Source organism: Malania oleifera, chromosome 10, assembly GCF_029873635.1.
Source record: "Malania oleifera isolate guangnan ecotype guangnan chromosome 10, ASM2987363v1, whole genome shotgun sequence".
NCBI classification, from domain to species: domain Eukaryota; kingdom Viridiplantae; phylum Streptophyta; class Magnoliopsida; order Santalales; family Ximeniaceae; genus Malania; species Malania oleifera.
The window spans coordinates 92,504,522-92,576,610 of record NC_080426.1 but is presented as its reverse complement, the minus strand read 5'-3'; the positions used below and the strand labels follow the sequence as shown (position 1 = coordinate 92,576,610).

Here is a 72,089-nt window from a genome sequence, read left to right as displayed (position 1 = left end):
ATGGATTTTTCTGATTGTTCAAGTCTCAATGCTAATAGATGAAAATCAAACATTTTCATGGCAGGAATTAATGGGTGTGACCTGGATGACATTATGAACATAATGGGGTTTTCTAAGGGGGAATTTCCATTTCATTATCTTGGTATTCCTCTAGCCTCAACTAGGCTGAATGTTATGCACTATTCACCTTTGATTAACAGGATTTCCAATGTTATTGGTTCATGGCCACAACAAACCATTTCATATGCAGGGAGGCTTGAATTGATTGTTTTTGGTTGGCTATTTTCCCTATTCCAAATATTGTAAGGGATTGAAAAATAAGGTGTAGTCCAACAAGGGGGGTGAATTGGGTTTAAAATTTTCTTTTAAAAACTTTTTTAATAAATTCTTTCCCAACTTATTTTATTCTTAGCAATCACACAATGATGGTTTGAATCACAATATCAGTTGAGAATCAAATTCACTTTTAAATCTTTTATGAAAGAGTAATTCAATTTGATTTTGCAACAAATTAAATCAACACCCAATCAATCAATCAATAAGCCAACACAATCCAAAAGTTTTTCAATTAAACAATATACGAATTGCAGCAGTGCTTCCAAGATTCAAACTTTGTTATCAATTAGGTTTCTTGATTAATGCACTTCCTTTAATCAAGGTTTCAGCAAACGATTAATCAACGTACTCCCTTTAAGGTTTCCGCAAAAGATCAATCAACGTACTTCCTTTAATTAAAGTTTCCTCAATCTCAATATTAAATTAATTTCTAGCACATAAATAAACAACCACGCAATTTATATATGTAGAAAATTAAAGAGTAAGGGATCAAAGAGAGTGATACCAAGTTTTTACGAGGTTCGGTATACTCACCTATGTCCTCACCTTAGGTAGCACACCTAAGGATTCCACTATACCACTCCTTTACGAGTGGAGCAAACCTTTACAACACTCCTTCAATAGGTTGAAGCTTTCCTCTCCAAGCGATACCCCATGCTTGGTACAACGATTCAACAACCCTGAACCGTCAAGAAACAAGAAAACAAGAAACACTTCTTGCGTATTAGAATCACTCTCAAAAAGAGCAGATTAGTACAATTTAAAGCACAACTAAGAATACTTCAAATTAAATATTAATGAAGAATAGAATTGAAGCTCAGAGATTATATCACAGAGATCTTTCTTTGGATTGATCAAACTCAGAGTTTATGCTCAAAGATCAGTGAAAAGTATATCAGCAAATCTCAGAAAAACTCCAGCAAGTATGTGAGCAAGAAAGCTTTTGGAAGAGTATGAAAGTTGTATGCTTGATTGCTGTTATGAATTCTTGGTATCGATTTGATTTGTGGAATCATGTATTTATAGACTTAAAAAGTTATATTTTTGACAAAGTTTGAGGTACAAGCAACATAATTTGGAAACATTTAAACGCTATTTAAAAATAGCTGTTACGAAGGTCAGGCGCCTGGACTCATCGAGGTCAGTCGCCTAGACTTTTGAAATTCAGCATAATATCAAAGTCAGAATAGGGTCAAGTGTCCGGACTCACAGGGGTCAGTCGCCTGGGCCTATACTGTGATGACCCAAATAATAATGGTATTTAAATAATAAAGAGGAATGAAAATGGAAACAGAAACAGAAGGAGGCAGCAGACTTCGTTGACGAACACAAGGGATTCGTCGACGAGGGTAAGTTTCGTCGATGAGAAGATACCGAGAGAGGATTTTGGGGAAATTTGAAATTTTTTGATGAAGGTGCAGGTTCATTAATGAACTTTCTATAGGACTTGTCGATGAGGTGACGTGTCTTATCGACGAATCCAGCCCTATAAATAGCTGAAACTCATATTTTTAACCAAAATCTTTAGCGCAGAACCCTTCTCTCTCTCTCCTACGACCCCCTCCCTTTCTCTCTTCGATCCTATCCCCATTTCTCTACAGATTGAAGATTTGAGGCCACCACGACGCTCCTGGCGAAGTCCTCTGCAAGTCTGTCGGAGCAGATCGTGGGGAAAGTTGGTTTGAAATTCATCCCAAATCCAGGGTAAGATATTTTATTCAGATTATGTCTTCCTTGTAGTTATAAGAAATGTTGTAGGTAAGAAAATACTGATATTTTGTTCTGGGAAATATTGTTTTTAGGATGTTGAGTTAGGAACCCTACGAGTATATGACCAGAATTTAGTAGGGGTTTTTTAGAGTTAAGGTAAGGGAAATATGCTATGCTAGCAATTTTTAATATGTATACAGAAGATTAAGAAAATGTATTTACAAGCATGTATATCAGATTATTTTCTAGAGAATTATGAATATTATTTTTATAGCATAATTACAGAAATTGAGTATGAGACTACGTTTATTCAAATGTGTGGCATGAGTTTATTACAGTACCCTATATATAGATTTTACAGTGTTACAGATATACAAATATTCAGATATTTCAGAATATTAGAAATGAATGAGACTTATAGTATTTTCAGAGAAAAACATGATTTCTAGACCATAACACTTAGACAGTTTATTCAGACAAATTATACAGTGATAGCATCAAGATGCTACAGTAGATATACATAATATACAGATATTATATACCGAGATTTTATACAGATATTTTAGATAGTACAAACAGAAAACACAAATATTACAGACAGATAATATATATATATATATATTTCAGTCAGATATCTCAGATAATACAGTTTAGAATTATAATGTTATGGTTGTTTTTGAAATAATGTTAAAAGCAGTAAGATGAGTATATATTTATATATGTATACAGTATTACACGATATCAAATCCTTGTGAAAATTACAGACAGATATAATTACAGCAGAGCACTGTACCATTGCTAGTTTCAGACACGTGCAACCACATGACTCAGATAGCATGTAGATTCCGTTTAACCGTGCTAGGAGAGATTGCAGTTTCCCCAACACGCTAGGTTGAGGTAGCCGGTTAGACGATGACAGAGGTTTGATACAGCCCGAAGAGATTGAAGTGGGCTAGGATCTTCATAGATCATTATAGATTGGCTAATGTACATATATAGATTGACTTGCCTGGTAGGCCAACCAGAGTAAGTCCAGCCTACGGGCCGCACAACCCTATCATGAGGGGATATATCATGATATACAGATCCCAGGATATAGCAGAAGTTCCTATGTACATATATATCACACAGCAGCAATTTATATTATTATACTAGCAGTGCTTTCAGATAACAAACTCATATACACAGTCATATTTTAAAGATTACATGATAGATAGATATATTCTGTACAGTTTATCAGTTTTCTTAGATTACGTTATTAGTTCAGTATTTTAAATATTTAACTCAGCCGCCACACACAAGTAATAACATATTTCCACTTACTGAACGTTGTCTCATCCCAGTGACTTATCATTTTTCATGAGATCCAATTAGGCGAGCAGATCAGGCTCGCGGGTAGAGGTTGACTTGAGCTACCCTTGTAGGTAGGGTAGGTATTTTGAGATAACAGTGTTTTGAGATAGTTTTCAAATTATAGTGACATCATTGGGTATTTTGTATTGTAAATATATTTTAGAGCATTATAGTTTTCTAATATATTGTATTGTCATAGCAGTTCCCAATTTTGTATACCGCTGCTTAGATATGTATGAAAGATAGAATTTCCTTAGTGCTCTTTGGGCCTAGGATGTTATTTTCAGTATTACCGACATATGACATTTATTATATTTAGAGAAAAAAAAATGTTCAATAAATAGCAGGTCGTTACATATACTGTCTTCCTAAATTTAATCAAGCATAAATGTTAGTCGCCTGACCAGACAAGGGTCAGTCACCTGGGCAGTTAAAACACTATTTTTAGAACTTGTTTCCAAAAATTCTTGCTAACTTGTTTTGATATTTTTGAAAGTATTTTTTGGGGTTTTCAAAATATGGTCTCTAAGTCCATGATTAACACTAATGAGCTTCAAAACATTCATTTTGATATTTAGTTGAAGTACTTACACAAGACTTCCCAAAGACTTTAAACTTTCTAAACTTGAAGTCTTCATGTATATCTTTACTTTAAGTCCATCTTGTCTTGAGCTTCAATATTCTTTAAGCTTTCATAGGATTTGTCTGTTTTTGACCTTTTAAGCTTCATTTTGATCACTTATTGTTGGAATATGAGCTTTTCATAACACTTGTAATTTTGAACTCATAATACTTGAACTTTTGAACTTCATATACTTGATTTCCTGAAACATCATCACTTAAATCACAACATGTTAAATTACCTTGATTTGTTATCATCAAAATAAGATTTGAAAGCCATGTTAGGCCAACATGGACTATGTGATTAAACTTTGTAGAGTATTCTTATGGGGGGAAGGAGGAAGACCCTTGTTGTAGATACCCGGAAAAATTATAACAATAAAATAATAAAGGAAAGAAAAGAAGGAAAAGGAATTATACTAAGGAGTATCAGTAGGAGTTCGTCGACAAATCCAAGGTTCTCGTCGACGAACGTCCTTCTAGATCTCATCGACGAGAAGATACCGAGAGTAGGAAAATCAGGTCATTAAGGGTTCGTCGATGAACTCAATATCTTCATTGATGAACACCCTTCTGTGACTCGTTGATGAGTACATGTGTCTCGTCGACGAGGCCACGTGGACAACCATCTATATATATATATATGCAAAAATCACATTTTCAGCAAAGGTTTCAGGTTCTTTTCTATTTCTCTCTCTAAGTTTCGGTGCTCCTCCCTTTTCTCCTTAGATTCGACTCCGTTATACCCTATTTCGATGATCGGAAGTTACCACATTGATCCCGGGGAGATTCTCTACAACTTAACCAGAGTGGAATGCTGATTTGGGGTTTTTGAGCACCATCCCAAAATCAGGGTAAGTGAGTTATTTTAGGGTTTACATGATTATTAGGTTTTTCTAGACCCAGGAAATGTGTTAGATGGTTCTATACTGGGTTTTGAGTTGATTGAACTGGAGTTAATCTGATTTTAGGGTTTGGAGTTTTGGGACGCTGTACACGTGGTTTAGGATTTTAGCAAGCTTCCCTGGAAACAAGTAAAGGGATCAATTAAGTCAGGTATTTAAAAAAAAATGTATTATTAAATATTTAGTATTTAACTCAGAAATCATGTATAGTTTTGGGAATATTGAGATGGAACTGAGGAAACTTTGAAAAATAGATTTAATATTGTTTTTGTCAGTAAAATGTGTTTTCAAGTTAGATAATATATTATAGAATTGTACTTATTTATGTGTGGCATGAGTATATATTTTTATTACAATTAATAGCATGTTAGAATATTTCATAAAAATATAGAACAAGCATGATTTAACGTCAGTTTTCAGAAAAACTATAAACAGTACAGTAATTATATTTTCGGTATACTATGATATTCAATCGGCGCAGATGCCGAGATATTCAGCCGACGCAGATGCATTAAGCATGTTATAATAGCTATTTAGAAAATATTATCATTACCGATGTTACACGTGATTTTGAAATAGCTATAAATAACAATATTATGAATTATATATTATATGATAACAAAACCTGAATGGCTTAATTTAGATTCAGAGCACAGTACCGTAGTTATTAGTTCAGGCAGTGCTACCACACATCTCAGATAGAGTATAGGAGGGGATAGTCGATTGGGCTTCAGTGTAGTGCAGCTGCCCCCTGGCAGTCCGGATAGGTAGGGCAAGCCAATCGTACTTACAAACTTACAAGTTTAATCTAGCGTGGTAGGCCAGCCATTGCTAAGTCCTGCCTACGGGCTACACAACCCAGTCATGTGGGGGGTAACACATGGCATTAGCTAGCTATCCATCGGGGGTGATTTCAGTATTATATAGATATAAAAGATGATTTTTATGTATACAGAAATTTGGTATGTCATAGTATGTTGTATGAAATATGATTGATCAGATTTATACAGAATAGTTTTTATCAGATTTATCAAATGCAGTTGAATTTATGTACATGTTTTCTTTATTTAACAGATATAATATACCATGTACAGTATATGTTTATAATACAATGATACTCATGTTGCCACACATTAGTATTAGTTTATCTCCCTTACTGAGAAGTGTCTCACCCCTGCATTACAAATATTTTAGGGAACTCAGCTAGGCAAGCAGATCGAGTTCTAAGGTAGTGGAGGCTGATTGTCCTACCCTGACTGAAGGGTAAGTAGTTGGAGTGAGATCAGAAAGATTTTTTTTTTTTTTTTTTTGAGGATCTGGTCTTAGGATACTTTTATTCTTTTTGTGATGTGTATATATATATATATATATATATATATATATATATATATAAGTATTCATGGATATAGTAAAATTTTGGTATTATGTATTATGTTATGTAAATACGGTTTCCGCTACTTTGATAGCACATATGTGTTGAATTTGGTGCAATCCCAAGAGGGGGGTGAATTGGAGATTAAAAAATTTCCTCCTAGGTTTAACTAATCCAGCAATAGTATTACATAACCTAGGGGCAATCTAAATGTATATGAAATTGCAGAAATTATATATTAAACAATTTTTCAGAACATACAACGTAATTTTAGTATTTTTCAATCAAATGCAATACCGTGCCAATTATATTTGTAGTATATTTAGTTAGGAAATTAAATCAAGCACAATGTAGAATATAATGCAAAAAATGTAAACTTGACACCGAGTATGATATCGGAGCTCGGCCTGTCCTGCCTACGTCCCCACCTTGGCTCACAAGCACGAGGATTCCACTAAAGCTCACTTCAGGGGTGGAGCGGCACCGTTTACAACACCTTATCAGGATGGTGCACCTAAATTTTCTAACCGGGTCGAAGCCAGTCTGGGACTTTTATAACGGCAAGTCTCCCTCTTCAGGCATACGCTTGTAATACAATAATCAGTAAAATTTTTGCGTACAAATAAAGTGCTTCTACACAAGCAAAGATGTACCACAATAAACTCCAGATACTTATGCACACATAGATGATAGTAAATATGCTTAGTGCCAATAACGTGTGCTAAACACTCAATCTGATGTAAATGTATAATCAAGACCTAGAGTGTATTTCCAAACAATCTTTCAAACTAAGCACTAATGTAAATCAATCATAGCAAGTTTCAAAGAGTTCCAATAAGTGTATTCAAAATATCTCAGAAATGATTTTCTCAAAATAATAGCTCAAGAGATATTTGAAAAATAAATAAGCTTGTAAAAAATATTTTGCAAATCAAAAATCACAAGCCTGATGAGTCTTGCAACAATGATGCAAAGACTCATTAGCTACAAGGGTTTTCCCACACAAAGATTTATTAGTTAAATCAGGCGAAAAACCTTAGCTAAAATTCTCAATCAAAAATAATAATGCAATAAATAATAAGGAGAGTTTAAGCACAAGAAACACTTAAGAACACTCTTAGGAAGTTGGATTTACTAAGGGAATAAAAAAGAGTGAGTATATGGACTTGGTATAGAAAAAATATGCTCTTGGAAATTCAGAGGATTTTTTGCTAATTCAGATTGCTAATCACCCTTAATTTTTACAAATGAACCCATATATATAGAGAAGGCAAAAAATATAACCATTTGGGACATACAGGGAACTATTAAAAAAAGTTTTAAATGAGTTTAAGAAATTAACCCTATTTTACTCTAATTAACTGTGGTAAAAATTTGGCCAACCCGAGAGTTTCGGTCGACCGAGCCATAGGTTTGGTTGCTCGAACAGACACAATAGGAAAAAATGAATTTGAATTTTGAGTGCCTGAAAGTGGGTTCGGTTTGCCAACCAAGGCGATTTTCCATTCTGTCCGAGGTTTAGTCGCCTGAACCAAAGTTCAGTTTACCGAACTCCCAAGTTCGGTCACCTAAGGTGAAAATGAACTATAAGTTCAGGAGCCTAGGGACGATGGAAAGGTAAGGGTACAATGGTGAAGTCTTTTTTGGTTCGGTCACCCGAAGTTAGGTCAATTATTTGACCAGTCCACGGTTCGGTCAACCGAGCCAATTTGACTTGCCAGATTCGGTTGCTCGAAGTCCTTATGAATTTAGCCTAAGGTTCATTACTTGATTTTAATTTTTCCCCTGATTACATGTGAACTGTAGTGGGGTCTTGAGTACTAAGTGTTGGAACCTAAGGTTCATCTAAAGCCAATCTAAGCATACAGTCCTACCAAACATGATGCAGTTATTGTAGACCATATAGCGTTACAGTTTGGAAAGAAGAATATAAAAATTCAAATACAAATAGAGTACAATATTCTCCAATCTTCCTTGAGGTCACCATACGCCATCATGATAGGGTTCTTTTCAATTCCATGCGTAGAGTGAACCTGCATGCAAGCTTAGGGCAAACATAAGTGTCAAGTGTATTTATCATTATCAAAACGAGATATGACCAATTAGGTCAACAATATGTATAAACAGGTGAAACCCTGGTACCTTTGGGTCTGGGTTGTCTTTGACTTTGATAGAATAGAATGGTATCAAAGTTTACACGATTATTATATGACGAAAAAAATAAATATGGGAGAAATTTCAAGTCGTTACACTTGTGGCTTGGAAGGATATATGCTTACCAAAAAATGAGGGAGTTCTAGGTGTTTTCGATCTCTTAATTTGGAATAGGGCACTTCTTACAAAGGCTTTGTGGAATGTTCATAGTAAAAAAGATTCTTTGGGTAAATTATTTCTACTTGAGAGGGGATAGTATATGGAATACCTCCCCAAAACATGAGGATTCTCCCTTATTCAAAAGAATCATTGAGATTATAGACATTTTTTTAAAAGAATGCAGGGAACAAGCTGAGGTTGAAAATTAGTTAAGCCAGTGGGTAAATGATGATCAAGTGGTATGTTCGAATGCTTATCACTTTTGGAGGAATAAAGGTAGTAAGGTTCCTTGGTTTAAAGAGATATGGAAGAGTGGATGTACCTGTAAACACTCTTTCACTCTTTGGCTATGTGTTTGAGGAAAGCTACCTACAATTGATAATATTCGTGTAGAAGGGTATGTCACTCCTGTTGCTTTTGTAGATTTGAAAATGAGACAATTGATCACCTATTCTTTAAATGTAGAATGATGAATACAGTGTGGGAACAATTGAGGGTATGGTTGGGGATAACAAGATCCATGACTACTATTAGGGTTGCTCTCAAATGGTTACATAAAGAATCAAGAGGTATAGGGGTTCATGTAGTGGCTAAAAGAATATGCCTAGCTGCAACAGTCTTTTATACATGGCACTTCAGAAACAAAAGAGTATTTGAAGGAAAAATCACCCCCCTAAAGCTATGATCAGGGTCATTCAGGTATATACATATACGACAGTGTTTGAGAGGTTCCCAGCATTTGCTAAATCTTGGGAACTGAGAGGTTTGGACTAAAATAAATGATGATTTTCAGCATTTGCCTGCTAGTTGATATGAGATTATTTTGTGAAAGGGTAGTTGTGCAATGGTCATGTTCAGCTCATGGTGAATTGATTTAGTTGCTGGAAATCAGTCTATTGGGGGGTTATGAATTTGACTAATTTCTGTTGCTGATTTAGCTCATGCTAATAGCTTCTGGGAAGAGTGGTTGATGGAATATAAATCTATGGATGATGATTGATGAGGATAGTTTCCTAAATTCCGAAGTTGGGTTATTGGAGAACTTAAGTGCACTGTGTTGTTTTTTGTCCCACATTGGTAGAATAGTTCCACATTGGTATAAAAAGTTGTTTTGAAATTTTTGTATTATTTGTCCCACATTGGAGAAAAATGTTTTTTGGACTTGAGGTTGAAGTTATATAAAGAGCTCAACTCTCCATTTGTAAAACACACCTTAAAGTTGTACTTTGTCAAGAAGTAGTGGATTGATCGTCAGCGCCCAATGACGTAGGTAATTCTATACCGAACCTCGTTAATTTCTTGTCTTATTCTTTTTACTATTTTATTATTAGTTTCTACATTACTTTAGTTTCTTATATATTCAATAGCAATATTTGTAGTATTGATGTTTGGCAAAAGTGGGGTGCGCGACACAACAATGGTATCAGAGCTAGGTTGAAGAGTGTCGATACGAAGGTGTTCCTCTGTTAGGATCCCTGATTCCACAATTGATGCCTAAGAAAGACCTTGTTTAAGCGAGTGCTCAGAGACCATTGTGGCTTAGTCGCTTCTTGGAGGTCGGCCTGGTCAAAGTGGAATTTCATAGGATAAAACAGAGTAGACATAGTTGGTACGTACTATTCATCCTAGGCTTTTTGCTTTATTATTGAATATGTAGAGATGGTAGAAACTAGTGTAGCAGTAGAAGAAACTCTGTACACACGAACTCCAATCCCTTCGACTTCAACATTATCATCGAAGACGATAGCTAATGCTTGGTTTAAGGTGGAGAAATTTGTTGGTACCAATAATTTTGGTATGCGGCAATGTGAGGTGATGGACATCTTGTATCACCAAGAATTAGATATTGCTTTGGATGATAAACTAGTAGATATAGGTGACAGAGATTGGGAAAAGATCAATCGTCAGGTATGTGGTACGATTCGTCTGTGTCTCGCTAAAAATCAGAAATATTGTGTTATGAGGGAGACATCTGCATAGAAATTGTGGAAGTCATTGGAAGATACATTTATGACCAAGTGTCTGGAAAATTGGCTCTATTTGAAAAAGAAATTGTTTTGCTTCTAGTATCAACCAGGTATTTTGATTAATGACCACATAAATGCTTTAAATAAAATTTTGACCGATTTGTTAAATTTGGATGAAAAGGTGAAAGATGAGGATAAAGCCATATTGTTACTGAATTCTCTCCCTGATGATTATGAACATCTAACCGCCACTTTATTATATGGGAAAGATAAAGTTACTTATGATGCTATTTGTACTGCATTGATTAGTACTGAATGCAAAAAGAAGGATCAGAGGGTCCATAAGGAAACAGTAGAAGCACTAACAATAAGGGGACGTTCTCAGAGTCGTATGTCTGAAGGAGGAGTAAATCTCGTGGGAGACCTACTAAAGATGAATGCCCCTTTTATCATGAGAGAAGGTATTGGAAGAAAGATTGCCCTAAATTACAGCAGAAGAATAAGGGCAAAGCATATTCTAATGCCAATATAGCCAATGATGATGGAAGTAAGTCAGATTTTTCTCTTGTTGGAACATCTTCGTCACATTATTTTGGTGAGTGAATTTTGGATTCTGGTTTTTCTTATTACATGTGTCCCAATAGGGAATGGTTTTCTAATTTTGAAGAATTAGATGATGGGGTTGTTTTTATGGAAAATGATAATACTGGTAAAACAACTAGAATAGGATTAATACAGTTGAAATGTCAAGATGGAACTATTAAGACCTTGATTGATGTTAGGTATGTTCCAAAACTAAAGAAGAATTTGATTTCATTGGGTGCCTTAGAATCTAAAGGGTTTACTATCACTTTGAAAGATGGAACCTTAAAGATTAAATCAGGTGCGCTAGTGGTGATGAAAGGAATAAAGAAAAATAACTTGTATTATTTATAAGGTAGTACAGTTATTAGCTCAGCAACTGTTGCTTTTGAGAAAGATGCAGGTTCAGATACAACCAGGTTATGACATGTGATTAGCATATGTAGGAGAAAAATCTTTGCAACAATTAGTTAAGCGAGGTTTATTAAAGGGTGCAAAGGTGTGCAAACTTAAATTTTGTGAACAATGCATTCTGGGAAAACATACTAGAGTGAAATTTGGCACTGCAATCTACTAGATTGAAGGTATTTTAGACTACATCCATACAGATGTATAGGGGCCCACAAAAATGGCTTCGTTAGGTGGTATGCATTATTTGGTCACTTTTGTTGATGATTTTTCTAGAAGAGCTTGGGTGTATTCTATGAAGCATGAAAATGAAGTGTGTGACATTTTCCTTAAGTGGAAAAAATTAGTTGAAACTCAAACTAGCAGAAAGATTAAATGGTTCAGATTAGATAATGGTGGTGAATACACGAGTGACCCATTTATGAAGGTATGTCAAGATGAAGGTATTGCTCGACATTTCACAAATCGAGATACAACACAGCAAAATGAGGTGGCAGAGCGCATGAATCAAACTTTGCTAGAGAAAGTTCGATGTATGTTGTCTAATGTTGGGTTAGACAAAAGGTTTTGGGATGAGGCTGTTAGATATGCGTGGCATCTCATTAATCGTCTACCATTATATGCAATAGGGGGAAAAACACCCTATGAGGTATGGTCTGGAAAGCCTGCTAGTAATTATGATTCTTTACATGTATTTGGTACTATGACTTATTATCATGTTAAAGAATCTAAGTTGGATCCAAGATCCAAGAAAGCAATATTCTTGGGGATAAGTACAGGAGTCAAAGGATACCGTCTTTGGTGTCTAGAGACGAAAAAAAATGATTTTAAGTAGGGATGTGACTTTTGATAAACTTGCGATGATGAAGAAAACAATATGCAAGGAGTCACGAGTTGAAGAGAAGACCAGTGGTACCCAACAACAGGTGGAGGTTGACACAATTTTGGGAAGCCTAGTGAGAAATGAGACTACACAAGGTAACTCTCCAATTACGGTGAGAAGAGGAGATTTTAATTCGAGAATCTTCATAGCAATAAGAATCAATTGTTTCTCAAAGGCCAAGATGAGAAATTCAAAAATCTACTCGGTATACTGATATGGTGGCCTATGCACTTCCAGTTGTGGAGGATAATGTTCCTTGCACTTTCAAAGAAGCAATGAGGAACTTTCAATCAGACAAGTGGAAAAGAGCGATGGATGAAGAAATGTAGTCTCTTCATCAAAATCAAACTTGGGAGCTAACTCAGTTGCCCAAGGGTAAGAAAGCAATTGATTGCAAATGAGTCTATGTAAAGAAAGAAGGATTTCTAGATGCAAATAATGTTCGCTTCAAAGCTAAATTGGTAGTTAAGGGCTATGCACAGACGGAAGGCATTAATTATAATGAGGTATTTTCTCCAGTTGTTAACATTTTTCCATTGGAATTTTGTTGGCTTTGGTAGCACAATTTGATCTTGAACTAGTTCAACTCGATGTAAAAACTGCATTTTTATATGGGGATTTGGAAGAGAAAATCTATATGACTCAGCTAGATGGATTCTAGGTTCCTAGAAAAGAAAATTGGGTATGTAAACTGGGTAAATTGTTGTATAGTTTAAAACAGTCTCCAAGGCAATGGTACAAACGATTTCATCAATTTATGATAGGTCATAAGTACATCAAAAATAAACATGATCATTGTATTTATTTTCGCAGACTACAAAATGGATCTTTTATATATTTACTCTTGTATCTTGATGACATGTTGATACCTTCAAAGAATAGAGAAGAAATCAACAAGTTGAAAAGTCAATTAAATCAAGAGTTTGAGATGAAAGATCTTGGTGAAGTAAAGAAGATACTTGGCATGGAGATTCGCAGAGACAGAATGAGAGGAAGAGTTAGTTTGTCTCCGAAACAATATTTGAAGAAGGTAGTACAGAATTTTGGCATGTTTGAGCAGTCAAAACCAGTAAGCACTCCTCTTGCTCCTCATTTCAAACTTAGTGCGACTTTATCTCCTAAATTAGATGAGGAACATAAGTATATGTCATAGGTTCCTTATGTAAGTGTTGTTGGTAGTCTAATGTATGCAATGGTTTGTACTAGACCTGATATTTCACAAGTTGTTAGTCTGGTGAGCAGGTATATGCATGATTCGGGTAAAGGACATTGGCAAGCTGTGAAATGGATTTTGAGATATATTATGAATACGATTGATGTTGGTATAGTATTTGAGAAAAATAATACTATTGATCAACGTGTTGTTGGATATGTGGATTTTGATTTTGCAGGCGATCTAGATAAACATCGATCAACTACAGGATATGTTTTTACATTTGCTAATGGTCTAGTGAGTTGGAGGTCTACCTTACAATCTACCATTGCCTTGTCTACAACAGAAGCAGAGTACATGGCAGCTTTAGAGGCTGTTAAGGAAGCTATTTGGTTACAGGGTTTACTTTAAAATTTTGGAGTTGTTTAGAAGCACATTGTTGTGTTCTGTGATAGTTAGAGTGCTATTCATTTGGCAAAGAACCAAGTCTACCATGCACGAACGAAGCACATCGATGTTCAGTTTCATTTTATGCGGGATATTATTGATGGAGGCAAGATACTTCTTCAGAAGATTGTTACGACTGAAAATCCCGCAGATATATTGACCAAGATTGTGACAACAATCAAGTTCAAACATTGTTTGGACTTGATCAATATCCTGTAAGTCTGAATATTTTTGGAAGGCGCCGATGATGTGGAACTCCAAAAAATGTTGGTGACTGAAAAATTTGTTGAATTTATCGTTAAGGTGGAGATTTGTTGTTTTTTGTCCCACATTGGTAGAATAGTTTCATATTAGTATAAAAAGTTGTTTTGAATTTTTTTGAATTATTTGTCCCACATTGGAGAAAAGTGTTTTTTGGACTTGAGGTTGAAGTTATATAAAGAGCTCAACTCTTCATTTGTAAAACACACCTCAAAGTTGTACTTTGTCAAGAAGTAGTGGATTGATAGTCAGTGCCCGAGGATGTAGGTAATTTTATACCGAACCTTGTTAATTTCTTGTCTTGTTCTTTTTATTGTTTTATTATTAGTTTATGCATTACTTTAGTTTCTTATATATTCAATAGCAATAGTTGTAGTATTGGAGTTTGGCATAAGTGGGGTGCCTAGCACAACACACTGTTCACTGCACTTGCCCATATTTCAAGTGTTGTTTTAGTTGCAGTGCTATTTTTTAGTTTGGGTTCAGGCCTACCATGCGAGTAGATTGCATTACTGCCTCTCTAAATAAAATTAGGGATGGTATTTGGTTACCGACATCAGTGGCTTGTTTTCTGGCGCTAGTATTTGGCTTTCTAGCAACAGTGTTTGGTCTCCAGCAACAATTTCTAGTTTTCTGACAATAGACCTTGGTTTCCGGCGCTAGTTTATAAGTGTTTTTATCTGAGTTTTCACTAAGGTTTTCCTTTTGATGCATGGTTTTTCCGCCCACGATTTTAATCAACATGGTTTTCTTTCCGATGTTGGTTGAAATTATTTCAAAGGTTCCTTTGTGCTTTTGTTGAGTTTCCTTTTGGTTATGTCTTTGGACTTTTAGAGTAGTTTGATGGTTTTTTATGCCCCTGGGGATGCCCATGTTGATTATAATTGTTTTGATTTTGTTATGATGGGGTGCTTTGGCTTTACCTCTCTCGAGTATGCCTAGAATTTCTGTACATATCCATTTTGATCAATATAATTTACTTTTACGGATAAAAAATAAAATAAAATTCGGACACCATGATTTCCTTACAACCACGCCTCTCTTCCTGAAAATGAACTGTCTCTCCCAGTTGGGGTGAAAAAACGGGTTAACGGGTTAGGTTCGGATGGGTTATAAATGGATCAAGATTTAATGGTTTTGGATCGGGTTGACCCGTTTATTAATGAGTGACTACTATGTAAACACATACCCGTCTGTTTAATAAATGTGTCATAAAAGAGTCACCCGTTTAAAAAATATAATTTATTTATTTAAAATTTTTTTAAACATTTCATGTAAAATGACATATATATATATATATATATATATTAAAAAAACATTCCTTCATTTTATTTTTAAACATGTCATAAATGGGTTAGCTTGTATTAAACCCAAATCCGGTTTAAACGGGCGTGTCACAAGTCACCCGTCGGGCTTCAACCCGTTTTGCCAACCCTATCTCCCAGGCGCTACTGTTTTCTCTAATGTTTTGGGTTGCAAGCTAAAAATTCACTTTATTTATTTTTTTATGTAGTACCAACTTCAATTTAATTACGAGATTATTGCTCTAACTAGATTGTATTTTTCGCCTAACCAAAAATGTATTTATTTGTTGGGGAAGGAGCACACCAAATATTTTTTTTTTTCTATTTTTTTTTTTTAGTTTTTAAAAAAGGTAAACAAAAAATAGCTAATTTTTCAGTTTTACAACATTTATATGCGAAAAATGAAAAAAATAAAAATAAAAAGAAGTTTTGGCACGATTTGGTTGCAAAAGTAGTTTTATTTTTTATTTCTAATTTCTTGAATAATTACAAAATTTTCATATTAATTTTTCTAATTTTCCAAAATTTTTTTATTATTTTGAATTTGTGGATTATCATAAATTATAATATATAGTATGAAAGTTATATTGAATTCTTTTTAAATTCAAATCCAAGTGCCAAACGCAATGATTCCGAGTATTAGTATATATAATTTTTGAAAAATTTTAAAACAAGTTATGTTTTTTATAATTATTTTAAAATATAAGTACAAAAAATTATTTTTCATAATTAAACAACCTTTTATTTTTTATCTTTTTAATATGAATTTTAAAAATATAAAAAATAAGATAAACTTTTTATAATTTTTTAAAATTATCATTCCCAATACTATTAACTACACTTTTTTTAATATATGTGGCCAAACAACCCTTCATCCAATCATCTCTCTATAAATTTTCATCACAAAAAATACCTTTTTTCTTTAATAAATGTAACAATATATAAGCATTAAATATATAACCATAAAATTAACTTAAATAGAAACAAATATGACATGCACGTGTGTATAATAAAGAAAGTGGGTTAATTGCTCAAACTACGATTTTCTTAGAATCATATTTGCCTAAATCCAAGAGATAGGTTGTTGAAATTGATGTATTCCAAAGAAGGAGGGTGAATTGGAATTTTAAAACTTCTTCTTAAGTTAAACCAGATATCAGTAATACACAACTTAGAGTCTTTCTAAACATATATACTAATTGCGTAGATAAAAATAATATGTGAAAATTAAAACATGCACAACATTTACAATATATCAAATATAACATACATGTGTAGGAATATAAAGTGCTGGAAATTAAAAGTAGACACACGATATATTATAGGGGTTCGGCCAATACTACTTACGTCCCCGCCTCAAGCTCACAAGTAAGAAGATTTCATTAGTTGCTCACTTCACGGGTGGAGCGATACCGTTTACAACACCTTACAGGCTGGTGCACCTAATTCTCTTAACCGGGACTATTCACAGGGCTAGTCTCCCTCTTCCGACCATACGTCAGGAATATAACAGATATTCAAATAATTTTTGTGTACAGACAAATGCTTCTTACACTAAACAGAAATGTACCACTACGCACAATCAATAAACGCACTCACATATGATGAGAATATAAGCTCAGTGTGAGTATGATGTTTTTCTCAATATAATCTTTGAGCAAAAAAAATGTGTATAATGAGTATTCAAAGATTTTATGCCCAAACAAGAAATTTCTCCAAAAATATTTTTCTCAATATGGTGTTGGAGAATTTAGGGTTTATGGCTCAATAATATTTTCGCAAGTACAAGTAAATGAGTCTTTGAATCTTGTAATGAATGTGCAAGATTCACAAGCAAATAATATTAACTCCCAAAAATATTTATCAAATGAAGTATGTGAGAGAAAATTATGAATTTACTCTCAAAAGATATGATTTGAAAAATGAAGGCAAGATGACAGTAAAACAATATAATTTGTAAAAACAAATGTCCAAGATAAATATAATGCTCTCTTGAAAATAGATTTTTCAAAGTAATAATAAAGAGAAGATAAAAAATGAGTATAAAAATTTGAGAAAATTTTTCTTAATGATTTTTGCTAATCCTATACTAATTAAGTGAAATGAAGGGGTATATATAGAGTTGGGTGAAAATATGACCGTTGGGGACATTAAGGGTATTTTGAAATTTGTTTAATTGAGTTTGAATGAAAATTAACTCTAATTTACTGTGATAAAAATTTCACCAACCCGAGAGGTTCGGTTGACCATATTATTGAATTCGGTCGATTGTGGCGATTTTGAACTGTAGGTTTAGTCAACTGTTTCAGGGCGATTGCGAACACTTCATAGGTTCGGTCGACCATGGCTAGAGGTTCAGTTGACCGTTCATGAGGTTTGGTTGATCGTGACCAATTTGAACAATGAGTTCAGTCGACCAAGTAGTTGGCGATCAGACACGTGTCAATTCGGTCGACCGTGGAAGATACGTTCATTTCAGGATGGTCAACTGAGTGAAGTCAATATGTTGACTTCCGGTCAGTTCGGTCGATCGAGGCATTTATATTGCCAAGGGTTCGGTTGACCGAAACTTTGACTTTGGTTAACCTTCTTAATTCAGTCGACCAAGGTCAAATGACCTTGCGATGGTCGATCAACCAAAGTTTTTATAAATTTCGTTTTAACCCTAATATTTTACCTTGACCAATTAGTTATTTAAGAAATGAGTTTCTATGTATAGTGCTAGTTCTTAGGGTCAGTCTATGGTCATTTTGAGCTTACATCCACATCATGCATGCCATGCAATTATTACAAACCAAATTAAAACAAAATGCAATACAATTGAAAGTAGATGTTTTCTTCTTCTGTCTTACTCTTCAAGCCTTATCGAATACGCCAAGATGTATGATCTTAAGGTCCTTCTGGCTCCCATTTTCCTTTTACCTCATGTGCATGTTAAAATATATACTTATTCACACACTAAACGTACACAAGAGATACAAACGCTTTGTCAACATCAAAATATGGATCAGACTCAAAAAGTCAACATAGGTGAATTGGTTGATGATCAAAATTCAATATACTAATTAAATCACTCAAAATAAGCAATCCAATAAATTAAGCACTAAACAAATTAAAGATAAATGGTAAGAAAACAAATTATAATTTTTTTTAAAAAAATTACTCTAATAGGGGAATGTGTTAAATTAAAAATGATGGTGTCTGCTATTCTTAGGACATTCGACTAATCTATTGAGATAATGAACTTGTTCGTAAACTCTTGTCTACTTAAATATGAAAGTATTAACTTAACTCCACCTTTGACTATTCTTATTGACTTTGAAACGAACTTTAATTAGTAGACATTAGATTTTCTTCGATTAGTTTTGAAATTAGAATAATTACAAGATCATTCTACTTCGACAAAACATGTAGGTTGATTTACTTCTCCTCCATTCTTGTCTTTACATATGAAGGAAAAACCACCATGTACTCATCTCTCTTTTTTTTTTTTTTTGAAAAATGAGGATTTCTCTGATCTTTATCATACTAGGTTTTTATGAATTTGAATTATAATTATTTTTCTTGGTATTTTTAATGAGATGCTTTTGAATGAAATAATAGTTTGTCACTCTAACCCCTCAAGGGTGACCCTGGTAAACTCAAGGTTTTCCTAGTTAAATTATTAGGGATTACAATTTTTTATTTAAGATAATAGCTTGGTATTTAAGTGGAGAATAATAGAGGGGCGGACCAGTGGAATAATCGAGTGTCCAAAGGGCCTCAAACACCATCGTTTTTTTTTTTTTTTTAAAAGTTTGTTGCTCTATATGAAAGGTAATAAATTTTAAAATAACTAAGGGTTCATTTAGTTATGGAATATGTTTTTATTTTTTATTTTTAATTTTTCAAAAAATTATAAAAAAAGAATAAAAACATAATTTTCAATCTTACAACATTTGTATGCAAAACATGAAAAATAATAATAATAAAAATGTGGCATTTTTTGGTTGTGGAAGTAGTTTAATTTTTCACTCTAATTTTCTACTTAATTACAAAAATATCACATTGTTTTTTCAATTTTCTATATCTTGTAAAGAAAAGTTGAAATATATCTTTTTTATTATTTTCTAGATTTTAATTTTTTACTCTTATTTGGGAACAGAGAATTTAAAACTTGAGCTTGGATTTATGTGGATTATGATAAAATGCAGCGTAAATTGTATCATTCTTTTCCTTTTTTCCCTCTTCTCTATTGCAATCCCAACTTAAATTCTTTGAACTTACTTATGATAGGGTTCTAGTAAAAAAAATGAGGTAAATTATTATTCCCAGTATCATTACGTCTATTTTTTAAGTGTTTATTGTTCATCTAACCAACTAAACAACAAGTTTTAACAGTTTTGTCACTCGATACTATTAACTACGCATTTTTAATATTTGTGGTTAAATAATCTTCTGACCAATTATCTCTCAATTGATTTTCATTATAAAAAAATTCATTTTTGTTTTATAGCCGTGACAATATGTAAGCATTAAATATAATTTCAAGCATTTATATTTGACCCCACAAAATTAACTTGAGTAGAAACAAACACAACAATAATCATATTAACTTAAACCCAACAATAATTTCAATCATTTTTTTATTTATAAAATAATTACTTGTATAAATAGAATACTTATTAAACTTGTCTATGTTTTAATATTTATAATATAATGATAGATATACTAAATACACACACACACACACATTTAATGCATACTTACGTGGATATTCTTAACTTGGGATATAATACTCACGTTAATAAATTCCCTATTAATTAATATAGAAAATTTATACTTCAATTATTACTGAGCTGCTCAACTCGTGTTTTATTGTGTACTATTTTTATTTTTTTCAAAATATCATATTCTACTGATTTTATATAATAAAAACACAAGTGAAAAAAAGGTTAATTTCGCCCCCACGGGCATGGTGTGGTGGAAATGCATTAGCACGTAAGAAGGAGTATCGGGAGTTCAATTTCAGGTAGATACACTCATGGAGTTAGTGATATCTGTGGATGATGAGAATTTACTCTGTGAGACAGCAGGGACCGTGGATGGTGAGAATTCACTCTATGAGTCAGTAGGGACCATGGATGGTGAGAGTTTTCTATGAGCCAATGGGGGCCGTTGATGGTAATTAAGATGTATCCTGGAGGTCAGGTTGCCCGAACATCCAACTTATGCACGGAAGCCGTGTCTGCATTCTAGACTTTACCTGATTAGCGAGACCTACGGGGAGGACGTTGATCCGTAAGTTTGGTGATGTACCAGGGGGTCCGAAAGGGCTTGTTGGTGGCTGAAGTGTCTATGTAATAAAAAAATAAAAAGGTTCATTTCAAAATGAAGTTGGTTCAAATGGTATAACTTTTTTTCAATGGGTTAGGTAAAAAATTAAAGAATAATATGTTTTTAAAATCTTAGATTATGACTTTAATAAGAAAGTTGATATATCTGAATCAGATAAAAAGGTAGACAACCAAAAATGAAAATTTAAGCATTAATATTTATGTAAATTTTGCAAAGCATATAACATATTGTAATCTCACTACACTATTAAAATGTTCATTTATTGTCCAATGTAATAAATATGAGTTCCACATTGCTAATTTTTTTTAATGAATTTAAACACATATAATCTTAAAAACTCATCCTTTAATAAAATAAACTTTTCACTTCAATATTTTTTTGTCTTATTTGATTTTTTAGCTTTATTTTATTTTATTTTTTTATATAACAAGGGTTGAATGAATTTAGTCATGTTTTGTATCAATATAAATATTAATGCTTAAATTTTCATTTTTGGTCGTCTATATTTTTTTTTCTTTTTAAAAATAATTTTCAAGCCAAGAATACTCCTAACATGTTTGAATCATAAAAATAGAAAAAATAAGAACATAATGTTCTCATCATAACATTGTCATTAAATTTTTTTAAAAAAAAGTAACATGGCACTTTGATTAATAATTTACATGAAAAAAGAATTAAAAATTTGAATTGTTTTTAAAGCAATTCATAAAAAAATTAATAATACTAATTCATTAATTGCATGCAGAAAATAAGAATTAGAGATGTTGGGCTGTGTTTAAAATAATTCATTAAAACAACAAAAGTTGTAGTTAGAAATATGAATATTTTTTTTTTGGAATTAATATGAATTTAAATACAAATTATTATTATTATTATTATTATTATTATTATTAAAGAAAGGGTTGATTGAAGAGGGGAAAAATTAGTGGGAATCATCAAGGTTATAATGGGGAATGATGTGATGGTCAAAAACGTATCGAGTATAAGTCATTAGTTTTGTGTATGGCTTTATGCTTTAGTTGATTGCGATGGGCTAGGGGCAATTTGGGAATCACAAATTGGCAGGAGTTACTTTGTTTGAGAAGCCGAATTTACCTTTTTAACCTTTGAGGTCAACTTGAGTATTCCTCCATTGGTCAGTGTTTTGTGAGAGAGAGAGAGAGAGAGAGAGAGAGAGATGGAGATGTCTGGAGGGTGTAGGGGGGGATAGGGGCAGAGCTGCTGGCATTTGGTCTCTGAAGAACTCAGCAATCAATCCCTCGCCCTTTTTTAAAAGCTTCTTCGTGTTCTTCCCCTGTCGGCGACTTTTCCGGTCACGCCTCTCTTCCCTCTTCTTCCCCCGCCGTCTCTTTCCTTTCCACTTTCCGGCCGCCTCGGCGGCGGCTAGCTCTCACCCCAAGTCCACGAATCTCTTTTCCCATTTTTCCATTCATTGAAAAGTTTTCTGGGAAAATAGTTTATTTCTAAGCGAGCTGATCTGAGCTGAGCTCGCCCCGGGAAGTAACTCTACTCTCGAATCTTCGATCTTCCATCAGCTAATAAGAGCTACTCCGAGCTTGACGAAAATCGTTTATTTGTTGTTTACGGTTGCCTGAAACTGTACGGAGGACCGATTAACGCCGGCGAGATGCAACGGTAGAAGTTTAGGACCAGTTCTCCGTTGAAGGCGATTCGTAAGAGGGTGCAGTTGCCGGAACCCGCTCAATGAAGACGCCGCCGAACGGCGCTCCAGTTGCCGCCGTGTTGACCAACGCCAATTCCTGCGAAGGTCAGTTCTTTCACTCTGCTTTTTCTCTCCATAAGACACATGGTGGATCACATGATAAGGCGTGCGTTGTAGTTTCTCCCTCTTCGTTTTCTTCTACCTGGGTTTGTCGCACTTTCTCGTCATCCTATCAAAGCTCAAAGCGACACTTTTCCAGGGGGAAAAAAGTGAAAATTTGACGATACAACGGGCAGTTCTAAGATTCCATGTTTATCTTTTCTTTTCCTTTCTTGTCTTTTCCCGGGAACCAAACGGGAAGTTTTTTTGTTTTTATTTTTTTAAAAAAACTCTGGGTGCATGACTGACATGTGGATTTCAGGGGAGAAGAAGAACATAAACCCAGAGCTATGGCAAGCGTGTGCAGGGCCTCTGGTGAACTTGCCACCGGCGGGGACACACGTTCTGTATTTTCCTCAAGGACACAGCGAGCAAGTGAGTTCTTCCACTTCACGCTATTGTGCGTCAACTGGGTATATCTGCTTACTGCAGAGCAAATAGCCTTGTACTCTGTAAAGTTTTGTTTTGGGTTTCAACCGTTGTGGAGTTGATTAAATCAAATATCCTTTGGGTTTGGGTGATTTTAGATTGGTTGTGCAATGCAATTGCGATACTCAGGTGTTTGGGAGCATGGATTTCTAGCATTAATGAATTTATATTAGTGTAGCTTTAAAAGAAATTCAAATCCAAGTTCTGAATTCTGAGGGTCCAAACATGGGGTTACTGCAATTCTACAATAGTATCTATCTTTGCGTGTCTGTATTTATATATATTTGGGTGATGGTATTCCTCTTACCATTTTTATCTATGAAAATTTCTGCCTTATCTATTTATTTATTTAATTTTTTTGAGGGGGAGGGGGGGAGGGGAGCGGTTTATTTTTCCTTTCTTACTAATATTTTTCTTGAATAATAAGCTTTAATTTTGAGTAAGCCTGTGTCTTGACCTACTAGTGAAGTTATGTTTTCAGGTTGCTGCATCCATGAAGAAGGATGTGGATGCTCAAATTCCAAATTATCCAAATCTTCCCTCAAAGCTACTATGCCTGCTTCTTAACGTCACACTGCATGTATAATTCACTTTCTCTTGTCCTCTTTCTTTGAAATTTGTAATTTCTTATTAATTACTGTTACAAAGTTCTCATGTTTAATTTTGTAGGCGGACCCAGAAACAGATGAAGTATATGCTCAGATGACCCTCCAGCCAGTTCCCTCTGTAAGGACCTGCTTTACTCCTCGGGGATCTTTGTAAATGATGCTACACCTGATATCCTTAAATCTATAAGACAATGGAATATTATTGTGACTTAATTGATTCATAAAAAAGGAAATGATTTAGAAGTAACAGAATATAAATTTTAGCAAAATTAATGGCATTTCCTGTGCAGTTTGACAAGGAAGCATTGGTGAGATCTGATCTTGCGCTCAAGACAAATAAACCACAGACTGAGTTTTTCTGTAAAACACTGACAGCGAGTGATACAAGCACTCATGGAGGATTCTCCGTACCCCGCCGTGCTGCTGAAAAAATTTTCCCTCCTCTTGTAAGAAGGCTGTCTTATTTGCAATTTTACTTCATTGGTTTCATAGTTTTATCTTATTCCTTATCTTCTCAGGATTTCTCTATGCAACCACCTGCTCAAGAACTTGTCGCAAAGGATTTGCATGATAATTTGTGGACCTTCCGCCATATCTATCGTGGTACGTTTATATTGCAGCCTTCTGGAAGATCATTGGTTGAACCTGTAATGACTGTTTCCTTATAATTGCTACAGTTCTATGTCATTTCATCTCTTAACTGCTGATGCAATCTCCTGGTTTTCTCATGACTCAGGACAACCAAAACGCCATTTGCTGACAACAGGGTGGAGCCTGTTTGTTAGTGGAAAGAGGCTTTTGGCAGGTGACTCAGTCTTATTCATTAGGTAATGAGAAAGAGTCATGCTTCCTGAAAATTTTATATTTTTGACTGCACTCTAACTTTTATGCTTTGGAAAAAGCTTGGTTGCTTGATGTAAGCATGTGTATTTTTTTTTTCTAGTTGGGTCTGCTGTTCTGAATGTCAGCAAATCCACATGTGATGCCATACTAATTTCCTATGGTTGTGAGCAGGGATGAAAAGCAGCAGCTTCTCCTGGGTATCAGACGGGCAAACAGGCAACCTGCCAATTTATCATCATCAGTGTTGTCAAGTGACAGCATGCATATTGGGATTCTAGCTGCAGCAGCCCATGCAGCTGCTAACAATAGCCCCTTTACTGTGTTTTACAATCCAAGGTAAATCAACTTTGCATTAACACATGCAACATTTATTATATTATTATGAACCATGGTGCATTGTTGTCTGTTGTCTGTCAAGTTGTTTTAATGCTCTGGTCCAGACCCACTAGCCCAAAATCCTCAACCCAAGTTGCTTGGTAGATGGTAGTAGGCTTGCCACGTCTTACAAGCCACAAAAATACTCACTTCACAAGCAAGTGTGGATTGAGAATTGGGTATCACAGTTTTTAATTTGGACAAACTAAATCATTTATTCTGAGTATGTTCCTGAACTGTAGTCTTTAAATTAGCAGGGCTAGTCCATCAGAATTTGTTATTCCTTTGGCCAAATACTACAAGGCAGTATACAGCAACCAAATATCCCCGGGCATGCGCTTTCGGATGATGTTTGAAACTGAGGAATCAGGAACAAGAAGGTGCTTGCATTTTGTTTGTTTGTTTTTTTTTTTTTTTCTAGTATTTGTGGATCATCAATTTCATGTCAGCTGGTTGTAACTTGTGAGGAAATGCACATGAAGTTCTAAAAGCAATTGAATACTAATGATGATTTGATGTACCTTAAGTAACGAAAAACTGGTTTAGGAAATTTCTGGAAGTTAAAGGGGTTCTAAAATACTTAAAGAATGGAGCATCGTTCTGCAGGTATATGGGTACAATTACAGGTATCAGTGATCTAGATCCAGTTAGGTGGAAGAACTCGCAATGGCGTAATTTGCAGGTATTAGATTTTGAAGTTTGTTAAGGAATACTAATTAGGTTATCCTGTAGAAGAATATGCCTTACCCTTCTAGTTGCAACTTATTCTTCAATAGGTTGGCTGGGATGAGTCAACTGCTGGGGAAAGGCGCAACCGGGTTTCAATCTGGGAGATTGAACCTGTGACAGCCCCATTTTTCTTCTGCCCACCTCCATTTATTAGACCAAAGCGTCCAAGGCAACCGGGAATGCCAGGTACTTCCATATGCTACTTCAACTTTCAATAATTATGTAAGTGGTGTATTTTTTACATTTACTTTGTAGAATGCTGTAATCCATCAATTTTCACAGAATTTTTTTTTTAAGAGAAAATATTCCCTTGAACACCACCTAGCAGGTTTATTTTGGACTATTGGTCCATCACTGTTACCTTAGCATCTACTTTGGATGTTTGACACTATTCTGTACAGTGTTGAAACCTCTCTGTTGGTTGAGCCTGCAGAGGAGTTGTCCAGGATACAAATGCATGCCAATAGCTGATATTTAGTCTACAATAAAAAACAACGAACAACAATCAAGCTTTGTCTCACTAGGTGGAAAATATTATATGCACTACCAGAAAATGCGTATACCATTTGAAACTACAAATTGGTATGAATGATGGATTGTCTGATGTGTGCTAAGGTTATTATTAATGTTGTGTTTGGTTCACTAAATGGAATAGAGTGGGAATGGAATAGCAGTTGTGGTAGGATATAATATATTTTCTGTTCTTTTATTAAAGAAAAAGTGAAGCCATTTTAACGTCAATGGCCATGTAAAAGTTGTATTTCTTTTCCAACTAACATGGAGTAGACAAGTAGTGACTATTTCCAAATCTCACTATGGGAATATTGTTGACTATTGTGTGGCCATTTGCTTTAGAATGACAACCTTCCCTGCACCAATATATATTCATTTTGTGAGCCAAATGCAATGGAAGATTTTGAAGATGTTTCATATGTTCTCTCCGATCTTGTTGCCGGAAATAGTATGATTCTTGTTTAGGTTATCGTAATTCAAAGTGTAAATATAAGGAATGCACTCTTTCTTGCTCAACCTTGATTCAAATTATTAACTTCTGTAGAATAATTCTGCAATGTATTTCGTCTGTAGATGATGAATCATATGAACTTGATAACCTATTCAAAAGGACAATGCCTTGGCTTGGGGATGATATCTGCGTGAAGGATCCCCAGGCTTTGCCTGGCCTGAGTTTAGTTCAGTGGATGAACATGCAGCAGAATTCTTCCATTAACTCTATCCAGCCAAATTACATGAATTCCCTATCTGGATCTGTTCTGCAAAACCTTGCTGGTGCTGATCTTTCCCGTCAGTTAGGTTTGTCAGCACCACACATTCTCCAACAGAACAATTTACAACTAAATGCCCAGAGGCAACCACAGCAAGTGCAACAGCATGAACAGCTTTCGAAGCTACCACCCACACTAAACCAATTGAGCTCCATTCTACAGCCACAGCAACAGTTAACTGAAATTGCTCAGCAACCAAGGCAAAATTTGATTAATCAAACTTTACCCTCAACACAAGTTCAGGCCCAACTTTTGCAACCTCAAGCTCTTGTCCAGTCACACAATATTCTTCAGCAGCAACCTTCTGCTCAGAATCATCAGCTCCACAGGAATCTCCCACAAAACCAGGTGCACCAACAGCAACAAGCACAGCAGCAACAAATTGCACCTCAAAATCAGCAGCAAAACCTGATGCCATCTCAGGTGCCTGATCAAGTGACCCATCATCAGTTGCAGATGTCTGACAACCAAATTCAGGTTCAACTGTTACAGAAACTTCAGCAACCACGGCAATCGCTTTTTTCACAGCAGTCTACGATGCAACAGCCTTCTCAACTTATCCAAGATCAACAGAGGCAGCTTTTAGATGTGTCTCAGAGCTTTTCTCGGTCTGTGATGCCCACCCAGATGCTGGAAATGCCTCAAGCAACTGCCACCACTCTTCCACAGTCTCATATCATACCACAGCAGATGATGAAGAATAACAGCCAAACAAATATTCAGATCCCCAATCAGCAGCAGAAGCTTCCGCAGCAGCAACCTGGCTTGTTGCCTGATTTGCCTGTGCATGTTGGGCTATCCCCAACCCCAACAACGACTAATCAACTCTCTACAGTTGGTAGTGGTATGGCTGCAGGAGGGGGGCAATCTGGCATTACTGATGATGCTCCATCCTGCTCTACATCACCTTCCACAAACAACTGCCCAAATGCAGTTCAGTCAATAATGAATAGTAGAACCCATCGAAGCATGACTATGGGGGAGGAGATTACTCAGTCCTCTGCCATGCTCTTGAGTCCAAGTGGATTGGAAGCTATGACAGCCAGTGCTAACTTAGTTAAGGATTTGCAGCAGAAATCAGATATCAGGCCTTCGTTAAACATATCTAAGAGTCAAAATCAAGGATTTTTCTCTCAACCAACTTATACAAATGTTGGCGGAGGCCAGATGGATTACCTGGATACGTCGTCTTCAGCAACTTCAGTTTGCCTCTCTCAGAGTGATGCCCATTTACAGCAGAACAACCACCCTTCATCTATTAGTCAGCACTCAATTTTATTCAGAGACACAAGTCAAGATGGGGATGCTCAGGCTGATCCCAAAAACAGTGTTCCATTTGGTAGTAGCATTGATGGCCAGCTGGGAATACCCTTAGTTTCTGACTCTTTGCTAACAAAGGGCATGATAGGTTCGGAGAAGGATTTCTCAAACAATGTGTCTTCAGGAAGCATGCTTGCCAACTTTGAGAACTCCAAAGATGCTCAACAGGAACTTTCATCCTCAATGGTCTCCCAGTCATTTGGAGTTCCAGATATGACGTTCAATTCAATTGATTCCACTATAAATGATGGTAGCTTCATGAACAGTGGTTCCTGGGCCCCAGCACCTCAACTTCCACGGATACGGACATTTACTAAGGTTTGATGTTTCAGATAAACATTTTAGCAACTAAATCTCTGCCTTGTCTCTCATCTTCCGCCCCATTTATCAAGTTCTCATTTAGAGAATGTTTTTTGAAGGTGTACAAGCGTGGAGCTGTTGGGAGATCTATTGATATCACCCGTTATTCAGGATATGATGAACTTAAACAAGACCTGGCTCGTAGATTTGGTATAGAGGGACTGCTGGAGGACCGACAGAGGATAGGCTGGAAACTTGTGTATGTTGATCATGAGAGTGATCTCTTGCTAGTGGGAGATGACCCCTGGGTGTAAGTTTACCTGAATTTTTTTTTTCTTTTCTGTCTGAGAGCTTTTCATCTTTTCTTATTTTTTTCCTTTCTATGTTTCTTTTAAAGAAGTATTTGTAAATTAGAAGGGGCTAGTCCTTTTAGATCAAAATCAGTTTCACAGCACTTAGTAGCAAGTTGTTTGCTTAATGTTTTGCATTTAACGTCCCAGACAATTCTCACCTAAAGCCTAGAAAGGAGAGATTAGATCTGTGGTGCTACTTTAGTGATGCTGTTTGATTTTAGAAATTCCACTAGTGAAGTGAATGATCTTCTGCGCAGTTAAGTTCCTTGTGGTGTTTCTGAAGAGCTGGAGAACAGTGTCTTTTTAATTGCCTTCGGTTGTGTTCCAAATTCTTCATAAGCATGTAATGAACTCCCACAGGAACCTCATGAGGGTTATCTTTGTGTCTGGATATGGCCCTTGAGAAGAACAACCTACCCAAACTAACACTGAGATCTTTCCCCAGTGGACCATTCAGATCTTGCTTCCACTAGAAACTAGTTTATCAAATCTCAATTACCACTTGCATTCTGAATAATTCCTGGTCTGAAGAATCTCTACAGCTCAAGTTGATATGATTTACTAATGTCAAGCTGACATAATTTGATCTGCAACATTGCAGGGAGTTTGTGAACTGTGTCCGCCATATTAGGATCCTGTCCCCTCAAGAAGTCCAGCAGATGAGCTTGGATGGCGTTCTTCCCAATCAAGCATGCAGCAGCTCTGATGGTGGGAATGTTTAATGTACCCTTCCAGACTTCTAGTGATTCTCATGAAGGATAAAAAGGTTACTTATATTCCTAGTAAAATCCTGTTGAATGGCTCTCCAATGATTGACATTTTAATCATTGCTCAGTTACCTGTCGCATCAAATCTTGAAGGCCCAACTGAAGGTAGTGGTGATTGGGTTGAAGAATGAAACATGGACAGTTGGAGTTGGTTTCTTAATTTTAATACCAGCTCAGGAATTACAGATGGCCATGGGTGAGGGGAACATGTGGTAGCTGATAAATTAATTGGCAGAACTGACTGGTCTTAAGTGCTACTAGATGAAGGTGCATTCCCCAGCTTTTGATGACCTTGTCTGGCATGCATTACCATATCTTGATATACTGGTATGCTTGTTAGGAGGTCAGTTGGTTTGTTGTTACCCTTTTAGGAGTTTAAACTTAATTTCCACTCGGCTGCATTGTAGAAAGCAAAAGCTTAAAAATTTGTATGGCTTAGTTTCGATTGTATAGATGTGTAGAATTCTTGTACAAGGCTCCGGGTAAAACACAAATGGAAATTTCTTATGCAGATACCAGGACTTCATAACCCACAATGATATGGGTGCTTTTTCTGTAGTTTTAAGGAAATGGAGGAACCTAAAGCTTTATACATACTTATGCCCAGAAAGAGTCACCAGTAATTCAAAGCCTCCGTGCCTGCCCGAGCTTTCCCCACGACTGCCCGGCCTGTAGTGTTTGTGGTTGTCTGGAAGCATTTGTCCCAACCATCTTTAAAAGAAAATGCCCTGGTACTAGTTTTAAATATAAATTAGTTAAGAAGCCCCTGCTGTGTTACAATCTGGATTATGGCAGGCCAACATCTTATGTATATTCCTGCTGTGAAAATGAACCCATTATTTGCTTTCCAATCATGACCTCAATGTATGCTGTGCACAGCGGATATATCCAGCAACCATGCAAAACCAGTGTCCTGGTTATACAAGTGTACAAATTTGGTCACCATGCATAGAAGCTGCAAATACAGCAGCTACTGCTTACAGGAACAAGAATCTGTCAAATTCCTTATGGAGTAGAATCTGCCACTCCTCCCCCCCGGCCCCCCTATTTTTTTTAAAAAATAAAAATAAAAAATAGAAAAGGATCTCTCCACAAATAGCATCATTAGGGCTGCAAACGAGTTGAGCTGCTTGGGAGCTACTTGGTGTTTGGTGTTTGGCTTGGGTGGCTCGCTAGAAGTTGTTTATTAAGCTAAAAGCTATTGAGTTCTAATTCTAAGCTTGTTCTTTACTTGCTAAACTTGTGAGCTGGTTTGTTTATTAGCTCACTGAGCTTGCCAGACAGCTCATTTAATGGCTCATTACTAGTTTGTAAACAAACTTGATATTAAGATTGTGAGCTAACTTGATGTTAATCTCATTAAATATTAAGTTTTTAAATACTGAAATATATTTTCTTTGAATTATCATTGTTAGTTATAAGTATCTTTAACTAGTTTAAGAGTTTGACTCATTTATTAATTTGAAACTAGTTTTTGTAGAGTCATAGAGTTTTAACTTGAGCTTCAGCTTTTGATCTATACTTAAGCTCTTGTTTATTAATGCAAAATTGCATTATTTACGTTAAGTTCAAATCGAACTGGAATTATATATATATATCTTTAACTAGTTTACGAGTTTGACTCATTTATTAATTTGAAACAAGTTTTAATAGAATTATAGAGTTTTAACTTGAGTTTCAGCTTTTGAGCTATACTTATCTTTTGTGTTTATTAATGCAAAATTGCATTATTTGAGTCAAATTCAAATTGAATCCAAATTATATATATATATATATATACATATACTAAGTCAGCCGAGCTTGAACAACATATTTTAAGCTTGATTTGAGCTTGAGTGGAGCTTGAATTTGTCAAGCCTCGACCTTGGCTTATTTGCCACATTAAAAGCATCAGGCTAAGGGAGAGTTCTCAAAAATAAAAGAATTGCTTGCAGCCAAATGTGGTAGATAGAGGCAGCCCACAGACGTTTATAGATTGTGTTTCATCACAAGAAAAAATATTACAAGAGCAAATTACAAGTAAAATGAGTTGGAATTAGTTGATTTTTTTATTCTCAAAAATTTTAACAAATCATGTGATACCATATCGCTTGTGATTTGCTCATGTGATCTTTTTCTTTTGACGAGTAGAATTTATTTTTGATAGATTTGCCCTGCAGTTGTTATCAAATGCGGAGTTTATCCAAGGAAGCTCCTCCTCGCAAATGCTAGGTATATAAGATGAATTTTATAACATGTCTAAAAATGTTTTCTGTTTAATGATAGCATATTTAGTAAATCTGTTAGTATTCTTCCCTTAATGGCGCATTTGGTTCGGTGACCAAGATTTGTAGAATTAGACTGGACTAAATTGAAGCGTACTGAATTGGCTACAATTGTTATTCTGTCCTATGTTTGAATTTAAAATTCATTGAACATACTAGTCATTAGAAAGACCAAAATGGCCAAGATATGTTTTCCCCAACCTGAAATTACCCTTGCTCATTGCCAAGCTTGTCAGAAAATCAAGCCAAGTAATGGAGCTGCCAGCATTGAAGAGCATGGTATCTGGTATTGATGTCTGGTGTGAGTTATTTGAATCACTGTCGAGAGTGAGCTCGTCCAATCGTTGCAAGATGTAGCCAGGGGCTGCCGTTCCAAAGATAATAGGATTAATTTCAAATTGATGTCTTGAAGACATCAAACAATGTTTTTGAAGAATCATAAGAGTGCTTAGCAAGATTTGAAGATTTGAATAGATCTGAACTCTTATATTCCTTTTGCAGACAATGATCTGAAGATTTGAACTTTCAAATCGGCGCCATTCATGGTGATGAACCCAAGGGTGGGTGGGGGCATCCTTGTATTGTGGCTAGGGTAACTTGGTGCCAGCGGCGATTGGTCTTGCTGGAGAAGATGAGTGAGCGGTGGGTGGCTGAACTGAATCGCGAAGGGGGACGATCTCTCATCAACGGGTAACTGATGGTGCTGCTTTTGAGGCTAGCTCGACTTGGTGCAGGGTCAATTGGTCTTCCTGGAGAAGATGAGTGGGAGGTTGATGGTTGTGCAAGATTGGGAATTGGGAGTGGGGGCATCATCTGTCAAGTTATACATGGACTGAAAAATATTTTTCTATATGTCAAATACAGATTACATGATTGTATTTATACAATACAAGAATCAAGAAGTAAGACGCTAGCTAACTTAACTAACTATAACCATACTAACTAACTCATCTTCTTCTCTTCTAATTTAACATGTGTAGCCTTGGATTTTAGCTCCAGTTGTTCAATCCTTGAGGCAATATTCCAACACCCCCCCCCCCCCCTCTCTCAAGATGAACACATTTATTGTGAATGTGCATCTTGCGAAGATTATAATGAAAAGGAAGAGAGTTGAGAGGTTTTGTAAAAATGTCTGTTAACTGCAATCGTGAAGGAACATGGAATAGCTTTATGATACTTTGTTGTAGTTTTTCTCGAATGAGATGGCAATCTATCTCTATGTGCTTGGTTCTCTCATGTTGGATTGGATTAGTTGCAATGGACAAGGTTGATTTACTATCGGTATAAACCAAAGCTAGCTGTTGATGGGTAATATGCAAATCATGTAGTGCATAAAGAAGCCATTGAATTTCATAAGCCATTGTCTTTTGCTTCAGTTGAGGACCTACTGATAGTAGCTTGCTCTTTACTCTTCCAAGAAAGTAGTGAATTGCCCAAGAAAATAGTAAAACCAGTGACACTCCTTCGAGTGTCAATACACCCTGCCCAATCACTATCGGAGAAAGCCTTTAGTTGCAGTTCTGAAGAAGTTGGAAAGAATAACCGTTGACCAGGAGTTGCCTTTAAATACTTGAGAACTTGAATGGTAGCTTAGAAATGACTAACTGCTGGTTTGGCTAAAAACTGACTGAGAACCTAGACTGAAAATGCAAGATCAGGTCGATTTAAAGTTAAATATAACAACTGCCCAACCAATCTTCTATAGGCTAAAGGATCCTCATACGAATCAGAATCTGAAGCAGTGAGTTTTAAATTTGAGTTCTGGTTATCTCCAAACCGAGAAAGTATTTGAGTTCCCCCAAATCCTTAATTGTAAACTTGTCATGGAGAAAAGATTTAAGCAACTCTATTTTAATTAAATTGTCACTGGCCAAAAGAATATCATCTACATAGACCAGTAAAGTTATGAAAGATGATTTAGATTTTTTTGATAAACAAAGAACAATCAGAGGTACCTTGAGTAGAACCATAAGCAAGCAATGTTGTGCACAATTTAGCAAACCATTGCCTAGATGCTTGCTTCAAACCATATAAACTCTTTAAAAGTTTACAAACTTTATTCTCCCCTTTGACAACCAAACCAGGGGGCAAGTTCATATAAACTTCTTCATGCAAGTCATCATGTAAGAATGCATTGTTAATATCCAACTAGTGAAGATGCCAATTTTTAATAGCAGCTATAGGAAGCAATAACTAAATAGAAGTTATTTTTGCTACAGGAGAAAAAGTGTCAAAGAAATCTAACCCTTCTTGTTGAGTGTAGCCTTTAGCTACTAATCTAGCTTTGTACCTCTCAATAGTTCCATCTACCGTATACTTGATTTGAAATACCCACTTACAACCAATGGTTTGTTTATTTTTAGGAAGAGTAACAAGTTCCCAAGTCTTATTTAATTCTAAAGCATTTATTCCATTTTGCATTGCAGCTTGCCATTCAGGTATTTGAGCAGCCAATTTGTAAGTTTTGGGTTCTGTGGAGGCTGAAATGGAGACTAGAAAAGCTTCATGAGAAGGAGACAATCGCTTTTCAGAAAGAAAATCAAATATGGGATATAAAATATCTTTATTAGGAGAACAATCATCAATAGCAGATGAGGGAGTTGCAAGTGGAACTTGGGAAGCAGTACCACAATAAAAATTCTGCAAGTAGCTTGGTTTTCGTGTAATTCTTGAAGATTTTCTGAGTTGTGATGAAACAATATTAGGTATGGGATCATTGTTCAAAGATGTTTGATGATTGATGGTTGATTGTGAAGATGATAGAGGAGGTTGATTAGAAGAAATATCAAAGAATGAAAATAGAAGTTCGAGGTGGAAGCTGTTAAAGGGAATAAGAAGGTATGTGTTTCAGGATTAGATGGAAAAGCCTTGAAAGGAAAGATATTTTCAGAAAAGACTACATTTCTCTAGATGAAAACCTTATTGGTATTAAGGTCCATTAATTTGTAGCCTTTTATGTCAAAAGGATAACTCAAGAATAAACATTTGGTAGATCTTGGATCAAATTTATGTCTATGAGTTGTGAGTGTTGATGCAAAACAAAGACAACTAAACACTTTGAGGTGAGAAAGATTAGGAGGTTTATCGAAAAGCATTTCGAATGGTGTTTTGTTGTTAAGAAGAGGAGTTGGAATTCTGTTTATGATGTGAGCTGCAGTTAATACACAGTTACTCCAAAAGGATAAAGGCATATTTGCTTGAAATAGTAAGGCTCTGACAGTGTTTAATAAATGTTGGTGTTTTCTTTCCACAACTCCATTTTGTTGTGGAGTTTCCACACAACTTCTTTGATGTATAATGTCATGGTCATTATAGAATTGAGTCAAAAGAAATTCAAGACCATTATCTGATCTCACTATTTTAACAGGAATATTGAACTGAGTTACTACCATTGTGCAAGTTTTTTTAAGGATAGAAGAAACTTCAGATTTTATCTTGAGCATATATACCCAAGTACAATGTGTATAGTCATCAACTACAGTAAGAAAATACGCGAAACCAAATGGGAAACAACATTGAATGGTCCCCATATATCACAATGGATCATATCAAACTTGTTATTTGAACAGGACTGAGATACAGGAAATGAAAGCTTTCTTTGTTTTGCTAAATGACATACATCACAAACATGTGTTGTATTGAAAGATATTGACTCTAGCTGTTTAAGATAAGGTAACCTTGAGTTAGAAACATGGCCAAGTATGTAATGCCAAGTATCTAATTGAGTTTGGGTAATGGTTGAAGCCAAGGATGAAGAATGAAACTTGGTTTGGTTGTGAGTAGCACACTTTGAAGGAACTTGAGATAGGTGGTACAGTCCGTGTTTCTCAAATGCAATCCCAATCATCTTCTTTGTTGATTGGTCTTGTAGAAGGCAGTAGGAGTCAAAGAAAGAAACACAAATGTTAGATTGCTTTGTCAATTTAGAAACAGATAGTAAATTGAATGAAAAACTAGGAACATATAACACATCATGTAAAGATAGTATGTTTGAAATACAAATACTTCCAATGCATGAAGCTGGAACAGAGTTCCCATTTGGCAAATTTATGGAAGTGTTGATTGGTGTAGGTTAAGAAGAATATAATAGTGGTGAACATATCATGTGGTTTGTTGCACCTGTATCCAGAATCCATGAGTATACATTCTGTAGGGATGAAGAAGCTGAATAGCAAAGATTTGAAGGGTTACCAGAAAATTGAGAAGTAACAATGTTGACAGCTGGGGAAGGGTTACCAGATTCATCATTTCAATGAAAATGTAAGGTGCATTGGTAACCCAAATTGCTAACACCAGAAACTTATAACGATTTTACTATGTACTCAATTCTATCTTTGGGACGTGTAATTCCTAAATCTTAATTAGTGATAATTTAATTGCAAAACAATCTTCAAAAATTTTGAGATTTTACTAATTAATCAAATAATCCACCAATCCTTGGAAGTCGATACCAATTCTTAATGTAATATGATTCAACTTCCAATGATTAATGCATAGCCTCAAGGTCCCATTATGTTTCTTAGTGAATAACATAGGTGCAACCTATGATGATATACTAGGTCGAACAAATTCCTTGTCGAGAAAATCTTCTAATTGCACCCTAGGTTGCCTTAGTTAAGTTAATGTCATTCTATATGAAGTAGTCGACATAGGCTCCATTCTTAGCGCCAAATCAATATTAAATTCAATCTCCCCTTGGAGATAGCCATGATAAGTCATTTGGGAAGAATATCTAAAAATTCATCACTCCATTTGGATCTCTAAGTACTACTTTATTTTGAAAACAATCAACTAGGTGTATAATAAATATATAACCACCAATGGTTAGCCTCATCTTTAAACAGTGAACTTGCAATGATGACTCATACTCATCAAGGACCATACCTGCTGGGACATCTCAGACTAGGATGTGTAATCATTTGCCTGTTAGATCAAATGTATAAAAGGCACTTTAAAACTCTCATCATAGCTTTGTAATTCGTTTGAGTAAAAATTATATGAGCTTCTAAACATTCCCTAGAATTTTAATCATCCAATTCCTTTCAATGCCAAAATAATGCACAGACTTACACTTTTAAATTAGGGTAAAGTATCATTTTCCTACCAAATTGTTTTCTAGATTTTTTTTTTTTTTCTTGCTTTAAACAGTTTTTAAGGCTCAACTTCTAACCTATGGTGGCACACGTTGAATATCAAAGCATAGTTGGAAAATATCCTCAATGAAAAACATGACTTGCAATTATGACAAGTCTAAGTCCTGATATACTGATTTCAAGTCAACCATGATTTTGCTCCAGTGATTGGACATTGTCTGGCAGCATAAATCTTGTGTGAAATGGACTAGGAAGGAAATGGTGATATTCATTTGTACTAGAGAGTTGCTAATGGTAGAAGGATTAGATTTTGAAGATGGCTTCAAAAGCCACAATCAATTGCAGACAACAATAGAAGATTTCACATTAAGCTGTATACAAATCAAATCCCAACTGAGCCGATGCCTAAGTAGTTAAATTAGTGTCCCATTGTCAAGTAGGATTCAAACATGATAGAGCAAAAAGATGAAGCTTCAAGTCTTAGCATGTATGGTTTTCCTTCTGGATAGCAGATTGCTAAAGGTTCAAGTATCATTATGATTTTTCCTTTTAAGTAAGTTTCTAAAGATGATTCTATTAGGTGTTATTTGGTTCACTGGATCCTTTGGAATACTTGGCAATATGATGCCCATGACATCCTATTCTCATGATTTTTTTTATTTTTTTTTTTCAGGTTATGGTGATAACATCACTTTCCAGGGAACAAAGAATTTCCACAAAACATAGGAGTTCCATTGTTGCCCACTTAGTATCTTACATTCTTATGGACATCTTAATTTTAGGATTAAACTGTCCCCACTATTATGGTCAACTTATGGAAATATGAAAATATGTAGTCGATGCACATTCTCATCGACCCATATTTCTTTTTCACAAATAATACTGGCACTTCCTAGGGTGACACGCCGGGTCTGATAGACCCCTTATCCAACAATTCCTACAACTGTTCTTTCAACTCTTTTAGTTCTGCCGGTGTCATTCTATACGACGCTTCAGAAATCGACGCTGTCCCCAGAATTGGATCAATAGCAAATTCTACCTCACGTTCAGGAGGTAGACCCAGAAAATCCTCAGGGAATACATAAGGAAAATCCCTTACTATAGGGATATCCTCTAATCTCAACTCCTATTCTGATACCTTTTTCACACAAGCCAAATATCCCTGGCAGTCCTTTAGCAAAAACCTCCTCACTTGAATGGCGGAAAAAAATTGTAGCAGGGTGCGCACACATGACCCCACAGATCTGTACTCCTTTCCTTCTAGAGGTCTGAATATTACCTCTCTTTGATATTAGTCTATACTGGCGTAGTTAGCAGCTAGCCAGTCCATTCCTAGAATTATCTCGAACCCATGCATATCTAAAATTACCAAGTCAGCTGGTAAAGACTTCCCCTAAATCCAAATTGGACAGTTCCTAAGTACCTTTCCACACAACACTACAACCCCAATCGGTGTAGATACTAACAAAATGATACATAACGGCTAAGTTTCTATTCCAAAAAATTTTAAAAATTCCTGAGCGATAAAAGAATAAGTCGCCCTTAAATCAAACAAGGTAATAGTTTTATATGATAGTACTAAAACAGTACCTGTCATGACATCTCTTGTTGCCTTAACAGCTCTTGGCATCAAAGCATAGACTCGTGTTGGGGTAGTATTCCTTTGCTGATCGCCTCGGGGTGCCCGGTTGTTTCCCCGATAATGATTAGGAGCAGGTGCATTGTTCAACGGCCCATGACATCGTCGTACAAAGTGGCCGGGTCTACCACACCGATAACACGTATTCATTCTTCTCTGGCATTCCCCTTCATGCCTCTTGTTACATTTAGGACAAGTGGGGTATAATTGATTATCCTGATCAGCTTGATTCCCCATTCCCTATCTCTGGCCCACATTGTTGTTATTTCTCCTCCATGGACCTTGTCTTATACCTACTTGAAATCTAAGAGGTGTGGGCCTCTTCCTCTAACTTTGTGCCGCAACGCCTCTTTGTAGGCCACTTTCTATCACTGTAGCTCTATCAACTATCTCTAAAAAAGTCTGGACCTAGAAGCCTATAACCTGCTCATATAATCTCTAGCTCAGGCCCTCCCTAAACTTCCTCTCCTTCTTTTCCTCATCTAGCACTAGGTATGGAGTAAAGCGGGACAGTTCGATGAATCTGACAACATACTGTTGCACCGTCATGTGTCTCTGTGTCAAACTCAAAAACTCTGCTGCTTTTGCACTCCTGTTAGCAGCAACAAAGTACCGCTAAAAAAATATCTCCCCGAAACGGCTAACATTCTCGCCGATCTCCACAAGTGTTTAGCCTCTCCCATCAATTTAAAAGTAGCCAACAAAATCCTCTACTCATCAGTACATAGGAGAACTGCCAACATTTCATCAATCTCCTGGATCCAGTCCTCAGCCCCGAATGAGTTCGTCTCTCCAGAAAAAAATGGGGGGTTCATACGCGTGAACTGCTCAATCATGCAGTTTTGCTCTCCTAAATTCCTGGCCATCTTTGCCATCACCTGCCGGATGACACTGCATAACACTGCATCGGGATCTCCGCCACCCACATAAGAAGGCCCTGCCTCATCACCTCTTGCTTTTGTATTACTATTCCCAAGGTCCATCCCTAAAAAGGGAACAAAATAGCATTAGAATCCTATCATCATAACACAACCTATATACACATCCAACTATAACCCATAAAATATTCCTCTATAACCATACATCTTAATATCCTTGTATTTCCCAACTTAAGATTCAATCCTACCATTAAGAAATAAGAACCAACGATAGTTTACTATGGTTTTCCTCAAGTTGTCACCCCAAGAAAATCACAGAAACAACCACGGAACTCCTTTCTCCAGGTCGCAAGATAGAACCCTAAATTTCAATCTTATCCTCCACAATGACTGACTCATATCCCAGTCTACCCATCTCTTACTCTCATCAAAATTCATTCCTATACTCTGGTATTGTATTCCGTTGTTTACTAAAGTCTGCAGAACTTAGCAACCTAGGCTCTAATACCAAACTGTGACGCTCCGATTTTCATACCATTTTTTTCCTCTTCAATAAATAATAAATATTAATTAAATATCGGTCACGTCAAAAACTCTATTACCATTTAAACATAACCTGACCCGAAGTGGGGTATAGAGTAATCAGTTCACCATATACACACATTCCTAATAGCGGAAGTCAATATTTACAAACCATCTAGAATACAAATACTCAAAGTTCTATACAACCATACACATCCCCAAAAGCCCACAATAAACACTAGGAATCATATATCCCTAAACAAAACACTCACCTTGTCTATCAGAGTACCATCTCCCCTCTATCACGAAACTCTGTCACTTGGTCTGTCACGGTTTCCTGAAATATTAGATATTTGGGTGAGACACATCTCAGTAAGACGGAATAAATTATTTACAGTGTGTAGTAGTATGAGTTTTATTATATCATAATATACTCATTTCAGTGATAATACCATTTGAGAAAAATATACAAATTCATATTCATAATCATATAGATATAAAACATAATCTTTTATAAGTTTTATTCCATTTCTTATATTCATTTCACAATGTAGCTTATGAGTGTCCTCGGTAACCAATACATGTGCTGTTTGTAACTCATGGCTGCCTTGATGAGGATATTCTTCACGCCGTGCTTCCCCCCATGGTCAGGGTTGTGCGGCCCGAAGGCTAGATGTAAACCGCAGCTGGCGTACCCAGTTAGATCAAATTAAGAAATCAAAATACGAAATTCATTGTCTATAGTACAATTGGCTTGCCTAACCTTGGTCTGGACTCCAGGGGCAAAACTACCCTTCTCACTGGCTTAATCTACTGTCATGCCACACTCTCCACAAGACCGTTTGGTTGCACTTATCATCCCACTAGCAACGGTACTGTACTTTTAGAAATACTCCAATCCATCAGGGTTCTCATTTCCACATTTTCATTTTCACAATTCAGTATTCACATTCCATTATTCACATTGCAGTATTCACGTTACAATATTCACATTTCAGTGATCACATTTCGGTATTCACATTACAATATTCACATTATAGTATTCACTATATTCCTTTTTTTTTTTTTCTAGTAAAAGAGGGCGACACCTCCATTTATTTATTAATATACCCTCACTTTTAGCGGAGGAATACTGTGGTTACAAGTTAAAACAAACCAACCAAACTATGACAACCAAACCTAAACATAACTAACAAAGGAGATAAAAACATAAAAACAACCAACATAAAAAATGAAATACACCAAACAAAACTCTAGAGTTGAACTAACGACGAATGACAACGAGATTATCCATTTGAAGGATACCTTTCAGATAATGTGGTAGAAGGTGTTGTTCTTCGTAAATTATATTGTTTCCCATTTCTCTTTCTTTAGTAAGAAAATCAGCCGCACTATTGCCTTCCCTATATTGATGTATCACAATGACATTCACTCCTTCTAACTCTGCCACGAGCTCCTCCCAAAATTCCCAAAGATACCACAAAGTACATCTACATTTCTGAAGCCAATTAACTACAATTCGCAAGTCACTTTCAATAATCACATTCACATAATGGAAACGTTTGCACAAACGAATTCCTTCCCTGATAGCTTTTAATTCCGCACTATTATTCGTACCAATGCCAAAATAACTTGAAAAAGCCGCTTTTACCATGCCATGGCAATCCCGAATAATTCCTCAACCTCCTGACGTACCTGGATTGCCCCTACAACTCCCATCACAATTAAGTTTTATCCACCTTATTAGAGGTTTAACCCACGAAATAATTTTTCCAGGCCTATCACAAACTCCCTGATGCTTAATTTGAAACTCATTCAAAATCTTAATGTCCGACTTCTTCAATTTTTGAAAAGAATTGGTGTTCTCAGCAATAAAACTAACCCAGAATCGAACACTTCTCCACAACTGATCTGCACTTTGATAAACTCCTTCCATTCTTGCTTTACATCTTCGATTCCAGAGGCACCACGTAATCAAACATGGAATTAGACCAATTAAAATACCTTTAATAGATGATTTTTGAGCATAGTGGAACCAATTTGCCATTTTGTTTTTCCATGGAAGAAATCGTTGGAAAGGAATCCTCAATGTCAGACTAGCCCGATGCCAAACCTCTAAAGCCACCTCACCTAAAGAAAGGATATAATCAATGTTTTCCTGACTTCTCTGAATGCAACAATCACAAGCCGAAACCATCGATATTCCTTTGGCCTGAATTCTATCATCTACAGCCAAGCATCTAAACCAGGCTCTCCATAAACACATTGAGATTCTTTTGGGCAATAAAGAATGCTAAAACCAGTCATTCCACAAAAAATTATCATCTCTGCTCCTCATTGTCTCCTAAGCTATTTTTGTAGAAAAATTATCGTCCGAGGCAGACTTCCAGACAAAAATATCCTGGCCAGTTTTACCCGCTAGCACCTGGTGCAAAATTTCCCTTGTTTTATCAGCACCAACCAACTCCCGTACTAAATCAGAGTTCCAATTATTATTTATCCAGCAATCCTTAATACACAGTTTCTTGTTCAAAATATCCTTAGTGCTCACAGATAACGGGCCTGATGACAACCACCTGTCGAACCAAAAAGAAAAGTTCCCACCTCTCACCAAAATTTTAACATTATCCATGACTTTTGGAACGGTGGCCATAATTGATTTCCAAAACGAGAGTCATTTGGTCTCCCATTCCTTATTAATAAATGATCATTTTTACAATATTTAGCCCTAAAAAAACTTGCCCACAGATTGTTAGAAGTGAGCAATCTGAAGGCAAATTTCATGAGAAGAAATTTCTAAACTTCCTTAAGATCTCTTAGGCCCAGACCTTCTTCCGAGGTAGGTTTACAAATTTTCCCCCAAGAGCGCCAATGAATTTTCCTTTTATCTTTCACCTCTGCCCATAAAAATTAGAAAGAAGAGAGTTAATGCGAGAATATGTGACCTGTGAAATCTTAATAACAGACATCAAATAAATAAACATGCTAGACAACTCATGTCTTAATAAAATCAATCTTTCACCTTGTGAGAGCAACTTAGATTTCCACCCTACAATTTTCTTTCCAATCTTCTCCACAATAGGCTCCAATATCCTGGAAGACAATTTTCCAGACACCAAAGGCGAACCCAAATATATAACTGAGAATTTACCTTCTATGAAACCCGTAATTCTTAATAAACCACGCTTCCGAGAGGAAGTGATGTATTTTGAAAGGAATAACGCTGACTTAGTCTTACTGATTTTTTGACCCAACCACTTCTCATACCTTTCCAAAGTGTAAACTAAATTTCTAATAGACCTCTTCCCACCATTCGCAAAAATAAGAATATCAACCGCAAATAGAAAATGCGAAACCAATGGGGTCCCGATCGAATGATTAAATTTACCAATCCGACCAATCTCATAGTTTTTCCTAAGCAACCTTGTCAAAACCTCCTCCATTATGATGAATAAATAAGGAGAGAGTGGATCCCCTTGCTGCAAGCCTCTCGTAGATTGAAAAAACCCTTTAAAGGTTCCGTTCATCAAAACAGAAAACCATGGGGACTCCACACAATTTTTAATGAGCTTACAAAACCTCTCAGAGAATCCAAAAGCCTTAAGAACCTCCACAAGAAAATTCCAATTCACTCTGTCATAAGCCTTAGCCCTATCAAGTTTTATCATCACGTTGCTGCCAGCTATTTTTTTTGTGCAAAAACTGAACCATTTCTTGAGCTAGTATAATACTTTCAAAAATACTTCGCCCAGGAATAAAAGCGCCTTGTTATGCGAGACCAACTTATCAACAACCTCGGTTAGTCTAAAAACAATAATCTTGGAAAGAATTTTATAAGCCACAGAGCATAAACTAATAGGCCGGAATTTATCAAAGCCAAAAGGATTATCCACCTTTGGAATTAAAACAAGAAATGAAGAGGAAAAAAACTTGGAAAGAGTAGTGTCCTGAAAAAAATCCATTGCTGCATCCAAAAGATCTTTTTTTACAATGTCCCAGCAAGATTTATAAAATTTAGAGCCAAATCCATCTGGTCCCAGACTGCTTTCTTTGGGAATGGAGAACACCGCTCTTTTAACTTCTTCTTCTGTCGGTTCGGCGCAGAGGAAATTATTATCAACATCTGAAATTTGCATTTGAATTAACTCGAAGAGATCGCATAGTTCAATTGCTGAAGACTCTGAAAGAAAATTTTGGAAAAAAATAGTTGTCTTATTATGAATTGCTTCCGCATCCTCCAATATCCTCCTATCGTTCAGAACCATACAGTCTATACGACTCTTATTCCGCTTTTGATTGATAACTGAATGAAAGAATTTAGAGTTTTGATCCCCCTCAGTCAACCATTTTTTTTTTCGCTATTTGTCCTAGGCGAGATGCTTCCCTCTTCTCCCACACCTGAACCTCCAACTTAGTAGTCAAGTAATCAACTTCGACGTCTTCATAAAAACCTGCTTGTAGTTGATTTTCTAGATATTCCATCATTTTCTCAAGAGCTTTTAAATATTCTTCTACTCTCCCAAAGACATTTTTATTCCATGTTCGTAATGCAACTTTAGTTCTCTTAAGGCGAATAGCAAGTTTCAGAAGACCCGAGGCTGAGTCATTCCTGATCCAGGCATCTTTAATGAGCGACAAAAACATATCATGCGAGCTCCACATATTCAAGAACCGAAGGTAGGGCCATGTTGGGAGAAAGACGTATTTGTATATACCACCATAGGGCTATGATTTGATGATTTCCGACTCAGATATTTGAATTGAGCTGAACCATATAGGTTGGAAAAACCATTATTAATAAGAACACGATCAAGCTTAGCCCAACTACGAGCCACCCCTTCATGGCCATTGCACCACAACATTCGTGAGCCTGTGTTTGATAAATCAAAAAGATCACAATGATGTAAGCAATCATTAAACTCCATCATAGGTAACAGTGGTTTTGGGTTTCCACCAATTCTTAGTATCCGTTCGAATCACATTAAAATCACCCATGACCAACCAAGGAAAATCTGATTGGCACTCCTCCAGTTGCTGCCATAACTCTCTTCTTTCAACATAAGAACATTTGGCATAGACAAAACTCACCAAAATTCTTTGTCCATCCTTAAAAAACCACCCGAAAATCTTTTGAGTTGTGATTGAAATCACCTCAAAGACATTTATATCCTTCCAAAATAGCCACAATTTACCGCCCTGATTTTCATTAGATATAAAGTGGTGATAATTTAAAAAATTACCCAGCAATACCATCCGTTCCTCGGCCATGAATGGTTCTGAAATAACAAACAATCCAACATTAAACTTTTTAATTAGCTTCTTTAACCTGCCTTTAGACCTGCCCAACCCTATAATATTCCAGAAAAGAATTGTATCCGTCATAAATTTAATTTATGCGGTCAGATGAGAACCCTCTGAGATTTCCTCACCGAAATTTTTACGGAAATCCATCCCTGCCCTGTATCAGACTCATACATTTTTTCTTTGCCCTTTAAAATTGATATTTCACCTTCCTCCCTCTCAGATAAATAACCTCGAGCCAATACCTTATGTTGCAAACCTTGGTCCCCACCTTCAGTCAGTTTAGAACTATCCACGTGATTTACTTCCTTTTAAGATAGAGGTTCATCATTTGAAACTCGAGGATCATCATCACATCCGACTTCTTCACACTCCCCTTCATTCCTCTCTATTGAATCTTCATTCCCATTATTTTCTACTCCTCTTTGCGGTATATCGGAGTTTTGCCTTGCATGATCCCCTTTTTCTTGAACCATAGGAATTTTTGCTATTTCAGGACCCTTCTCATTAATCTGCTTCGTCACATGTATATTACTAGGTCCTGCTTCTTGCACCACCTTCTTTACCCCTTTATCCACGTTGGTTTCGAATTCTATTACACTGTCATTATTCTTTGGTTTCCATATCTTTTTTTCTTTATATTTTTTGTCCTCCTTTCGCTTCTCTCCCGCCCTGCAAACAATCAAGGTATGTCCTTGCCTGTAACATTTAGAGCAGAAAAAACCTATTTTTTCATATTTGGCCTTTGCCAAATATATTGTTTCGAAGATAAAATAAGAGGAAATCCCTTTACCGGCTCCATTGTTTGGTCAACTTCCGCGCAAATATGTGCCCTCGATGCTTTCATACGATTGATTGTTGCATTATTAGCTCCAAGATAACGACCAAAACGAGTCGCTATTATTTGGAGAAAATCCATTCAATAAAGATGCATTGGTAATCCCGGTAAGAAAATCCATTGAGGAGCCAATGGAGATTCTTTTTTGGTATCAAAATCCTTCGTCCACTTAAATAGTCGAAAAGAATTGCCTTCCTTGGTTCTACCTTCCTTTGCCCAACCATGCAGAAAGTCACGTTCGTTTTTCATGTGAATTAACACGTGATAATCATCCATAACACTGATCATTGGAATTTCCGTCAAACCCCATGTTTTCACAATTGATAACCGAATTTTATCAATAGATGGGCGATTCCTCAAAAATTTCATTACTAATGCAGAATGAAATTCTTCCTCAGCCTTAACCATCTCTGCTTCTGAGAAAATAAATCTCAATTCCCCATTGATATTAACGGGCAATCTCATAGGAATTTTGAATGCAGACATCTCCACTTTTTACTCACAACTTGCGCATACGACTGCACCCTGGAACTAGCCTGGACGGCATTCCCCGCCAACGATGTGGCTATCGACGGGGGACGACACTGTATTGCAATATATTGAGATTAAAGCTAAACTTTCCTAAATGGAAAAGAGACTGACCTGCATTGTTTGGCGACTCCCTCAACAACGACGACATGCAGTTTTCATGATTTGTCCTCGACGGCGACGGCTCACCGTTTTGTCACAAATCGTTGTACTGTGCTACCCCTTGTTGGTTCCAAGTTCCTACAAATCTTGAAAGATCTAATCAAAGAAGCAAGCTCCTCCAATGGCAGAAAACTGGTGATCCTCCTTTTCCACAGCTTGGGAGGCCTTTTCGCCCTCCACCTCCACCTCCTCAACCGAAACCCCCTTCCTGGTGCCGAAAAAATTTGTCAAAACACTTTGTCGCGCTCTCGGTGCCGTGGGTCAGCACGCTCACCGAAATGCTCACCTTCGCTTCTGGCAACTCCCTTGGCGTTCCCGTGTTGAATCTGTTTCTGGTCAGGGAAGAACAGAGGAGCTCCGAGAGCAATATCTGGCTCTTGCCTTCTCTGGCCCTGTTCGTACCCGAGAAAACTCTCCTAACCTACGAAACTCTAATTTTTGCCTTTGGTGGATCGATTGGGGGGAGCCGGGCATGCCTGTGACCTGCGTGATGGGCCCAAGACGCCAGCGACTTTGTTCTACGTGACGGGAGGGTTCGACAATCGACCGTAGGTTGTGTATGGGGATGGACCCGAGGAATGAGAAACCCCTAAGGGATGGAGAGAGAGCAAGATTGAGGTCACCGAGGAGGTACCGCAAGATTGAGAGCAAGATTTTTGTTTTCGTCTTCGTCTTCGCCTTTGTCTTTGTCTTTGCTTTCGAAATCGGAATCAGGGATTTGGGCCGTCGAGGCCGATCGCACGCTGCACCTTGCACCCAGCACAAGCACCAGAACCATCAACACTAGAGTCTAGAAGTTTGGATTTGGAACAGCCGAACGACGTCGCGACTCGCGGCGGCCGACAGAATAGATTTTTAATTACCCACAGTATATATTCCATTTCACATATTTCAACATTTCTCAATAAAACATATCATCATTTCATATTTCCTTATTTATCATAGAAAACATTTCTATATTCATGTTTCATATTACATCACTTCCCAATAAAATACACGTTGGTATAATATAATTCATTATTCTCAATAAAACAATTTTATTTACCACTTTTCATCATTTCCCATATTTCAAATCCCAAAATGTCACAATTTAATATAAATCATATGCCACAAAATTTTATTTGATATTCATATCATAATAATCTCAGGCAAAATATCATATTCTCATTTTCACATATTACTCAACTAGTAATTCTCAAAAATAATTATTATAATTTATTCCCCTTACCTGCTTACTAAGAAACCTGCCTAAAACCCTACATCCACACCCGTGGCGCTCAGAACTCAAAACCTTGAAATCACATTCCCCCCCATTAATCAACTCAACTCCTCAGAATAATAATTATTTTAATATTTCCTACACGCTCCCATTAACTGGTTAAATTTTAAAAACGCGAGTTTGATCTACTTCTCGCATTTAAATTTAATTTCTAATATATTTAAAAATACTAGTATGACCAAATCCCCGCAGTTTAATCTAATTCCAAAATATTCCCCCAAAATTCCATTTAATCAATTCCCTACAATTTAACTTAATCCCAAAACATTCCCAAAAATTTGATATAATCCGATACTCCAATTTAATAATCACCTATTATAATTTAACTAGTTAAATTTCTAAAATAATTGACATAATTTGTACTCCTCACCTTAACCTTGGAGTGGTGCCTATGACTCCCAATTCAAAATCTGTTCCAGCTAACATGATGAGGATCAAACCTAGGACCCTTTGATGGTGTCCGATCGTCGATTTGGTTGGAAATTTAAGAAAAAATTGAGGAGAGAGTGAGAGGTTACTTTATCCCAGGAATGGTGCCTACGTCGCTCCTACGACAAATCCACTCCAGTTAAAATGTCAGTGACGGAGAATGGAACTCAGGGGTATCTTCCGTTTTTCGATTGAAACCCGTTTAGCTCAGGAAATTGGGGAGAGAGAGAGAGAAGATGAGGAGAGAGACGGAGAGTGAGAGAGTGCGAGAAACAGCAGCGCATTCTTCTGATTCAAAATCAATCCTGAAGTTTTAGGTTATAATATTATATTATATTAATATGTTATTATATTATATTATATTATATAATTAATAATTAATTAATTAATTAATTATTTTATTTTTTATTTATTTATTTATTTATTTTTTACATTTCCATGCATATTAATTTTGAGTTCATTACAATATATGTTTCTATTTTCTAAATTTTGTGAAAAGACTGGATTAGAGGAAGTGGTCACATTATTAGGTAGTTGAAATGTAGTTGAGAAGAGTACATGGAATCGACTGTAAGCTGTGTTTGATAGCTGTGGCTTACCGTTGGAACACAAGTAATGTTAACTCAGTTGGGAATCAAATATTTTGAATTCAAGATGATTCACTGATGTGCCTGTATCTGTGCAATGGAAGAACTGCAAGCGCAATTCCTCCAAGTGAATCAGTTTTCTGGGATGGAACTGGAAGGAAAATTTTCTTGCAAACGAAAGCATGGTGAAAGTATTTTTATCCTTCCATTTGGAGAATCACTCAGCATTGTATGACCGCAATAACTTAGTGATAACTCATTAATTTATTCACTGCTTGTAATAAATTGGATATGAAACTTAACACACACAGCACTAATTTCACTCGTTTCAATTTTTCTCATCAAATTTTCACTTTCTGTTTCAATTTTGTGGCTAACGGAAAAAAAAAAAAAAAATGGCAGAAAAGGATTTAGCGGAACCAAGTGGGGGCAGAAATAGGTGTCCCTGTCTAGGTACATTTTTCTTGGTGTAAATTTCACGTTCAAATTACGCCTTGATTGGTTTGAAGACGACTGTCGAATGGTTTGCAATGTGCAAACTGAACTGCCCACCCTTTTCTTCCACATTGATTTTCTCTGAGCCCGGTGGAGCTTGCATTTCAAAATCTGTTACCAATTTTGCAATGACGAGTCCCAAAATAGGCAGTGCAAGGATGATTCCGGGGCAGCTCCTCCGGCCAACACCGAACGGTAAGTACCGAAAGTCAACCTTCCCACCGGCAACTGCATCTGTGCTGCTTTCCTCTTCCAAGAATCGCTCTGGCCGGAATTCTGTTGGGTTTTTCCACCAAGCAGGGTTGTTGGCTAGCCACCAGGCGTTGACAACCACCTTTGACTCTTTAGGAATGGTATAACCACCAAGCTTTGCTTCTTCAAGGTTCATGTGAGGTACTAGCAGGGGTATTGGCGTATGCAGCCTTAGCGTTTCTTTCACTGTGGCTTGCAAGTATGGTAGTTCATGCAGAGTAGATTCTGTGACTGGACTTCCCTTGAGGACAGTCGAGATCTCATCTCGGATCCTGCTTTGAGCGCTCGGATGGTTAACTAGCTCAGCTATGGCCCACTCCATGGACCACAGAGTTGTCTCAATGGCTGCGACGTTGATGTTCTCCACAATGTAGAGCACATTCTCCTCACTGATTTCTCCCTTCATTTGAGCATATATTATGTGATCAATGGCGCAGCTTATCTCGTGCTTCCCTCCGTTGGCAGCCATAATTTTCCTGTACAAATTGGTTAATTAATTATTATAGAGGCTAATGAAGTTATTTTTTAAAAAAAAGGTAAAACAGAAGGAAGATACCAATGTCGCAGCGGTATTTAAAAGTTACCTTCTTTTTTCAACGTAATGATTGTTGAAAAACGCTAGTCTCCTGCTCTGCAAATCCCTGCACTTGCTCAAGTAGCCCCTCAAAAATGGTCTGAGCAAAGGAATAAAATCCCCATAGTTATACTCAAAACTCTGAGCCAACCGGCTTCTCTCGGAGTTGAACATGGTAGCCTCAACGAACAACGGATCCTCCTGCGACTCGAACTTGGCGTCAAACATGATCCGATACATGATATTGTACAGCATCAGCTGCAAACGCTTCCTTACAACAATCCCTTCCTTCCCAACTCTCTCATCGTTTTTCAGGTCACGAACCACCAAGTCCATTTCTTCCTCCCACATATCGCTATAGCTGTGCACCACCCTGTTGGTGAAGAATGGGAGCGTCATTATGCGGCGCATTTTCCGCCAGTGATCGCCATAGACAGTGAAGACCATGTCCTGTCCGTTGCCAGTGAAGATGTCAAACACGACGTTTCGGGGGCGAGACCCGAACTCGACGCCCTGCGCATGGAGGACTTGGCTGGCGAGCTCAGGATCCGACACCACTGCTAGGTTTGTAGAGCCGAGTTTAAGGAGGAAGACGGGTCCGTAGGTTTGGGAGAAGTTGGCGAGAAGGCGGTGGTTGAGGTCATTGCCAACTTGAAGCCAGTTGCCAAAGATTGGGAAGGAGAGGGGGCCTGGGGGGAGGCTGGTGGAGGGCTTGGAATTGGTTCGTAAGAAGTAGGTTATGAAGGGCAGCAAAGGGAGAGTGATTGATACGAGTGTTATAATTGGAAAAGGGAGGGAGACATTAGAAACGAGGTGCTTGTTGAATGCGAGAAGCGTTATTGACAGAAGAGTGCAAAAGGCCGATTTTGTGAAGAGATGATCCATGAGAGAGAGAGAGAGAGAGATGTATGGAAATGCATGGGATGAATTATGAAAATATATAAGAGAGGAATTGGGGTAGGAATGTTTGGTGTCCAAGGTATTGTGGGAAATCTATGGGCACTGGAAATCAGGGTAGGAGAATTCGTAACATTTTGCCCTGGTCAACCAATGTTGGTTTGGTGGGATGGTTGCTTGTGAAGCCCCCCCACGGCTCTGCCCCCAACCATTTTCTCTTTTTATTTAATCGCAAGCATTCCCTCCATTGCTAAAACGACTGTCTGTAACTCTAAAAGTATTAAGAGAAACTTATAAAACATATTTTAGGAAAAAGAAAAGGAGACTATAAAAATTATCAATATTTGATTTTTCATAATTTTTAATCATATTAGAATAATTTTTTAATTTTTAAATATTGGATATGAAGTGAAAATATAAAAGATAGCGTGTTTCCTTTTAATCCTTTTTCTTTTTCTTTTATCTAATAAAAGTCTTAATCCGAACAGAATTTCGAGGGGAGTTAGGTAAATTTAAAATAATTTAAATTAAGACGACGACTAAGGATTTAACAGTATTAAATTTATCAAATAAAATTATTTATATTTATACAAATGAATGACTAAGGGTAAGGTCCACCCTTGTGTCTTTTTTGTGTGTTGAGAGCACAAAAGAAAAATTAATTTTTAAAATTATTTTAAATGCAACTTGCCTATGTGTCATTGCTGTAAAGTCATGGGATTTCATCTGGCCGCATTAAGGAACCAGTTAAAGTAAATGCTACCACTGTTAGTGGATCATTGTGACCATTTGCCATTAACATTTTTAACGTGCCTAGCCAGCCACAAACACACACACAAATCATGATCAAGGTTGAGATGTAGAATGTGTCATGATAAATAACATTGAAAAACTTGTAAGGGCAGCATTTTCAGTTTTTTCTAATAAATGTTTTTTTTAATAAAAAAAATTGCAAAATACAGAAAGTTTATACAACTAGAGATACAAATGCTTGGCACAATATATATATATATATATATATATATATTTATGAATATATATGAGTTTATGAAGTATAGTAAACTAGAATAACAGTTTCAAACCACTTTGAGAAGAAAAGAATAGTACGAAAAAATAAGAAAGAAAAGAAAAGATCTACCTTTTGCATTACATCATAGGGATAGGGGTGTTTTTTATTTTTTATTTTTTAAAGAGTACATATACAAATGTAGTCCTTTATCTATAGTTTTATGAGCGGGAAGAAAAAGTCAAAATGCAAAATCACTTGAAAAACAAAGTTTGAGAAGAATATTTGTTTGTTCTACTTTTTTCAATGAATTCGCACTGTCCACACCTACTAGACGACTACATTGTCTCTAGAATAGGAAAGAATATCAAAGTTAATTACAAGGATAGTTGACTATCAACCCAATATTTCAACACTCCCCCTCAAGTTGGTGCATAGATGTCACGCATGCCCAACTTGCTCAAAAAATTTAAGAACACTCAATTTGAAACTACTTTGGTGAGGATATCAGCCGGATCCTCTGATCGAATGTTACGTTAGGTGGTCTTGGGCCTTCTCAACCCCAAAAGTTAACTGATGGGGTGAGGCTTTCCATCACACTTAATAACTGATTACCAAGCCCCTTCTACAACCAATGTGGGACAATCCCAACAACCTCTCCCTCACACATTGGACTACAAACTCCTCACGAATTGGGATCGGGTTCCAACCTCCACACGAATTGGGCTCACCAAATTGGCAGCACCACATGCCCAGCATCCCAGGGAGAAACCATGGGTTCTGATACCAGTGTTGGGTGGTCTTGGGGTTTCTCAACCCTAAAAGCTAGCTCATGGGGTGAAACTTTCCTTCACACTTAATAACTGATCACCAAGCCCCCTCAAGTTAGTGCATAGATGTCACACATGCCCAACTTGCTCAAAAACTTTAAGAACACTTGACTTGAAACTACTTTGGTGAGGATATCGGCCAGCTGATCCTTTGATCGAATGTTAGGCAACTCCACAATTCACTCATCCAACTTCTTCTTAATGAAAAATATGTCTACCTCTACATGCTTTGTACGATCATGTTGAACCGGATTATGGGCAATATCACATGCTACTTTGTTGTCATAATATAGTCGAATTGGTTGCTTGGACAGATAGCCCAAATCCCTCAAGAGAAGCTTTAGTCATAACACTTCACAAACTCCAAGTTTCATACCTCTAAATTCAGCTTCTGTACTTGATCGTGCAACAACATTTTATTTTTTTGCTTCTCCATGTAACGAGATTACCACCTACAAAGGTGAAATATCCTAAAGTAGATCGCCTGTCATCTACTGCTAAAGTTTAGTCAACATTAGTATATGCTTCCACGCTTTAACAATCTGTCGGCCTAACTAGGCTTTTCAATCTTATTTTGATGATAATAAATGGAGGATATATTAACATAAGTTGTTGAGTGACTTTATTTCATGATTGACTTATCAAAATACTCTCATGGTTATCATGGAAGAAAGCTTATAATTAAAGTCAATCAAATGAAAGCTTCCCAGAGTATAGAAGCAATACATGTCAAAGCTTAAACGTTATTGGGACTTGAAGTCAAGCTGAACCTCAAGAGATGGACAAAAGAGCTTGAAGACTTAGTGCTTAATGAGTTCATGTTTAGAAAGTCATTTGTAAGTATTTCAATTCAAATATTATTTAGAAATATGAAGCTCATTAGGATGCAACAAAGACTTAGAGACCAGTTTTTAAAAACCTTGGAAATATTTTTAAAAAGTCACATTCAAGTCTTTCAAATAACAAAAAGTTTAAAATCTTAAAAAATCAGAAGTTTTGAAAAAATTGACTCGTTAGCCAACTGACTAGAATATACTGAATTTTCCCAGTCGACTAACAAATATACCCATTGAATAACTACCCAACCAACTGACCATTTTGAACTAAGATCAGCCAGTCCACTGAAAAGCCTAGCCGATTGACAGATAAAAAGGTCTCAGCCACCTGTCCAGCTGACTGACCTGTATAAAATACCTACCCAGTCGCCTGTCCAATCGACTAACCCTATGTGATTTTTAAATTTTGAATCTCAACGGGAAAATTCTAAAAATTAGTTTTTCAAAGGTGAACATTATAAAAACTTGGTGGACACTCCAAGTAACTTGGGAAACAAGGAAACTCATCTTAAAAAGTCTATAAATACTCCTTTAAACCCAAGAAATCAAATCACTAAGCATTCATTCAAGCGATCAAACATCCTACTCTCAATCTCTCACAAAGCTCACTCTTTCAAATATTCTTGTTGGGAAAACTCTATTGAATTGCTACTGATTCATAAGCCTACGGTTCTAATCTACAATAGAGTTTCCTCAAATTCTAAAGAACCTCTGGTGATATCTAATCTTGAGCTTCATACTTTCTATCTTAATATTTGATTGAAGTATATTTAGTGATCTAACTTGTACAAGCTTGCTCTGTTGTGAGAGTGTTCTTGTACACAAATTCTTATTCTCTTCTTGTTGTATTTTGACAGTTGAAGGCTAATTTGGTCGTTGAACCAAGCATGGGTTGATCGCTTGGAGAGATTTCTCTTCCTGAAAAAAGAGGGTTTTTGTAAAAGGTTTGCTCCACCCAGAAAGGAGCATTCATAGTGGAATCCTTTGGTGTTATTGACCAATGTAAGAACTCGAACCGTGATAAATGAGTTAAATATTTAAAGAGAGAGACATTTTGGTAAAAAAGCAGATTTTGTTGACGAAGCCAGAATTCGTCGACGAAGCCTTTGTTCTTCTCGTTGACGAAATTCAAAGACTCATCGACGAGGAGAAGCCGAGGAGTCTCGGAAAAACCGGCGATCTCAGATTCATCGACGAGGCCATCGATTCGTCGACGAAGTCAATGAAAGATTCGTCGACGAAGGCACCATTTCGTCAAAGAATTTCGGCGGGTCAAAGGGCTATAAAAGGAAATTTTCATTACGTCTTCACTAAGTAACTTAGAAGATATCTCTCTCTCTCTCTCTAAACCTCTCCCTACTCTCTCTCTCTCTAGATTTCTTCGCCGATCGTTGATGGAATCGAAAATCTGAAGTTACCACGAGGATCGTGGAAGGATTCTCTACAACTTCTACAGATCAGAATCTCGTTTCGGAGATTTTCGGGTTTCGATGTAAAATTGAGGTAAGGCTCGGTTTTCAATTCTGATCCAGTAGCTTTGTAGATAACAGTCTTGTGAGTATATTCTGTACTGTTATCTGTAGGTTTTGGAACTCGGTTTGCTGTTTAGGGGCCTTGGAGTTTGGGATTTGTTATACGGGGTTAAGGTAAGGGGAAACTGTGTTATATTGGTTATTTTTGAAATCGAACTCGGTGAAACTATGGTTCACGGTCCTGTGTGTGTTTTGGTTACTCATTTGAGGGGATCTAAAGGGGAAAACTATGGGTTTTTCATTATTACAATTTTGGAAAAAAGGGGGCGATGGGCTGCATCCCTGGTTTTGTTGAAAACCGTGGAAATATGTTGATTTATACTATGATATTGGGATGGTCGTGCCTTAACTTGTTTAAACTATATTTGTTTGGAAAACCATGATTTAGATTACCAAATGGGTGTGGTTTGTTTGCTTATATAAGCATGCATATGTTGTATCTTTGTGAAATAGGAACGGGGTTTCGAATTGTTCCACGTTTGAAAATCTGACTTTTGCCGAAAGAGTGCGCAATACCACTAGATTGGCCGACTTTCGAGCCGAAGGGTGTGCGAACACCAGATTTGCATCGGTTCAATGCTGATGCTATGCCAGGTTACCGGGGGCACCGACGTTTACCGAAGGGTGTGAAATACCACCAGATCACCGATTTTTACTGAAGGGTGTGAAATACCACTAGACAGTTCGGCTTCGAGCCGAAGGGTGTGACGACACCAGATTGTATTGTTTGGTTTGTGAAAATACTGGAACTGTTTTGATTGTTTTGACTATTGATCCATGCATGTTAGTGTATCATGATAACACTCAAATGCCACACACCGATATAACATGTGTTCTTCCTTACTGAAGGGTGTCCCACCCCTGCTGTACGTACATTTTTACAGGTCCTTCAAGTAACCGGAACTAGCGTCCTGGTGTAGGGAGCGTAGTGGCCGGTGTACTGCATTTAGAACTTGGGTAAGTGCTAGGATTGTAATTTTGGTTGGGTTTCCATTTTGGGATGTATTAGGCGTCCATTTGTACGTTTTGATAGAGCATTGTGTCTGCTCTTGTATAGACTCTGGTATGCTACTACATATGTATGTATGATTTTTCGCTGTGTATATGATTGTGTTTGGATGTGTTTAGGGTTCCTGGGAACCCCACAGGGTCAGACCCTCATCCTTTGTACTGTATCTGTGATGAGTTGTTTGAGTCAGGGACAGGTTAGGTTACATTTTCACCTCCGGGTCCCATTTTCGGGTTCTGGGCGTGACAACTTGGTATCAGAGCTAACCAGGTTACTAGATCTTGTAGACTTGGTTAGGCTTAGTTATGAGTACATACTAGAGTATATGACGTGGATATGGGTAGTGTTGGTTGAGGGTTGTTCGGTTGCTAGACCGGGATTTGTCGACGGTGTTCTATGTTTTTCCCGGGATGACGATTTCAGTAAAAGTAGGGCATATCATTGATGACTTTCGTGTCGGTGTGATAGCACAGACCTAGACCTAAGGAGTAGTTAACACGATTGTTGTATATCATTGTGTTAACTGTATGTGTTGTAGGGATACTGGTAGATTCCTATTGTGCTGCAGAATGGAGCCCAAGGATAATAACCTGGGAAGTGGCTCCGAGGAGACTCCAAGTGATAAGTCTCCTTCTGTGCCTCGAGGTTTGACGAAGCAGGTATTACGGGAGAACGGACGGAGTATGAGGAGACGAGAGCGCTCTTCTACTGGTGCGGGGTGCACCATTGAGAAGTTCACACGCATACATCCTCCGACGTTCTCTGGAGGACCTGACCCAACGATAGCAGAGGACTGGATGGAGAAGATTGAGAGGATTCTGGGAGTTCTGCACTACACGGATAGGCAACGAGTCCTCTATGCTACTTTCCAGCTGTTTGGGGAGGCGGGTCAATGGTGGACTGTGGTGAGTCTGCTGGAGAGGCAGAGAGCCGGTCCTGAGGAGATGACGTGGAGCCGTTTTAAGGAGGTGTTCTTTGAAATATACTTCCCGTCTTCAGTACGTGATGCGAAGGAAGATGAGTTTTTTGCTTTGACTCAGGGGAGTATAATAGTGCAGGTATATGTGGCTCGGTACATAGAGCTGTCCCGCTTTGCACCATGTATGATCTTGAGCGAGTATGAGAAGACTCGGAGGTTCGAGAAGGATTTGAGGAAGGATATTCGGAGACTGGTGGGTATGCTTTAGATTTGCGAGTTCTCGATGTTGGTGGATAAGGCCACAGTGATTGAGATCGATATCCGAGAGGACGAGGTGGATCAAGAATCGAGGAAGAGGACAATACTTTCTGGTTCTCAGCAAGATCTCGTCAGGTATCATGGAAGAAGAGGAACAGGGGCTCGGGCTATCGCCAGAATATCGAGCACCAAGATTCTTAGATGAGCCAGACTAGTGGTTGTTGTACCAGCTGCTTCAGATGGCACAAGGGTGAGTGTCGGTCTTTTGATGGTAACTACTATAACTGTGGTCGACCTGGTCACATGGCTCGCAATTGTCGTGCACCGAAGTGAGATGTGCCTGCATTCAGTGGGGATCGAGGGAGCAATCAGATACCTCGAGGAACCGCTCAAACGAATACAACTTCGGCCAAAGTATACTCTCTTACTCCAGCAAACGTTGAACATGCAGGTAACGTGGTGATAGGTACCTTATTATTGCTTTTGAATAAAGCTTCTGTTTTGTTTGATTCGGATGCAACCCATTCTTTTTTGTTTGTGAATTTTATGGGACGATGTGGGGTTGAGACCCGAGACAGGAATGAGGTGCTATCTGTTTCTACACCATCTGGGGGTGTATCTTTTTGTAGGAAGAAGTGGGTAGACTGCCCAGTGGAAATTCAGGAGAAGCTACTACTAGCGAATCTTGTGGTATATGCCATGTCGGGGTTTGATATCATTCTAGGGATGGATTGGTTGTTCTCTAGTTATGCTGTAATCGACTGTCATAGGAAGATGGTAGTTTTCAAACCACCTGGGGAGCAGGAATATGAATTCATGGGATCGTGTGTGCGTTCGACGCCACAGATTCTATCAGCACTACAGGCAAGGAGGTTACTCTTGGACGAATGTCGGGGGTACCTAGCTTGTGCGCAGGAACCGCCGCGGAAGGAGTTGAGACTCGAGGACATTCGAGTAGTCAGCAAGTTCCCAGATGTGTTTCCAGATGACTTACCCGGTTTACCTCCGGATCGTAAGGTGGAGTTTGTGATAGAGTTGCTGCCTGGTAAGGCATCAATCTCTAAAGCTCCGTACCGGATGGCTCCAATAGAACTTTGGGAGTTGAAGGAGCAGTTGCAGGAATTACTAGACAGGGGATTCATTCGACCTAGTGTTTCACCCCGGGGAGCTCCAGTATTGTTCATAAAGAAGAAGGACGGGTCGATGCGAATGTGCATTGATAACCATGAGATTAACAAGGTGACTATGAACAATTGCTATCCTTTACCGCGTATAGATGATCTCTTTGACCAGTTGCAGGGAACACGGGTTTTTTCAAAGATCGACTTGCGATCAGGATATCATCAGGTGAGGGTTAGAGCAGAGGATGTAGCGAAGACTGCTTTTCGAACTAGATATGGCCACTACGAGTTCTTAGTCATGCCTTTTGGGTTGATGAATGCTCCGAAGGTGTTCATGGATCTAATGAACAGAGTTTTCCATGAGTACCTAGATCGATTCGTAGTGGTATTCATTGACGACATACTGGTATACTCGAGGGGTACGGAAGAGCACGTGGAACATTTGAGGTTAGTATTACAGATTCTGAGGGAGAAGAAGCTGTATGCTAAGATGAAGAAGTGTGAATTCTGGTTGAGTCAGATTGCATTCTTAGGCCATGTGATTATTGGGGATGGTATATCAGTTGATCCTAACTAGATTGAAGTTGTGGTCGACTGGGTAAGGCCGAAGAATGTGCAGGAGGTTTGGAGTTTTCTAGGATTGGCGGGTTACTAACGTCGGTTCGTGGAGGGTTTCTATAAACTATCTAGGCCCCTAACTCAATTGACTAGGAAAGGAGTGCAGTTTGAATGGACCAGTGATTGCGAGCAGTGCTTTCAGGAGTTGAAGCATCGACTGGTTACTGTTCTAGTGTTGACCATCCCTTCCGGGGATAGTGGGTTTGTGATTTATAACGACACGTCTCTAAAGGGCTTGGGATGTGTGCTTATACAGTAGGGTAAGGTAGTGGCATATGCTTCTCGATAATTGAAAGAGTATGAGAAGAATTACCCTACGCATTACTTGGAATTGGCTACTGTGGTATATGCGCTGAAGATCTGGCAACACTATCTGTATGAGGTGCAGTGTTAGATCTTCACTAACCATAAGAGTCTCAGGTATTTCTTCACACAAAAGGAGTTGAACATGAGGCAGAGGCGTTGACTAGAGTTGATTAAGGACTACGATTGCACGATCAGTTATCACCCGGGGAAGGTTAATGTGGTGGCTGATGCGTTGAGTCAGAAGTCAGGGCCTACGGCTGTATCTGTGATTGTAACTCAGTGTCACATCAGACGGGATCTGGAAAGCTCAGGTATAGAGTTGGTGGTTGGTGATCATCAGGCTTATCTTGTTGGCTTAGTGATCCAGCCGACTTTGTTTGAGCGTATAAAAGCCGCGTAGGGTAGTGATGCAAAGTTAGCAGAGGTCAGGGAAAAGGTACAATAGGGACTGGCTACTAAATTTAACTTCTCTGAGGGAGGTGTGTTGAGGTTTGGGACCAGACTGTGTGTTTCGAACGATACTAATATCAGAAGGACGATTCTAGAGAAGGCGCATCGTTCTATGTATACGGTACATCCTGGTAGTACGAAGATGTATCGGGACCTGCGCGAGACCTTCTGGTGGTCTGGTATGAAGAGGCATATTGCTCAGTTCGTGGAGCAGTGCCTAACGTGTCAGCAAGTGAAAGCTAAACATCAGAGGCCGGCAAGGCTGATGTAGCCTTTGCCTATTCCGGTATGGAAATGGGAGCATATTTTCATGGATTTTGTAACCGGATTGCCACCAGCACTTCACGGGCAAAATGCTATTTGGGTGAATGTGGATAGATTGATGAAATCTGCTCATTTCATACCGATGAAGGTTAGCTATCCTTTGAGTAGGCTAGCGGAGTTGTATGTGCATGAGATTGTGAGAATGCACGGAGTACCGGTGTCCATTGTATTGGATCGAGATCCGAGGTTTACTTCTCGATTCTAGATGAGCTTACAAGAGGCATTGGGGACGAAACTTACTTTCAGTACAACGTTCCACCCCTAGATTGATGGCCAGTTGGAGAGGATGATACAAACCTTGGAAGATATGTTGCGAGCTTGTGTGTTAGACTTCGGTGGTGGCTGGATACAGTTTATGCCACTTGTAGAGTTTGCTTATAATAACAGATTCCTGTCCAGTATCGGGATGGTACCGTTCAAGGCTTTGTATGGTCGGAGGTGCCGATCTCCTTTGTGTTGGGATGAGATTGGTGAACGTCAGGTGTTAGGACCTGAACTTGTGCAGCAGGCATCTGAGAAGGTGGGTTTGATCCGGGAGAGAATTAGATCAGCTCAGAGTTGGCAAAAGAGTTATGTAGATGTTCGCCACCGTGAGTTAGAGTTCGAAGTGGGAGGTAAGGTATTTCTGCGTATTGCTCCAATGAAAGGGGTGATGAGATTTGGGAGAAAGGTCAAGTTGAGCCCGAGATATATCGGACCATTTGAGGTACTTGAGCGAGTGGGTCCGGTAGCCTACAGGATTGCATTACCTCCAGTACTTTCAAGGGTCCACGATATATTTCACGTATCCATGTTGAGGAGGTACGTGTTGGATCCTTCACATGTTATTAGTTATGATGAGTTGGATATTGGGGATGCTTTAGCGTATGAGAAGATACCTGTTCAGGTTTTGGACCGTAAAGTTTAGAAGTTTCGTACCAAAGAGATACCATTAATGAAGGTATTATGGCAAAATGACGAGGTTGAGGAAGCTTTTTGGGAACTGGAAACGGAAATACGCCGGAAGTATCCACAGTTGTGTTGAGCATTTGTACATGATCCTACTATGGGTTGGGATAGATGGTTAGTTGTCGGGAGTGTGTGGGTGTATTGTGAACTCCTGAGACTGTTGTATATGTAACCATGGTATTCCTCCGCCATAAGTGAGGGTATGTAAGTGTATATGTATGATGGGACTGTGCTGTAGTTGTCGCCAGTTTCTTGTTGGTAGTTCGTATATGGGTTCGATTGTATTTATGAATCTGGGAATGAGAGATGACAAATTTCGAGGACAAAATTTTGTAAGGAGGGGAGATTGTAAGAACCCAAACCGTGATAAATGGGTTAAATATTTAAAGATAGAGACATTTTGGTAAAAGACCAGATTTCGTCAACGAAGCCAGAATTTGTGAACGAAGCCTTTGTTCTTCTCGTCGAAGAAAGAGACTCGTCGATGAGGAGAAGCCGAGGAGTCTCGAAAAAATCAACAATCTCAAATTCGTCGATGAGGCCATCGATTCGTCGACGAAGTCAGTGAAAGATTTGTCGACGAAGGCACCATTTCATCGACGAATTTCGGCGGGTCAAAGGGCTATAAAAGGAAATTTTCATTACTTCTTCACTAAGTAACTTAGAAGATATCTCTCTCTCTCTCTAAACCTCTCCCTACTCTCTCTCTCTCTCTCTCTCTCTATATTTCTTCGCCGATCGTTGATGGAATCAGAAATCTGAAGTTACCATGAGGATCGTGGAAGGATTCTCTACAACTTCTATGGATCGGAATCTCGTTTCGGAGATTTTTGGGTTTTGGTGTAAAATTGAGGTAAGGCTCGGTTTTCAATTCTGATCCGGAAGCTTTGTAGATAATAGTCTTGTGATTATATTCTGTACTTTTATTTGTAGGTTTTGGAACTCGGTTCGCTGTTTAGGGGCCTTGGAATTCGGGATTTGCTATACGGGGTTAAGGTAAGGGGAAACTATGTTATATTGGTTATTTTTGAAATTGAACTCGGTGAAACTATGGTTCACGGTCCTGTGTGTGTTTTGGTTACTCATTTGGGGGGGATCTAACGGGGAAAACTATGGGTTTTTCATTATTACAGTTTTGGGAAAAAGGGGGCGACGGGCTACAATGCTTGGTTTTGTTGAAAATTGTGGGTATATGTTGATTTATACTGTGATATTGGGATGGTCGTGCCTTGACTTGTTTAAACTGTATTTGTTTGGAAAACCATGATTTAGATTACCAAATGGGTGTGGTTTGTTTGGTTATATGAGCATGCATATGTTGTATCTTTGTGAAATAGGAACGGGGTTTCGAATTGTTCCAGGTTTGAAAATCCGGCTTTTGCCAAAGAGTGCGCAATACCACTAGATTGGCCCGCTTTCGAGCTGAAGGGTGTGCGAAGACCAAATCTGCACCGGTTCAATGCTGATGCTATACTAGGTTACCGGTGGCACAGGTGTTTGCCGTAAGGTGTGAAATACCACCAGATCACCGGTTTTTACCAAAGGGTGTGAAATACCACCAGACAATCCGGCTTCGAGCCGAAGGGTGTGATGACACTAGATTGTATTGCTTGGTTTGTGAAAATATTGGAACTGTTTTGATTGTTTTGACTATTGATCCATGCATGTTAGTGTATCATGATAACACTCAAATGTTACACACCGATATAACATATGTTCTTCCTTACTGAGAGGTGTCTCACCCCTGCTGTACGTACATTTTTACAGGTCATTCGAGTAACTGGAACTAGCGTCCTGGTGTAGGGAGTGTAGTGGCCGGTGTACTGCGTTTAGCGCTTGGGTAAGTGCTAGGACGGTAATTTTCGTTGGGTTGCCATTTTGGGATGTATTGGGCGTCTGTTTGTACATTTTGATAAAGCATTATGTCTGCTCTTGTATAGACTCTAGTATGGTACTACATATGTATGTATGATTTTTCGCTGCGTATACGATTGTGTTTAGATGTGTTTAGGGTGTCTGCCCATGGGATTATACCCTCATCCTTTGTACGGTATTTGTGATGAGTTGTTTGATACAGGGACAGGTTAGGTTACATTTTCACCTCCGGGTCCCATTTCTGGGTTCGGGGCGTGACAGTGAGGATGTAGGCTGGGGATAAGCCGAACCTCGTAAAATTATGGTGTTCTTCTTACCCCACTCTTTTAAATTTCAGCATTATATATATTGGTTGTGTATGCTAAGTGTAGGTTGCAGGTTTCAAATGCTGAATTAAAAGAAGACTCTTAATTTAAAAAAAATGTTTCAATTAACCGTTTGCGGAAACTCACAGGGGAGTACGTTGGTTAATTTGCGAAAATCTTAATTAAGAGAATGCAGTAAAAATCAACTCAAAAACAAGGCTTGCATAACAATTTACAGGGCTGCTAACAAAAGTTGAAAGTGCACAAAGTGTTGCATCATTTTAGTTGGTTTTTGATTGGTTAAATTATTGTTTGTATAATTGTTTGGTTAAGCTTTAAATTAAATTGTGGTGAGTTTTAGTTTTGGTGTGTGAATTGTTTAATAAGTCGTGTGTTTAAGTTTTGGTTTGGGAATTAATAAATCAAGAAACTTAAGAATTCTTAAAAAGGAATCTAAATTTTTAATAACCCAATTCATCCGCCCTCTTGGGATCACTATTCCACTTTCATTTGGTATTAGAGCCATGTTATAGTAAATCTTAACTAGAAGATATATAAAGATCTAGATGGCACAAATAGGAGTAGCTCCCTTTGGTAAGGGCCAATCCTTAACTAGACTACCCATATTTTGTGGACTTAACTACACGTTTTGCAAACAATGCATGAGAATCTATCTTCAAACAGTGGATTGGAAAGCATGGAAAGTTGTCACACATGGTGACCTAATTCCAACTAAACTTGTAGATGGAAAAGAAGTACCCAAAGAAGAAAAAGATATGACCGACCTTGACCATAAGATGCTTCAAGTAAATTCAAGTCCTATGAATGCATTGTATTGCGCCCTTGATATTAATGAATTCAATAGAATCATGACATGTAAATTTGCAAAGGAAATTTGGGACAAATTAGAAGTAACCTATGAAGGCACTGTAGATGTTAGACACAATAGGATTGATATGTTGACTAGTGAATATGAAGCCTGTAGGATGAATCCGGATGAAACAATGATTAATACGTACACTAGGGTCACATATATAATAAACTCCCTAAATGCTTTAGGAAAGAATTATTCAACCTATGAAATGATCCAAAAAATTCTTAGAGGGCTGCCACCCATTTGGGAACCTAAAGCCACTGCCATTACGGAAGGAAGAAACCTTAAGAATACTTCTCTAGATGAACTTATAGGATCTCTACTTACCTATGAGATGGCTATGAATGAACGAAATACTAACAAGAATAAAAATCAAAAGCCCTTAAGGTAGCTAAGGAAGAATCAAGTGACCTAGATGATGAAGAACTAGCATTCATCACTAAGAAGTTTGGAAAATTCTTTAAGAAGAATAAAAGGTTTGCTAGAAAGTTTAAAGGATCAAAAACTGAAAAAGGGGAAGGTAGTAAAAAGGAAAACAAGAAAGAACCACCCAATTGTTACAATTGTAAAAAGGTAGGACATATTAAACCTGATTGTCCACAGCTCAAAAAGGATGCGAAAAAGAAGAAAAAGAAGGCAATGAAGGCTGCTTGGGATGACACTAGCTCAAGCAAATCGGAAAGCGAATCAAGTGATCAAGAAGTGGCCAACATATGCTTCATGGCGCATGGTGATGAGGTAAATTCCTACTATTCATCAAATGAATCTAGTGATAGTTCATGTAGTGACTCCAGTGATAGTATGCCATCATACAAAGAAATGCAAGCTGAACTCTTTGCTTTGCACAATCGATTTGTAAGAGTCACAAAAAGAAATATTGCCTTAAAAGAACAAAATGAATCAATCAAAAATCAATTTGACACACCAAAATCAGTTGAAAAAGAAAAGGATTCACATATTAATGAACTTATGAAAAAGATAATGACTTATCTCAAGAAATAGTTAAATTACAAGTGAATGGTCAAAATAAGAAAGACTTAGAAATTAAGGATCTTAAAGACAAAATTGAAGATAAAGAGAAAATCATATACAACTTTACCAATGGTAAAGAGAACTTTGAAAAGTTACTTGGCAAACAAAAGATGTCATTAGACAAGGAAGGAATTGGATATAATGGAGTTGGGAACAAAAGGAAAAAGGGTCTCTATATGGGATATTTTGTCAAAGAGTCAAAATACTATGCAAGTACTTCCTCAAACAATATCTATCAACACACTACATGTTTCCTATGTAAGAAAAAGGGACACATTAAATTTGATTGTCAATTTAAAAGAAAGGGTGTAAGAGTAAAGAAAGTATGGAAAAATAAAAAAAATAAAAATGAATCTATGAAGTCTAAGAAAGTTTGGATTCCTAAGAATAACACATTGAATCTTTCTTGTAGGTTTGCCTTAGGACAACCACATCAAAAGATAAATGGTACTTGGACAGCAGGTGTTCTAGGCACATGACTACAGATAGATCCAAATTCACCACTATAATGCTAAAAGATGATGGATACGTCACCTTTGGAGACAATGCTAAGGGCAAAATCATTGGGATTGGTAAGATAGGTAAAAAACCTTCTCTTACTATTGATGATGTACTATTAGTTGAAGGGTTAAAACATAATCTATTAAGCATTAGCCAATTAAGTGACAAAAGGATTTGATGTAACCTTTAAACAAGATAAATGTGTTGTTGAAAATAGACAAAAACACAATGTTTTTTTCACTGCTCAAAGAATTGACAATGTGTATTGCATAAACTTTGAAAAGATGAAATCTCAAAATATTACATGCTTAGTGTCTATGAACAAGGCTAGTTAGTTATGGCATAGAAGACCTAGTAACGACCCAAAAAATAATGGTATTTAAATAATAAAGAGGGAAAGAAATGGATCAGTAACAGAAGGAGGCAGTCGACTTCGTCGGTGAACTCTTCACATTCGTCGATGACATTGCATTTTGGAGGTAAAATTTTCAAGAAATTTCCTTAGGCCTCGTCGACGAATACAGAGGTTTCATCGACGAGGGTTCTTCAGGACCTTGTCGATGAGGTCCCATCTTCGTCGACGAGAAGATACCGAGAGGGGTTTTTTGGACAGACTGAAATTCATCGACGAAAGAGGAAGTTCGTCAACGAAATTATTGAAGGACTCATCGACGAGGTGACGTGGCTCGTCGATGAATCCCACAGTATAAATAGTGAAAACTCAGATTTTTATCCTAATTCAGCGCAAATTACCCTCTCTCTCTCTCTCTCTCTCTCTTTTCTCTCTCTCTCTCTCTCTCCTACGGCCTCTCCCTCTTCTCTCTTCGATTCTGGCCCCGTCAGTCACCGGATTGATGATCTGAGGCCACCACGACCCTCCTGGCGGAGTTCTCTCCAAGTCTACCGGAGCGGATCATCGATGGAACGAAGTTGGGATTCATCCCAAATCTAGGGTAAGGTCTTTTATTCAGAATTTGAGTTTCCAGCAGTTGTAAGAAATGTAATAGACGTAGAAATAGTAATGTTTTGTTCTAGGATTTATAGTTTTTAGGGTGTTGAGTGGAGAACCCTACGGGTGTTGGACCCGCTATAGTAGGGGATTTTAGCAGGAAACAGGTAAGGGAAATATGCTATGCTAGGTTATTTGAATATGTTTTCAGTATAAAATTATAAATGTTTCGCCAGAGTATTGTTTACAGCAGAGATTTATATAGTTTATCAAATATGATTAATATGTTTTAAAATTACTGTGTGGCTTGAGAATATAAATATAGTACAGAAACATGCTTTACAGTATTTTTGAGAGATGTGTTTTACAAAGTATACAGACAATAAATATATTTTACAACGATTACAAAAATACCATGATTATACAGTTTTACAGTACCATGACATACATATTTACAGTTAATTACAGAAACATAGTTGATATAGATACAGTTTGCTACAGCGTTATGGTTTATACAGTTATTACAGAATCATGGTAAAACAGATAGTTGTATATAGAGATGTATTATATAATATTAGACCCTGTTGGACCATACAGTTTACAAAGCACGGTACCGTAGCTACATACAGTTTATAGAGTGCAACCACCTAATCAGATAATATGTGGTATAAAGGTCGATTGCATAGAGCCCACAAGTGGATAGGCTCCCCATCGGATATGGGTTGAGGAGGCTGATCAAACTATAGAGTATAGTGATTTATTTCTAGTTGGCTAGCCAGGGTAAATCCTGCCTACGGGCCACACAACCCTGTCATGAGGGGTTAAATCATGACACACAGTTATTCACAGGGAAGTTTACAGTTATTACTATGTTTATACAGTTTTACAGAAACGAAAATATATATATATATATATATATATTAGAAGTATTTTGAGTAAAAACCTAAAGTATAGAAATGTTAAGCAACAGGTAAAAGATCAAGATTTATATTACCGGTATTGTACTTTACAGATTCAGTAATACATGACTATATAGTAATAGATTTTCACGGTATTGTAACTCATTTACCACACACTAGCAATAGCATATTTCGTCTTACTGAGCGTTGGCTTATCCCAATTATTTTAACATTTTTTAGGTGATCCAGGTAGGCGAGCAGATCAGGCGAGCAGATAGAGGAGCCTCGGTATTGCCCTGATAGTAATGTGAGTATTTTTAGGAGTATTTTTGTATAGCCCCAGCCAGTTGAGGGTATTTTAGGAAAACAGACATATATGTATATTTTGAGAAACATTTTAGTACTCTAGTATTGTATATAACTACGTATGGTTATGTTTATTTGATTCCTGCTTCTTCCTGCTTAGATTGATGATTGGGTTTAATCTAGTATGGTATCAGAGCATTTTAAATGTTATAGTATATAAAAAAATAAAAAATAAAAACCCCATTAAAATAGCAGGTCGTTACACTAGGATATGCTAGTATGGACTTATTGTCAAGATTACCTAAAAAGAACCTAGTAAGAGGACTTCCTAGTACAAAGTTTGTTAAAGATAAAATATATGATGCTTGTCAACTAGGAAAACAAACTAAGTCAAACTTTAAGAAAAAGAAACATATCTCTACTAGCAGACCATTAAAGTTTATTCACCTAGATTTGTTTGGACCAACTAGGACACAAAGTTTAGGAGGAAAGCAATATGCTTTTGTCATCGATGATGACTACTCTAGGTTTACATGGGTATTCTTGTTAACCTCAAAGGATGAAGCATGCAATATGTTAATAAACCTATGAAAAATACGTCAAAATGAAAAGGGTTATGGCATTACAAACATTAGAAGTGATCAAGGAAGAGACTTCAATAATAAATATGTAGAAAAATTTTGCAATGAACATGGAATTAGACATAATTTTTCGGCACCAAAAACTCCAAAACAAAATGGAGTTGTAGAAATAAAGAATAGGACACTTCAAGAGATGGCTAGGACTATGTTGAATCAAAACAAATTACCTAAATACATTTGGGCTGAAGCGGTTAACACCACATGTCATGTGATAAATAGAGTGTCTATAAGATCAAGCTTAAAAAAAACTCCATATGAATTATGGAAAGGAAGAAGACCAAATATGGCTTACTTTCATGTAGTTGGATGTAAGTGCTTTGTACTTAATGACAAAGATAATTTAGGGAAATTCGATGCTAAGTCAGATGAGGGTATCTTCTTAGGATATGCAGCAAATAGCAAAGCCTATAAAATCTACAATAAGAAAACACTCACTATTATTGAATCTATCCATGTAACTTTTGATGAAGCTAATCTATGACAACCTAAATAAAAATGGTATTTAAAATAATAAGAGAAAGAGAAATTATCAGAGGCCTCGTCAACGAAGCCAAATTTCATCGACGAGAAAATATAGAGAGAGGTTTTTTAGTAGACTAAATTTCGTCGACGAGGAGTGGATTTCATCGACGAAATTATTGAAGGACTTGTCGACGAGATGACGTGGCTCGTCAACGAATCCAGTCCTATAAATACAAAAAATCTGAATTTTAACTTCAAAATTAAGCAAACTCTCTCCCTCTCTCTCTCCTCCCTTCGGTTCTCTCTCTTTCTCTTCGATTTCGGGCCGGATTACGCCGGTTCGACGATTTGAAGTCACCACGACGCTCCTGGGGAAGTTCTCTCCAAATCTACCGGAGCAGATCGTTGGTGAAAGCAAGTTGGAAATCATCTTTGAGTTGAGGTAAGGCTTTTTAAGCCAAATTTGGTCTTGCGATAGTTATAGGAAATGATATACATATGAAAATACTGAAGTTTAATACTGAGAGTTTTCATTTTCAGGGTATTGATCAAGAAATCCTACGGGTGTTAGATCAGGATATTTTAGGGGCTTTCTCAGTAGTCAAGTAAGGGAATAAACTAAAGCAGTTATTTTTCACGCAAATTATTATTATGTATGAGTAAATTATTTTCAGAAAAACATGTATTATATATGAATGTTATAGAGTAAATGTATATTTGGGAAAATACTGTTGTAAACAAGAATTACGATTTTAGATGGAACATATGATTTAATTCAGCATTGTGTGGCATGAGTATTATTTTTCATGAAATGTATTAGGTTACAACAATTTTACAAACAAGAATGTTTTTCAGGAATTACATAATAATGCAGTATATGATGATTTTGAAATACATGATAATTGATTTATTTTCAGAATGTTATAAAATGTACGGCACGAGGCCGTAATTATGAAATATTCGGCACGAGGCCGCTATAATATCATGTATTTTATGTTATCAGAACTCGGATGTTAGTTTAGTTCAGTTTCAAGAGTTCGGTACCGTAACTATATATAGATCAGATATCTATGTTTAGACTTGTGCTAACCACCCCACAAGGGGGTGGGAGATGGATAGTCGATATGACTTTTAGTGTAGAGTTGTAGACGTCCACCTAGCAGTCCGGACCAGGGTGCGGCGGACCCATCGTACTTACAGACATTTTTGACTCGGCAGTGCTCGGCCAACCATTGTTAGGTCCCGCCTTCGGGTTGCATAACCCGTCATGGGGGGTTATACATGACATCAGCTAGCTATTCATCCTGGATATGTTTTCAGTATTATCGGATATAATAGATGATTTATGAATGATATGAGTTACTAGAAAATATGAATGTATATGATGATTCAGTATGTTATGACAAATATTTACAAATATATGAAATGTAATGTATATGTATAACTGTATTATATATATTTATGTTGCCACACAGCTGCATTTAGTTTATTTTTCCTTATTAAGAAGTGTCGCACCCCCAAACTAAATTAATTTTTCAGGAGACCCTGAGAGTCCGGCGGGTCGTGATCGCCGTTGAGTCAGTGATATATTACCCCGTTAGGAGGGTAAGCAATGTACTAGGATCAGAATTATTTTGGTTATGGGATCCTAGATGTATTTTGAAATATTTTGGAAGAATTACAGTATTTTGGGAATGTAAATAACTCTGGTATTATATTTTATGGTTGGATGATTGAGATTTTATATTTATTGCTACTTAAGTTTCCGCTGTGATTGACAGGCGTCCCCGTTACCCACGGGTTCGGGTCGAATTTTCTATTTATTATATTTCATTTTCTGTTAAGGAATTTGAGGTCATTACGTAATCCATATACCAATACAATTCAAATTGAAGAGAAATATGACGCCTTACAAAAACTAGAGAATTTAGATATTGATGAAGTAAAAGAAGAAAAAGAAGAAATCATTAAAGAGACTCCAAATGATAATCCTTTAGAAAATTCTGAATTACCAAAAGAATGGAAATACATAAGAAATCATCCCAAAGACCAAATAATAGGAGAACCTTCTAAAGGAGTAACTACAACATCATCTTTGAAAAACCTGGGTAATAACTATGCATTCCTATCTCAAGAGGAACCTAAAAATGTTGAAGAAGCCCTTAAAGATGAGTCTTGGATAATTGTTATGCAAGAAGAACTAAATCAATTTGAAAGAAGTAAAGTATGGCAATTAGTACCCAAACCTAAAAATCATTCAATTATTGGAACTAAATGGGTATTTAGAAATAAAAAAGATGAAAATGGTATAGTTGTTGGAAACAAAGCTAGGCTTGTTGCAAAAGGGTATAATCAAGAAGAAGAAATAGATTATGACGAAACTTTTGCTCCCGTAACTAGAATGGAAGCAATAAGAATGCTATTAGCCTACGCATCCCACAAAGAATTCAAATTATACCAAATGGATGTTAAAAGTGCTTTCTTAAATGGATATATAAATGAAGAGGTATACGTAGAACAACCCCCAGGATTCGAAGACATAAAACAACCTAATCATGTATTTAGATTA

At 37.1% G+C, this 72,089-nt stretch overlaps 2 protein-coding genes across 4 annotated transcripts; one reads left to right on the top strand and one right to left on the bottom strand.

The window, feature by feature from the left end:
- Positions 1 to 22,100: 22,100 nt before the first annotated feature.
- LOC131166277 (auxin response factor 19-like) lies at positions 22,101 to 30,294 on the top strand. Of its 3 annotated transcripts, XM_058124680.1 has the most exons (15): positions 22,122 to 22,720; positions 23,037 to 23,149; positions 23,673 to 23,783; positions 23,873 to 23,929; positions 24,102 to 24,257; positions 24,330 to 24,414; positions 24,548 to 24,638; positions 24,826 to 24,990; positions 25,287 to 25,409; positions 25,636 to 25,711; positions 25,806 to 25,944; positions 26,845 to 28,679; positions 28,781 to 28,971; positions 29,616 to 29,737; positions 29,850 to 30,294. In XM_058124680.1, the coding sequence occupies exons 1-14, from the start codon at positions 22,657 to 22,659 to the stop codon at positions 29,734 to 29,736; spliced, it is 3,327 nt and encodes a 1,108-aa protein (XP_057980663.1). In that variant the 5' UTR covers positions 22,122 to 22,656; the 3' UTR covers position 29,737; positions 29,850 to 30,294. The 3 variants fall into 3 exon arrangements, with proteins under 3 accessions (XP_057980664.1, XP_057980662.1, XP_057980663.1); XM_058124681.1 differs by having other exon boundaries at positions 22,101 to 22,720; positions 23,685 to 23,783; positions 29,616 to 30,294; XM_058124679.1 differs by having other exon boundaries at positions 22,101 to 22,720; positions 29,616 to 30,294.
- Positions 30,295 to 49,546: 19,252 nt separating this feature from the next.
- On the bottom strand, positions 49,547 to 51,529 carry LOC131166882 (cytochrome P450 CYP73A100-like). The gene is made up of 2 exons (XM_058125498.1): positions 50,633 to 51,529; positions 49,547 to 50,524 (listed from the first exon to the last, which is right to left on the bottom strand). The coding sequence occupies exons 1-2, from the start codon at positions 51,505 to 51,507 to the stop codon at positions 49,789 to 49,791; spliced, it is 1,611 nt and encodes a 536-aa protein (XP_057981481.1). The 5' UTR covers positions 51,508 to 51,529; the 3' UTR covers positions 49,547 to 49,788.
- Positions 51,530 to 72,089: the final 20,560 nt, after the last annotated feature.

What these genes read in the sequence shown, in the direction of transcription:
- LOC131166882 (XM_058125498.1), bottom strand. Translation starts at nt 51,507, where the DNA reads ATGGATCATCTCTTCACAAAATCGGCCTTTTGCACTCTTCTGTCAATA. An exon ending in CATTACGTTGAAAAAAGAAG is followed by an intron (nt 50,525 to 50,632) that starts GTAACTTTTAAA and finishes CAATTTGTACAG; the next exon opens with GAAAATTATGGCTGCCAACG.
- LOC131166277 (XM_058124679.1), top strand. Translation starts at nt 22,657, where the DNA reads ATGAAGACGCCGCCGAACGGCGCTCCAGTTGCCGCCGTGTTGACCAAC. An exon ending in CTCAAGGACACAGCGAGCAA is followed by an intron (nt 23,150 to 23,672) that starts GTGAGTTCTTCC and finishes CTACTAGTGAAG; the next exon opens with TTATGTTTTCAGGTTGCTGC. An exon ending in AAGGCAACCGGGAATGCCAG is followed by an intron (nt 25,945 to 26,844) that starts GTACTTCCATAT and finishes TTTCGTCTGTAG; the next exon opens with ATGATGAATCATATGAACTT.